The sequence below is a fragment of the Panicum virgatum genome, chromosome 2N (genome assembly GCF_016808335.1).
Source record: "Panicum virgatum strain AP13 chromosome 2N, P.virgatum_v5, whole genome shotgun sequence".
Taxonomy (NCBI): domain Eukaryota; kingdom Viridiplantae; phylum Streptophyta; class Magnoliopsida; order Poales; family Poaceae; genus Panicum; species Panicum virgatum.
The window spans coordinates 57,760,960-57,833,048 of record NC_053146.1 but is presented as its reverse complement, the minus strand read 5'-3'; the positions used below and the strand labels follow the sequence as shown (position 1 = coordinate 57,833,048).

The following is a 72,089-nucleotide window of genomic DNA, read 5'->3' as shown; positions in this document are numbered from 1 at the left end:
GATGAGCGAGATAACTACAATTACAACTTCGACGATAAGGGCCAATTTGTATGTACCTACGAAGACATGGGAGAAAGGGTGACAGTTTCCCATGATGCTGCACCTGAACTTGATGCTTTCATTCAAAATTACAAAAAAAAAAAATCAAGAGCAAGGAAACCCACACTCAGCTTCAGGCCAGTTGGTACTCTGATGAATTATATCATGCTGGGCAAAATTATGGATTAACAACATCAAAGTACTTCTTAATATGGAACAAAATAAAATAACTATAAAAGTTCATGACCATTCCTGTTGCAAATATGGAACAGGGAATGCCATACTGTATAATCAAAAGAGCAATATGAATGCACTGTAAAAAGTAGCACAAGACACATGCTGATGAGCAACTTAAAATGGTCAGTTTGTTCTTCTGAGAATAGAGAACCATCATTGTTCTTGCTGATCAGTTCATCGTATGCTCAGTTACTTGACAGATTATAAGCTACTTAATAGGGCCTTAATAAAAAAAATCCAAGGGTGCAGGCAGTCAGCTCTTATAATCAATAAAAGTACTAGTGAAATCAGATCGATGAGGGAAATTAGCAGGTGCTCTGCTTATGCATTAAAAGTAAGGGAAGTCCATAGAGTTACAAACATGTGCAAGAAGCTAAATGAAAGACAACAAGTAATTAAAATGTGAGGAAACAACTTCTACGGAGCTATGGCTAGTGAAATCAGATTGCAATAGAGCCTAGCAGTCAACAATCCAAGGATGCAGGAATCTCACCATTGCAACCATCATTCATATCGATGTGCTCAGCATTGACCAGATATTCAGGCATCTGGTGATGAGCCTCCAGATCCTCTGGCGATGAGCCTGCAGATCGCCCTGGTGCGAGTTGAGACAGGGACGGAGGGAAGGAAGGGAAGGCGGTATTGTCAAGCGGCGTTGAGATGGCCGGCGGCGGTGCAACAACACCAGCGAGCCTCCTCTGTGCCGTCCCGAGGGGGCGGGAGCGGTGCGCCGGCGCAACTGCGCCAGGGCACGGCGGCACAACTCCACCAGGGTGCGGTGGCCGGAACATGGCGGCGGCAGGGCACTCCGCCGGCGCGAGGGGGCGATGGCGGCGCCAAGGGGCAGCGAGGGCGCGAGCAAGCTCGATTGGCGCCAAGGGGCGAATGGATGAGGGGATTTGGCGTGGGAGCCGGAGATTTGCCGCAGCAAGTAGGAGAGCTCTCGCGCGCGAGGGGGGATTTGGCGCGGGAAGTTGGAGGAGCGCGCGCGAACGAGGAGATTGCGAGCCAGCGCTGCTCGGAGAAGAAAGCGAGGGGGAGGGGAGAGATAGCGACGATGATAGTGAGAAGAGGGGGATGAAGAGTCTTTTGGAAGATGTTTTTTCTCCCCTTTCTCTAAATTTAGCTACCCAAATCTATATACATGAGCTGTTAGATTTGCTCTAATAAATGCTGCAGGTGTCTAATTGTGTTTCCCTTCACCCTTCTGTAGCTTATATAACACACACACACAGCACAAACTGCACACACACACACACACACACACACACACACACACACACACACACACACACACACACACACACACACACACACACACACAAACTAATATAGGGGATGATCCCAATCCTTCGATGCGAGGAGGGGCAACTTCAATTTCAAGGGTGGAATCGACGTTGGCTGTAGCTAACACACGCATTCACTAGCAAGTAGCAGTAGCTAAACTTGCATCTAAATAAAACCCACCCTTCCTCCTGGCGGCTGGAGCCTCTATTTATTGATAGGAGACAGCCAAGAGGTGTGGGGGTCGGAGGTGGAAACTCTAACACAATATGGGTCCCTAGTGGGCCAAACAAGTTACAAGACTGTTAGCCCAAGACTAAAGGTCTGAATGTCTTCTGGTCGATAGAGAACATCTCTGGTGGAATTTTGTAGTGGGGTTGGATCCATTTGAAAGTGGACTTCAAGATCTTTCTAATGGGTACTCATATGCCTCAAACAACATCCGGAGTCGAGAAATATTGCCAAATCAATTTGATGTTGCCTGGCTGTACGAACTTGAAATCTGAACTTGGTGTCCGATCTTGTGCTTCCTTGTTGTGTAATCTTGATATCCAAACTGTTTGGTTGACCCATTAGCTTCCTCTCCATCATTCCTAATAACAATAAAATCATCACAATGATTTAGTAGCATCCAATTCTTAGATGAAGGTTTATGGACAGTGAGAAACGAGTTTACCTGATAATTTAGCTCTTGTGCATGGGCTCTTGTCATTAGTCCTTGCTGCATAGTAGGCATGGTTGTGTCGTTGGAAGGGATGTCCTCATCAAACACACGCGTGCAGCTGTTACTTTTCCTATTATTGATGTTTTTTTGCTAGAATATGTAAACCTTCACCAGCTATTATTAATTTTTTTGGCAGTGCCATTCTAATACAGTATAGTATATATATGTCCACTAAATGTCTGTAATTATTTGATATTGTTCATTATATTTTAATTCTGGGCAGCCCAGTTGGTGGAAATTTATTTGGATGGTGTTTTCCTGGACTTCTATAAGGACCGCCTAATAACTCGCGAAACATGGTGTCATCAGCAGTTGTTCGAAAGGTGCTGGAATTATGATGTTTCATACTTACGTTGACGGCAGCACAGAAATTTGCATCTTAATAGTCTTTGTGACAAGCTTGCTGTCTTGAAACTAACCTCAAGTGCCACCACGGCACGTCTAACTTTTAGCCGTGAGTTTAGAGAAAACCTTTTGTGCCTGTATTTCATGATTTAGAGAAAATAACTTTGTGGGCGCGCGCATGTATATATGTTCCATGATTTAGAGAAAATCCTTACCTGTGTGTTCCATGATTTAGAGAAAATTATTTTATGTGTGTGTTCCATAATCTATACAAAATTTTGTGTGTATAGGTGTGTGTTCCATGATTTAGAGAAAACTTTATTTGTTTTCCCTGCCGTGTGTGAGAGAGAGACCATTTCATATATGTCATGAATATAAAGTTTGTTTACTCCCATCGTGCAATTATGTAGAAAAAACATTTTGAGTGTGTTCCACTGTTAATTAGTCACATATATACATATACATGCCGGCCGTCGCCATTGTACACTAGGCGGACCACATAATTCGACCACTTATCTGTTATGGCCCTTAATAAAGGAACAAAAAAATTAACGACCCAAGGGCAGGCCCATTGGCCTAAGGAAAAATGAAAATGGACAAAGACAACGCTCACTCACTCCTAGGTACACGCTCCAGGCCTCCAGGGCCCATTTTCAAAAAAAAAAAGCCTCCACAACTCCAGGTAGCAGACTGGAGCAAAACGGTCGGAAGGCAGGCGCCGCAGCGGAGGAACCCTAGGTCGGCCCCTCTCGCGCGCCATTTCTTTCAGCCGTCGCGCTCCTCTGGCTTGCTCCAAATGACCGAATCCCCATCCCAGCAGGCAAACCCTAGCCAGTCTCTGGTTTCCAACTCCTCATTCCCCCTCCAGCCGTTGTCGATCGACTCCATCTATCCGGCTTTATACTCAACATTTCTACACAGCGTAAGCGCCGCACCCACCTACCCAGTCGCCGCCTGCGCTGCCGCAGCAGCTAGGGTCGGCTAGCTTCCCGCTGCGCCAGTCCCCACTATAAGAGCCGATGGCCTCCATGTTGGACGATGTAGAGAAAACATTACTTTGTGTGTGTTCCATTAGTCAAAGAAAAATTATGTCTCTGTGTGTAGTGCATGCGCGCACAACACTGAATAATATATCGTATCTGTATGTATTCTAGCCAAGCACTATACTGCTTGGATGCACCTGTTTAATTATAGTTCACTCATCCCTTTGGCCTATGCAATTGTTTTCATATATGTCATGAAATATAAAGTTTGTTTAGAAAAAAGGAACCTTATTCTAGCCATTATATATATTGATATTTTTTACAATGTGTTATTTACATTATTTCATGTTCCACTACTATCTAACACTGATCAATCTATGTATACCATTTAATTTATTTGTGCATGTTCATATAATCACTGTGCTTGTAAAGAATAAACTAGCCCGTGCATTCTCACAAGGGTTTACGGCTAGCGTTGCAATTTAGCCTTTGTGGAGACCTCCTTTGCTGCAACTGAGAATATCTGAACGTCTTCAGAAAGGAACGGTGATTCTTTCTGTTCAGAAAAAAAAACACAACACCAAACTGCTAGTCTGACAGGTATGTGTGTGTTTCGATCGTTGCCATACTTTGGATTCAGCGCGAACATCTATACCCTATTTATAAAGGCGTAAGGTTTCCATCTAATTTTTATTTTGGTCGTATTCTGATCAAATATCAAATTTACAGGAAAATCCAAGATCGGAAAGAAATCCTTACGTGTGTGTTCCATGATTTAGAGAAAATTATTTTATGTGTGTGTGTTCCATAATCTATACAAAATTTTGTGTGGATATGTGTGTGTTCCATGATTTAGAGAAAACTTTATTTGTTTTCCCCGCGCGTGTGTGAGAGAGAACATTTCATATATGCCATGTAGAGAAAACATTTTGTGTGTGTTCCACTGTTAGTCACAGAAAAACTGTCTCTGTATGTGTACATGCGTGCGCGCGGAACGATGAGTGTATCGTATTTGTATATATATATGTATTCCAGCCAAGCATTATACTGCTAGGATGTACCTGTTCAATTATAGTCCACTCCCATCCCTTTGGCCTGTGCAATTGTTTTCATATATGTCATGACATATAATATAAAGACCGCGTTCACTTGGGACATGCTGTCCAGGCCTCCAGGCCTCATTTTCCAAAAATGCCCCCACAACTCGGGTAGCAGACCCGAGCAAAACGGTCGGAAGGCGCCGCAGTGGAGGAACCCTAGCTCGGGCCCTTCGCGCGCCTTCTCTTTCATCCATCGCGCTCCTCCGGCTTGCCCCAAATGGCCAAATCCCCATCCCAGCAGGCAAAACCTAGCCCGTCTCTGGTTTCCAACTCCTCATTCATTCCCCCTTGAGCCGTCGTCGATCGACTCCATCCGGCCTTATACTCAACGTTTCTACACAGCGTGAGCGCCGCAGCCGTTCCCCACCCACCTACCGAGTCGCCGACTGCGCTGCCGCAATAGCTAGGGTCGGCTAGCTTCTCGTTGCGTCAATCCCCACTGTAAGAGCCGATGGCCTCCATGCATGTTGGACAATGTAGAGAAAACATTATTTTGTGTGTGTTCCATTAGTCAAAGAAAAACTATGTCTCTGTGTGTGGTGCATGCGCGCACAACACTGAATAATATATCGTATACTGCTAGGTTGCACCTGTTTAATTATAGTTCAGTCATCCCTTTGACCTATGCAATTGTTTTCATATATGTCATGAAATATAAAGTTTGTTTAGAAAAAGGAATCTTATTCTAGCCATTATACTCCCTCCGTATCCTAATTAGACGACGTCCTGGAGGCCAGGCTAGTTGCGTCAAAAATTGACGTTGTGGAGGCCGAGTTAAACTTTGGACGGGATTGCCCCTAGCCAGGCACGCACGCCACCCGCCCGTTCGCATGGCCGCCCGTTTGCGTCTCCTCGTCATTAATCGCGGACTCCTCGACTAAAGAGATCACGCGCACGCGGACTACTTCATCTCCTTCACGCGGAGTACTACTACTTCGTTTCATCACTATGGAGACCGGCGGCGCTCGGGTGCTGGTCGCCGCGGATGGCGTCGGGCCGGAGTCGGAGGCGCTCGCCGCGTAGGACATCGGGCCGGAGTCGGAGGAGGTCGCCGCGGAGGACGTCGTTGACCCGCTGCTGTCTGTGGACGACTCCGACCCGCTGCTCTCTGTCGCGCAGGATTCACAAGAGCCAGACGAGGTCATCGTGGTGCTCGCCGCGGACGGTATGGTGCCAGATTCGCAGGAGGTCGCCGCGGATGGCGTGGCGCTAGACTCGCAGGAGCCGGACGAGGGCATCACGCCGGAGTTGCTAGAGCTCCCGCCAGACTCCATGGAGGTGGTGCTGGATTCACAGGAGGTCGCCGCAGACGGCGTGGCGCTGGACTCGCAGGCGCCGGACGAGGGCATCACGCCGGAGTTGCTGGTGCTCCCGCCGGACTCCATGGACGTGGTGCTGGATTCCATGGAGGTGGTGCCAGATTCCTTGCCGCCGGGGGCGTTTGTATGCGGTCGCTGTGGTCTCGTTCATGAGGATCGCGAAGCATGGAACCGTGCACACTCGCGGTTCTATCCATGCCCTAGTTGTGGTCTCGTCCATGCGGACATCGCCATCGGCGTCATGCTCGGCCGCATCAAGATGGAGTACTGTGAACGTTTCAACGAGCAATATCCTGGCTGGCTACCGACAGAGGAAGCATCGGTAAGATAATTTAATTCATGCATCATTACAAATTCAGTCCATGCAACAATCGGCAACAAGAAAGGATGACATCTCTACTACAAAAGCTAACAAGCATCAATCAAATTGTTTCATGCAGCAAGAATGAGTACTCCTCGGCAAGACTAGCCTCGGCTTCATGAAGCACTGATGGATCACAAGGGATACAAGATGGAAGCCGATCTTCTCTTTCTAGAGTTTCTTTTTTCATGTGAGGAATCTGAAACTTGTTGCAACCTTTGACTTTCATTGCTTCCATGAAGACACCTTGTAGTGTTAGAAACATCCGGTTTGCTAGGTGTGCCGAGTACTCCATAAAAGCCTACAAAACAATTGTGCAACAAATGAATGAATGAGAAAATTTGTTGTTCAAAAAAAACATTGAAACATGTGTGACCAATTTGAATTGCTTCCATGAATTGCAAATTACCTCTTTGACGGTTGGAACTAGAGCCTCTACAGATTTTGCATCCTTCTTATATTGAATTGCTTGTATTGCTCGAAAGAAACCCAAGTCAAGAATGTTGAAATCCAGAGAGTTTGGTGGTTGACAAATTAGGCGAATATCAAATCCTCCTAGCTTAGCGGCCGCACAAAATTCCGGATCATCCACTTTCAAATGAGAGGGTGCATTGTCTTGTTGGATGAAGATTGGTCTACCCACATCTTCTCTTGGCCATTTGGATCTAATGGCCGGCAACACTTGGTTGATCATGAAATCCCTAATCACATCTCTTGTGATCGATGTAATGGGTTTCATAACCATGTCTCCACGAACACGGCCGGTCCTCTCATTACCTCTCATAGCCGGTTCATAATGAACAAGTGGGAAACATCCAATCCTACCATCAAAAGTGCAAACCTCATCCGTAAACCTTGGTCGAGCGCAAACACACAAGAACATGAGTCTAGGGATGTAGTTTTTATTCTTACAAGTCCGATGGGGTAAATCTTCTTCGGGTAGCAAATAATATCTTTCATTTTTTTGATGTAGGTAAAACCATTTCTCATCAATAAAAACAAAGTCATACAACTCCTTAAACTTTGGATCATCAAGCAACTCCTTGTTAACCATGTCAACACACCACTGTAACCTAGCCCTCTTGTTTGCTTCAGTGAGATAGGGTTTGATGCTACTAGAGTGGCGCCTAAGGTAACCTTTTTTCAAATACCTTTGAATCTGCCATTTGTTCAAATTTAGTGCCTTGCACACATCATCTATTGTCATTCTTTGCTTTAGAGGAATTTTTCTCAATGCATCTAAGTCAACAGGGATTTGCTTGCGGCCTACTCTACCCTTCTTTAGACCTGAAACAACAACCAGAATGGAGTTTGCTAGTTGTGTTGTACCTCTTTTCCATAACCTCTGAACTGCCCGAATATGAAGCCCAAATTGCTCGGCGACAATGGTAGTGTCCTTCTTGCCTAGTTTACCATTGTTGCTTCTAGCCAACAAAGATTGGTAAACTTGTTTGCGGAGGTGTTCTGTCATCTCTTTCCTTCGATGGGGCTGTTCAACAGGTTCTGTTAAAAAAAATGCTTAGTGTTCATAGCAACAGCAAGTTCTATTCTTAGCTAGCAACAGCAAGTTCTATTCTTAGCTAGCAACAGCAAGTTCTTTTCAAAGATAAACATCATCACTAAAAACCTTACCAGCATCGTTCCCTATATAAGAGAAATCCACGGCACCAAATTCATCAAGCGGTATGTTCAAATCGACTGTAAAAAAAACAATGATACGGTGCCGGCCGTAAGTGATGAGAACTGAACAAAAAAACTGCAAATAACGTGGACCTTGGTCGCTAAGTGATGCATTACCGCCATGGTTATCTTGTGGCTCGTCATCGATGTGGACGTCGTTGTCGTTGTCACCTTCAACGGGAGCCTCAACAGCATGTTCTACTTGTGGCAGGTTCAAATCAAAGCCTATGTGAAACAAAACGAATGCTTTATAGAAAGTACTACGGCGTCGTCAAATGCAAGTCTGTTTGCAAAAGGAAACTAATAACAGATGCCTTACCGCTTTCATTCTCCAACGGAGGCTCGTCGAGATGAACTTCATCCACGCTATCGTCATCTTCAGGCTCCTCGAGACGAACGTTGAGATCAAACCTAGCAACTGAATCGGCCATGGATGAACAAGAGAGGAACAAGCAAGCAAGTGAAGGAGTGGAGTAAAAGTGGCGTGGAGCACAGAAGAAGCAAGCTAGTGAACGAGTGCATTTAAACTGCTCAGAAGATGTGGCATGAGTAATCGAAGCGTCGGCCGAGATGAGCGCCAAAATACAAAAGCGAATGCGCGAACGTAAAAAGTAGCAGCAAAGCAGCGATCCGTGAGCGCCAGCGCCAAAAACACACGAAAATGCGAGCGAGCAGTGAGCGCCAGCGCCAAAAACGCGAGCAGCACAGCGGCATGCAACGCAGCGCACAGTGCATGCAAATACACCTGCTCAACGGCAAAAAAAACACCTAACCAGGGATCGAACCAGCGCCCTCCAGCCTCGGGACAAGTGACACAGACCAACCGAGGTACACACGTTTCGATGGCTATAGTGCACCCGATAGTCTATTTAATAAGGGCAAGACAGGAAAACTAACCCCTAATTAATCACCCCTTGGTAATCGTACTCATGTCCTAAATGTCATCTAATTAGGATACGGAGGGAGTATATTGATATCTTTTTACAATGTGTCATTTACATTATTTCATGTTCCACTACTATCTAACATTGAATCTATGTATAGCCATCTAATTTATTTGTGCATGTTCATATAATCACGTTGTGCTTGTAAAGAATAAACTAGCCCGGCCGTGCATTCTCACAAAGGGTTTACGCCTAGCGTTGCAGTTGAGTCTTTGTGGAGGTCTCCTTCGCTGCAACTGAGAATATCTGAACATATGAAAAAAAAAACACACAACACAAAACTGCTAATCTGACATTTACGCGTGTGTGTTCCGATCGTTGCCATTACTCGGAATATTTCAGCGTGCACATATATGCTGGGGCCTTGACATGGTTGACTTTTATGCAGGGGATATACCGGCCATCGCCATTGTACACTAGGAGAGGTGGCCCCTCGACCCACATGTTCTGTGTCTTAATAAAGGATGAAAATTAAGAAAATGAACGGACAGAGACGGCGCTCACTCCTAGGACACACGCTGCTGTCTGTCCAGAGCTCCAGGAAGCATTTACGAGCAAAACGGTGGGCGCCGCAGCGGATGGGAACCCTAGTTCGGCCTCTCTCGCGCGCCGCCTCCATTTCAGCCGTCGCGCTCCTCCGGCTTGCGCCAAATGGCCAAATCCCCCACCCCAGCAGGCGTCCAGCCGCCGTCGATCGACACCATCCGGACACTCTAGCTATTTCTACACAGTGTGGAGCGCCGCGCCCGTTCCACCCACCTACCCCCACTCCCCCAGTCGCCGCCTGCCGCCGCCGCCGCAGCAGCTAGGGTAGCATCTTGCCGCGCGCGCCGCACCCCGGCCCGCTGCGAGACCATGGCCTCCGGATCCCGCGGCCGCGGCTACCGCCATTATCGCAGCTTGCGCATGCGAGCCGGCGGCGGCCCTCCAGACGGCGACGACGACTCCCTCCCCGTTCCCGACCCCCGGCTCGTGAACCTGCCGCCGGCGGATCTGGTGGCGTGCCTCCGGCAACTTCTCGGAGCATCCCGCTCGGCGGGCGCGGTCGCCCCCGTGCTCGCGGAGCTCGAGCGCCGGTTCGTCGAGGCCGATGAGCGGAGCCGCGCGGCCGACGAGGCCGAGCGCACCTTGCGGGACAGGATCAAGGTGCTCGAGCGCAGCGCCACCGCGGCTCAGGCGGAATCCCGCCGGGCGTTGGAGGCCGAGGCCCGGCTGAGGGCGGAGATCGGTGTGCTGAAGCACACGGCGGCCGGGGTCAGCGCCACCCATCAGCCTGCGCTGGAAGCTCTCCGGGCAGAAGCTCAGTCCCATTCCCATCGGGCTTCCGGGACGGAGGCGCTGCTGCAGATAGTGCAGAACAAGATCCAGGAGTTGGAGCGCAATGCCGCCAAGGTCGAGGCCAACCACCGGGCCGAGACCGAGGCCCTCAAGCGCAGAGCTCTCAGATCCGAGTCGGACCTCAGCGGCGAGATCGTCAGGCGCCACAAAATGGAGGCGCATTTCCAGTTCCAGGTACAACTAACTGCCACCATTAGTGACGCGGAGTACGCGGCTTCCAAGCTCGAGATCGGCCATCGGGTTCAGATGGAGTCCCTGGAGCGTAGAGTCGCCGAACTTGAGCTCAACCTTGGGGACGAGATTGGCCGTCGTGATCGCATGGCCAGAGAATTCCAGGATCGCCTGGAGGCCATTGCTAGCGAAGGAGCGCGCGTGGCTGCCGGGGTCGAGGCCGGCCATCGGGCTCAGGTTGAGGCCCTCCAGCGCATGCTTGATGAAACCAGGGAGCGCCTGCGCGATGCGATCAGCAGGCGCCAAGGTATGGCCAGCAATGCTAGCGCAGCAGGTGAGATCGACGACGTTGTGGCTACCCTTCAGCGTGGAATCGAAAGGGACGAGTCCTGGATCGTAGAATATAGCGGCAGGGTAGCCAGGGCCCGCGCCATGAATGCGAACGAGAACGATGGCACCGACGATGGCCAGCAGGGAGCGGCGCCAAGCCCTCTGCAAGGCACGCTGAGGGGCAGCCCTGCACAGACTTCCGGGCACCGCGACATTATTGATCTTACCAGCGACGACGAGGATGCGTAAGAACACTGAGCCACTGAGGTACGTATAAGATGGCTCATGTAATTTACTGATTCGTTTTCATAATTCATGTTGCAGTATACTCTTTTTGCAATTAATTTGTCATTTGTAACACAGGATTATATATGTGCATGCGCTAGACTAATTGTTTGATGTTATTCACTTCAGGTTTGGGGGCATGGAGCTCAGGTGGTGCAAAATTATTTGGATATGGACATTGCCCTGGACCTCTGAAAATGAATGCTCAGAGGAACTCAAGTGACAAGACTGTTCGAAGGTTGCAGCAATAAATAAAGTTGAGATATTTCATGCTTCTGTTGTGTCGACAGAAGCAAGGAAAAACTCACAGTGCCTGTGTGATACAGGCCCCTGTAGAACTATATATTTAGGAATCTGCAATAATATTGATTTGCAATGGTCGAGAAACCAACATGTATGGAAGCCGTAACTCTCTTTTTTATTTACTTTATGAATTCTTAGAGTGCATGTGTTGAAGAAACATCAAAAGCATTGCTTTTAAATGTATCGCATTTATATGTTTGCTATATTATTTATTTCTTATATTCTCTGTTAAGCTGTTGATCATGTTGCATACATACTGTCCTGCTGGATTGCATATATATATATATATATATATATATATATATATATATATATATATATATATATATATATATATATGTTGCTTTAGTTTATTTGCTGGTTTTCTAAGTTGTCAATGGTAATTGTCTCATGGAATCATATATATGGATAGTTAATCTTCTGTTAGCCCCCTCGTCAGTACTTTCGTGAGATACTGTTGGAATGCTGTGAGTGGAAAATCAGTCAATATTTTCACAGTTCACGCTCTGAAAAAATATGCACACTAATGGGACCTCAGAATGCGAATGAATGTTGGTCACAACTACACTTTATTTCATTTGTGAAGCCATCCGGCCCAGGGCTTTTATTATTGTTTGGGTTCTGCAAAATAGCAGTAGCTATTTTTATGCAGGTGAAATATAGATATATATGTATGGTGATAATTCTGGCATAGCTGAACTGGACGGGTAGATAAGTTGCATTTTTTTTAGGAGATAGAGAAGTTGAAAACATGCCCGCCACGAACCGATTGTGGTAGTGGCCACGTGCCATCTGACTTGATTGGAAAATTAGAATTGTACCTCAGAATTTGAGGGCCTTTCATAGATTAAAAACAGGTCTTTATGTACATATCAATGACTTAATAACCTAAACAACTTTCTTGCATTCAACTCAACATAAAAATTGTAACACAAAATTGCCAGTCCTTTTTTTGTGTGAAAAAAGGGATACACGCACGTTGACCTGCTGCTATATGCATGCGCTACATTTATTCGTCATTGATTAATTCGATCGGCCAGACAAACGTGTCACAAGGGATTGAACGGAGTGGGCAGTGATGATGCGTTCCTGAAATAGAATGACAAAGAAACAAGCAGTTCCGATCCATTTTGGCACCAAGTTATGGTGTTGTTTATTTTACATTGTTGTGTGTCTTTATCGATTATCAATGAAACTATTGGTGATCATCATGATGTATAGCACAACAAGGAAAAATTTTACATGAGCAGCAACTGGCAATCATATACATCATGATGATCGATCACCGAATAATACACAGTCCAACATCCTCTTCCTCAAACAGAGTCATAATAAGTGATGCTGTATCTATATTTTCCCTTCAGTGTTGCTCAGTGGCTTTATGAGGATCCCTCTCTCTCTCTCTCTCTCTCTCTCTCTCTCTCTCTCTCTCTCTCTCTCTCTCTCTCTCTCTCTCTCTCTCTCTCTCTCTCTCTCTCTCTCTCTCACCCCCCCCACCTCCACCGCAACCCATGGAGCATAGAAGATCGAAGCAGATCAGTTACAACTATATACTTGCATGTAGTATGATGACTGGTTCATCACCCACTCTCCTGTACTTCTCTCTGGATTGATTTTGCTATTCGAAGATGAAAACCATTGGGGGTACGTCCTATAGTGGCCTTTTGGGGATATTTGCTACTTGATATTGGGATAATATCTTTCTCCCTATCGTACATAGATATACTTTTACAAGAAAGACTAATGCGCACTGCCCTGCGCGTGCAAGTACTCCTGTCTCTATTGCATGTCTAAAATATTATCATAAAATGGCAGTATGAAGACGTAAATATATTTGTGGGCAAAGTCAACTACTACGGCACTATAGCTGAGCTGGAGGGGTAGATAAGCTGATCTTAGGTTGAAACATGGTTGCCATGAATTCACAAAATCGAAGACTTCCCCAAACTATTTTGTGGCCAACAACTGTAGTTTCATCTGATTGTCGTTATGCTCAATGTGCCATTGACTGGATCTGATGATTAGAGTTCTACCTTAAATTATAGAATGTAAGAGAACTGAGTGTTTTATCATATATGTGTTCCATGGCTTTATGAATTGATGATATATGTGATAAACATATATAGTCTAAGAGAGAAAAAAATACACATCCAAGTTACCACGCAATGTCCATTTTTTCAATCATATTTGTTTTGGAGTTCTTTAGTTCTTCCTTGGATATGTATTTTGCTGTATTTTGCTTAAATTGAATAATGCATGGTGATCTCATGATGTATAAGACATCATGGAAAATTCTCCATGAGTTTGGTAAAGGAACATTCGATTCCATTAGAATTTAGCCTCCAGTTGTTTCATACTTTCTAATATTACATTTTTTCTATAAAATAATACAATGTTTGATGGCTTCCATGAACTGTTATGGGTCTGAAATTTTCTCCTGAAACAAAAATTTCCCTCTTTCATGCAGATTGATCAGATTCATCAAATCTTTCAAATAATGATGCAGTCCAATGTGACTCCTGGGATGATTATTCATATCATTTTTTGGGTCAACTGAGCTATAATGCTTTAGATAATAATTAAGATAGACCAACACCAGGTGCACTTGTCTTATTTTCTAGTGTCACATGGATGAGCAGCATTCAATATAGCATTTGGTGCATGAAGAATGAGAAAACCGGTAACTAGATGCATATATATACATCATTGAGTCCAAAAGTTTTTTATGCGTCTGATAAGTCAACATGCATTAAAAATCAGTAAAGCATGTTAGATATATAAATCATTCTTATGTATCCATGAAGAGAACTGGTTTGTAACAACTTGCTAAACAATATAATGATCAGAATTGATACTCTCCTGTAAATCTTTGTAGAAAGAGGAAGCAAATTAAATTGGTGATGTTTTGTGTAAATAATTAAACTAACACCTATTGGCTTGCAGCCGAGCTGCGTGGTGATATTGACACTAAATAATTGTACAAACTAGTCATAGAATTCCTTGTTCAGCATCATATTCCAACTTTGAGTTAGGCAAACCAAATTTCACATGTTTTATTGCTGTCAAGAGTCACAGTGAGCAGAAATAGCTAGAGCTAGGATACAAATAAGGATTTTGTTATAGAGATATTCATATATTAGCTCAATCTCAGTTGAAATATCTGTATCCTGTGCTAACAAGAATATGAAATATTTAGTTTGTCAACAAATGACAGCAGATTGATTTTGCTCTTCAATGAATCAATGTTGAAAAATGTTAAGGTCCCCGTGTGACTTTGCGATATATTTTCTGCTCGATGTTGCGATGATATCTTTCTCTCAAATATATATCTTTTACAAGGAATACAGCACGAGCATGCACGATACGCACAGTCAAGTGCATGCGCCCACCTCTATATATCATAAGTCCAAAAAATAATTGTTATCATAAAGCATGTTAAGATTGGCTTGAGAAATTAAATCCTGGTGGGTGAAGTCATACTCATATGAAACTATATCACACCAATTAATAGGTGGGTGCTTCCCCATATATATTGACACAAAACATAAGCCTTGCCGTGGGGTTACTGAATGACCAAGCCGAAGCATGCTCAATTTTAGCCAAGCTTTGTTTTTTTTTCTTTTGCAAACTACTTCTTACTAGTGCGTTTACTCTAATCGCCAAATTAAAAGTCCAATACATTCTAGAAAGGAAATTCTAATAAAGAAATCTGAACAAATAAATGCAATAAGACATCTTGAGATAATATGTAAACTGTTATTAGATGATCTTTCTGTTGTCTGAAAATCTTGATGGTCTTCTTTATCCATCTTGAGGAAAGTTTAGGCCTTTGATAGCTAACACATATGCTATATAATATTGGTCAAACGAACAGAATATTTATATCAGAATTTGCAGACTAATAACGAAGAGTGGTTGATTAATTTTGAAGATTGACAATGTCTTCATTCCGAGTGATTCTCAAAAACTGAAATGTAATGCATTTCGAATAGATAACATAAAATGCTCTGCTGACTGCCCCAGATTCAGCATACATGTTTGAATTCCTATATGTAAATGGGCTAACTTGATGCTTTTGATGTTTCTACTAATAAAAATACTCATGGGTTTTAGTCCTCCGCAAGCAGTTGTAACAATTACATGATTAAAGGTACATCTAGCCAATGGTCGTAGACACTCATTACACATTAATTTAGTGTGGATCCATTATGAAAATCCTTGATCTGCTACTCTAAGATGCCAAAAATGCTTACAGTAAATTGAATCCAAAATACCAAAACTCCTCAACACCAAATGAACACTATCCCCAGCCCGACCAGAGCCGAAACCCAGCAAGCCAAGGACAAGAGAGTGAGCATGTGCACGTACTTTGTATTCTCCTCTACAGTACTTCTCCCTCACTGACGTGTGGGGTTGGGCCCACATGTTAGTGACCCAAGTGCAGGGAGAAGTACTGCAGAGGATCTGTGTCCCTTTGTTTCACATGGCCACATGTTAGTGATCGTCCAAGTGCAGGGAGAAGTACTGCAGAGGATCTGTGTCCTTTTGTTTCACATAAGCTACTAGGGGGAGGGGGGAGCGAGTCTATTTAAGGTTGTCACCATCCGCATGAACTAGAAAGATGTTACTAAATAATGCACCTGATATATCATTTTATATGAATGTGTCTTTAAGATTTATTCAGAATTATCACAAACTTTAATGGGCTTGGCCCATATATTATACAGTCATTAAGTAGAAGAAGCCATTGGTTTTTGACTAACTACATGAGTGTTTAATTCTTAGAATGTACATATGTTGACTTCCTTTGAAATTAGAGGCACATAATCACGTATTCTATTTACAAGAGACGATAATGAATCTCTAGTTTTTACAAATAAGGCCAATAATTTTAGTAATTATATATGCTACTAGCTAGGATTGTTCAGGAGTCCAAATTTTTTATGAACTATTTTCATGTCCTGAAAATATCCTAAATTTGAATGAAGAAATTTTATCCCCTTAATTAAATTTGGTATTCAATGATTAAGTTTGTATCAACCGTTATAGAATAATGCATATAATTAAGAATCAATCTCAGCATGTGTCAGTTTAAGTAGAGTTTGTTCTCTTGTGTTTGATTGTGCAATTTTTTCCTACAATAAAAATTGAATGAAGAACTTTTTTATGTTGCTCACTTTAAGTTTGGGCTACAAAGTTGGTGGAATTTGTTTTGGACATCAGCCTTTAAGGATGACTTATAAGAACAACTTCACGAGCTGAACTTTTGGGGGAGCGGAGCTGGTGGTGATGGAGTTCGTGGCGAGCGACAACGAAAGCAGTAGCCAGATCTACCCGACCATGGTGCAGCCAGTGGCAAAGCCAGCCCAAGAAATGACCTAGGGCGGAGTTCTATGTTAAATTTTTGCACAGCCAATATGAGGCACCGAGGCTTGCTGCTCGGTTGCAGACGCCTGTGGCAGCGGTGCATGGGATCCGCAGACGCGGCTGGCGGGTGTCGAGGTGGGGTTACAGGACGGAGATGGCGCAACGATAGCAATGTGTCGGCATGAGTGCCCGAGCGGGACTGCAGGTGGGAGGTGGGGGGGGGGGTTTGGTGAACTGCCAAAGTCACCAGCAACGTCTGGTGGCAAGAAGACGCAACGTTGTGCTGGGGCTAGGCTGAATCTCTTAAGAGGCTACAACCCACTCAACCGGACGGCCCACGAGATCACAAAGTCCTCTCGCCCCGTGTTCCAATGGTCCAATCTGAGTCTCGCGACTCTCAGCGGTAGAGGACCGTCGTCCTCGCTTTCGGGGGAGGGGGGGGGCGCCATCGCACCGTCATGAGCCCCTGCCGGAGTTGAGAATGGGGGGATATTGTCAGCACCCACGAACCGAAGGAATCATCTACTACTATGGGCCGCCGCACTAGGAAGCCTAGTGTTAGTTTTGGCGGCAGCAAATGGGTTCGCTAGATGTGCTTGCGCGCACGTATCAAGCCCAGCCCATATAAATGCAAGAGAGTCGCTGGTTAAATTGCTGAGTGCATATGAGGAGGAAGGGTATCGATCAACTTGTATGAACTCTTACTCCTTACTCAAGTAATCTGTCCTCTGAAAATTAATTTCTTGTTCTCCTCTGTTCTTCTTATGTTCCTCAAATCCATCTTACTTCTTATTCCTGCTACCTATGATGTCAACAGTATACTCTGGACCTCACCTAGAAGGACCTAGGGCGGCCGACCGGGCTGGCCCTAGTGGGGTGGCTCCGCCACTGGGGTGCAGCTGAGCCGCACCTGCAGTGACATGGACTTCCTGCTGGTGATGGGCGACGAGTCGGAGGTCACCAAGGAGCTGTGCCGCCGGGAGGGCGTCACGTAGGTGCCCCACTTCAACCTTTTGTTTAGGAAGTATAGCTGGTGCTCTGCTTTTGCATTAATAGTAGGTGGAAGTCCAAAAGAATACAATCAAGAACAAGAATCTAAAGGAGAATAAAAACAACAAAAGCTAAGAGTACAGAAAAGAAGACACCGGTTGAGTTTAGCTAACTACTAGCCAACCGGGGTTGCAGCGGCGTCTTGCACAATTAGTGGAACCAATTGAGCTGCAGGTATTGCTTGGTTGTCAAACACCCGCTGGCAACATTCCTTCCAAATGTTCCAAGTGGCATAAGTGAAGATTTGTCGTAAGAGAGTATGATCAAGACCAGTGGCCTTAGTGATCTGCTCCCACCAGTTTTGAACATTGGTCAACTGCGATGGATTCTGCACAAAGTAGAAGGAAGCTCGGTGTGCCAGTAACCACCAAACCTCTTTAGCATAGGAGCAATTTGCTACCATGTGAAAAGTTGTCTCTTGTCTGCAATGGCATAATTTGCAAACTGCATCCACTATGCCGCCGCATTGGATGATCCTGTTTGTTGTAGGTAGCTTGCATAGAAGGAGTAGCCACATGAAGGCCCCGTTTGGTTCCCCGTTCAAGGGATTCTAGAACGGGAAATCTTCCATGCATGGCGGACTAAATAAAATCTTTGCAAAACCTCTTCACGGATGGGTGTAACTTTTCCGGATGGGTGTAACTTTTCGCAACGAATCTAATGACGGTAATTATTAATGATTGGTCATAGTGATGCTACAGTAACCATCCTCTAATCACGCGGTCAAAGACCTCATTAGATTCTTCAGGGTTCCTAGCTAGCGCGGGGGTTATGGAGTTGGTTTTGTAAATTGCATTTATTTAATACCCCTAAGTAGCTATCAAAGTGCGTTCTAGGATGTTCTAGGAACAAACCAAACGGGGCCGAAGAAACAACACTTGTTTTCCACCTTCAGTTGCTACACTTGTGCAAAACGGTTGTCTAGAAGAGAACCGACGAATTGGACATCATAGGCGAGTAGGAGCCATTTGCAGTTAGGTGCCATATAATCGTGTCTTCTGAGTCAGTGAGGTTAAAATGTTGTAAACATCCCCAAAGGTCCACAAATAGATGTAGAGCGGCAGTTGTGGGGGTGCGTCACACTACAGGAAACAGTGGGTTTGCCGTGTGCCAAAGCACACGGCAAAGACCCAAAAATACTCGGCAAAGGATTTGTTGTGTGTTACACACGGTAAACAGCGCACGGCAAAGCTCGGCCGGCATACAGGGTGTTTGCCATGTGCCCTTTTCCGGGCACACGACAAAGCCATTGCCATGTGTTTTATCGGACCCACGGCAAAATAAAGTTACCCCGTTGACCCAGCATGCCACGTGGGCTGTTTGCCGTGTGCCACATGGTCAGGCACACGGCAAACAATGCCACCTTTGCCGTGTGCCACGTGGACAGGCACACGGCAAAGAATGGCAGCTTTGCCGTGTGCCTTGCCATGGCACACGGCAAAAAATGGTGGCACATGGCAAAATTAATTTTCAGATTCCTTTTTTTTGTTTAATCACAAATATTTCAGATTCCAATCAAATTAACATCACAGGCAATTCATATATATTGCATCAAATGTCACGATCATTTCATATATTACAATTTGCATCACATTCAATCCATAGAAGTCCAAATGCAAATATAGCAAATATCGCAATGCATACAAGCCCAAATGTAGTCGATACAAGTCCATACAAGCAATGGTAGTTCATACATGTCCATACAAGCATAAGTTCAAACGATAGTCTATACAAAGAGTGCATGTCCATACAAGCACAACTCACAACTACGGCGGCGGTGGCGGTGGGTGCTGCGACCACAAAGGGTTCTGCTGGAACTGCTGCAGGTAAGTCACCCATTGAGGAGGCGGCCACACATTCTGAGGCATCGGCGAAGGGGACATTTCTGTTGGCCCATCATTTGATGCCTCCGATTGATGATGCCTCCGATTGAGGCTGCAAATTCAAAGTCTTTGTTTCTAAGTCTTTGTTTCTAAGGCATTGTTTCTAAGTCATGATAGAGTTGTCTATTAGTCAAATAACGATAAATGAAATTAGAAGATTGTGAAATCGCTCACAGGAGTAGGGGTAGCTGCACGCGCAGGGATATTAGTCTGAGTGAATTGCGGTGGCGAAAGACCCATTTGGGAGCCCAGAGTCTACATGAACTGAAAAGCCAAGGCCAGCTGCATCTGATTCTGCTGGGAGGCTTCCTGTGTCTGCTGAAGGTCTTGCTGCATCCTCTCCCGCTTGGCCGCCCACGCCTGCTGCTGTGCCGCCCATGCCTGCTGCTGTGCTAGGAGCTGTGCTTCAAAGTCCCGTTGCATCTAGGCCTACAAAATTAGATTGCATGGTTAGAGTACCAAGAAACATATGTCAAAATTAATAAACCTTTGCTGTAACAGAAATAACCTTCAGTTCCTCCATCTGGATCTTCGTAGTGCTTTGACGTGGGCGTATGGCCGGGCTAGAGCTGGTGCTCCTGGCTCGAATCTGCGCGAGAGTAGGAGTACTGGCGGTGTCAATCAAGCTTTCTCCAATCTAGTACCGGCAATGCTTCTTCCCTCCTCCCACCCTCATCACGACTTCTGCATCAATGGGCTCCGTGCTCGGATCAAAGTCCGGCCCATTCACCTCTGTTGCCATCAAGTTGTACTCACTGAGGTGATTGTGGACAGTCGCATTGCTGTACGCTTATGGGGGGTCCGCCGGGTTGTAGTTGACATCCGATGTCGCCTTCCCTTTGTGGGCCAAAGCCCACGTCTTGATCGGGGGCAAGGCTCGCCTCCATGTGAGGCCGACTGTGAAAAAAGAAAGATGATTACAAATTGTGTACGGTTGAGCGTTAAAATGAAGAAATGAATTCACTTACCCATCTGGCCGCATACTGTCGTAGGTGACTATTGCCCTGATGATGCGGTGCACCTGGCATCATCAAACGCCGCTGCCGGCAAGACTCGTGCATCCCCACCCAAACTTCTGCATACCACCTGTCGATTATAATGTCCCAGCACTGTTCATTCCCGGCTAAACACCAAGGAATCACCTGCAGGTCATACATGACATATAAGAAGATCAACTGTAGCGTACTTCATTTTAGTAGAAGTCAATATTAATAATATTGTATATTTACCCTCATATATTGTTCCCGAGTTAGCCTGAGGTTTCGCACAGCCCCTTTGTTGGTTTTCACTTTTTCGATGCGACGTTTGTAATCACAGTTGGCCTGGATGCGCCCCTCGTAGAGCATATCCGCCACCAGCTTGTGATAGGCCGTGTTTGCCACCTTGCATGCCACGGTCATCATTCCCTCCTCGCACCTGTAGAAATCCTGCACATGATGATGAACGAAGCCATTATATCAAGAATGTCCCATTAATGAGATGTATTGACAATTATAGCGCATACAAGACTTACCCACAGTTCCTGCAACACCCGCTCTGCCTTGCTCGCAAAGCACCTGCCTTCCTGGTCCGGTCTATCGATGGCTTGGATGTAGTGCTCCCAAGCCGACGCCGGCTGAAGACGGCCGTCAATCTCGATGCATCCAGGGTAGTGGTCCTTCCAAAGCAGGCCCAGAATGCCATTGGAGATGTGTTTGTGAACACCTGGAACGACGATTACAAAATTCCTGCCAAAAATATTTGTGTAAAATTGGAATTGAAATATATAAGTACGAAATGTAATGAAATAGGCTAAGGTTACTTACCTTTTACCGTCCGGCCGAATAATCGGTCGTTGCTCGAGCGGTATAGATCGGTTCGGGAGACGAGCGGGGCCTCGCATCCATACGGCAGGTATGTCTCCTGCCACCCCTCCCTGGTCGTCGTCTTCCTCACTAGAGGCCTCCTCCTGATCCTGCTCCTGCTGCTGCTGGTCTTGCTCCTAGTCCTGCTCCTGGTCCTCCTCCTCCTGCTGCTGCGGCAGCTCCTCCTCGTCCTCAGGGGAGGGTGACCTCGCGCGAGGCCCCCTCATCCTCCTGCTACTCCTGCTGCTCCTCCTCGTCATCTGTGACGTGTTGGCATCCTCATCTAGTGGAGGCACCGACGAACTTGCCTCACCCCTCCTCCTCCTCGTCCTCCCTCCAGCCATCTGGGAGGACTCACCTCTCCCAGCAACTCTGCGTAGCACGGCCTCCAACGACTGCATCATACCTCCGCCGTGCCCCTCCATCTTTGATCTATCACCTGAAATTAAAAGGGGCAAACCAATCAGAACAATATTTAGAAATTAATTAATGCAAGTAGTAAAAAAATAAACATAATCCGAACATGTATTACAAATTAATTGTTACAAGTAGTAAAAAACAAACATAATTAAAACAAGTGAAAAACTGATATAATTGTTGCAAATATGGATCTTACATGTATTAGAAATACTCTTCAACATCGGGATTAGCTGGATCGTAAGTCTCATCATCGCTATCACGTCCGTCGATATCATCAACGGCGTGCTCCAAAGGAGGAACGCTTTCATCATCACTGTCATTGCCTAAACGTAATCGCTCAAGTAATTCCAAGTCCTTCGCATTATGAACCTCATCCCCGGTATCCTCGTGAACAAAACTTTCATTATCTACTTCCTTTCCGATTGCTTCAGTTAAATCTATTTGGAAACTCCCTTGTAGCCCATCTTCTTGAAAGAACTCACCTGTATATGTGTTTGGGTCTATGTTGTAATCTTCATTGTTCGGGACATGTAGTTTACCGTGAGGGGACACCTTATACACAACATCCCAACCCTTGAGATGATTGTCGGTTTGGCACGGGTATGACAGATAATAAACTTGTGTCACCTGTTGAGCTACAACATACACATCGTCTCCTGGGAACACGGATGACCGCTGAATTTCGACTAGCCCAATATTCGGGGTACGTCTCACAGCTTGAGGATCAAACCAATGACATTTGAATATGACAGGTTTCAGAGGTACGGACCCATGAAATGACAGTTCGTATATTTCTTCAAGTGTTCCGTAGTACTCGAGCCCATCATCTCCTGGCGTGAAAACTCCGGTATTTGTTGTTCTTCGATTGGGCCGAATCTGCTCGTACTTTGTTGTATGAAAGTGATATCCATTCACGTCATAAGTTCCAAATGACTTGACCCTATAGGCATAGCCATTGGCAACTTGCCGCAACTCGGCACTCATCGACACATCGTTTTGTGCCTGCAAGTTCGTCATATTATTCGCACGTACGAGCAACTTGTAATGTCATATACTACAAACGAGCAGAATTGGACATTACCTTCTGTTTGAACTAAGAAATGAAATCAGGACTTCCATTTCCCGCGCCCTGTCTAAGTAGGGTCTCAGTTTCATGGAGGCTAGGCGCCCTTGATCGACGCCAGAATTGCATATGAAATTCTTTATACAAAAGACGAATGATAGGGTTGGATGCAGAAAAGGGAAATGACTTGAAAAAATATGCACACTAATGGGACCTCAGAATGCGAATGAATGTTGGTCACAACTACACTTTATTTCATTTGTGAAGCCATCCGGCCCAGGGCTTTTATTATTGTTTGGGTTCTGCAAAATAGCAGTAGCTATTTTTATGCAGGTGAAATATAGATATATATGTATGGTGATAATTCTGGCATAGCTGAACTGGACGGGTAGATAAGTTGCATTTTTTTTAGGAGATAGAGAAGTTGAAAACATGCCCGCCACGAACCGATTGTGGTAGTGGCCACGTGCCATCTGACTTGATTGGAAAATTAGAATTGTACCTCAGAATTTGAGGGCCTTTCATAGATTAAAAACAGGTCTTTATGTACATATCAATGACTTAATAACCTAAACAACTTTCTTGCATTCAACTCAACATAAAAATTGTAACACAAAATTGCCAGTCCTTTTTTTGTGTGAAAAAAGGGATACACGCACGTTGACCTGCTGCTATATGCATGCGCTACATTTATTCGTCATTGATTAATTCGATCGGCCAGACAAACGTGTCACAAGGGATTGAACGGAGTGGGCAGTGATGATGCGTTCCTGAAATAGAATGACAAAGAAACAAGCAGTTCCGATCCATTTTGGCACCAAGTTATGGTGTTGTTTATTTTACATTGTTGTGTGTCTTTATCGATTATCAATGAAACTATTGGTGATCATCATGATGTATAGCACAACAAGGAAAAATTTTACATGAGCAGCAACTGGCAATCATATACATCATGATGATCGATCACCGAATAATACACAGTCCAACATCCTCTTCCTCAAACAGAGTCATAATAAGTGATGCTGTATCTATATTTTCCCTTCAGTGTTGCTCAGTGGCTTTATGAGGATCCCTCTCTCTCTCTCTCTCTCTCTCTCTCTCTCTCTCTCTCTCTCTCTCTCTCTCTCTCTCTCTCTCTCTCTCTCTCTCTCTCTCTCTCTCTCTCTCACCCCCCCCACCTCCACCGCAACCCATGGAGCATAGAAGATCGAAGCAGATCAGTTACAACTATATACTTGCATGTAGTATGATGACTGGTTCATCACCCACTCTCCTGTACTTCTCTCTGGATTGATTTTGCTATTCGAAGATGAAAACCATTGGGGGTACGTCCTATAGTGGCCTTTTGGGGATATTTGCTACTTGATATTGGGATAATATCTTTCTCCCTATCGTACATAGATATACTTTTACAAGAAAGACTAATGCGCACTGCCCTGCGCGTGCAAGTACTCCTGTCTCTATTGCATGTCTAAAATATTATCATAAAATGGCAGTATGAAGACGTAAATATATTTGTGGGCAAAGTCAACTACTACGGCACTATAGCTGAGCTGGAGGGGTAGATAAGCTGATCTTAGGTTGAAACATGGTTGCCATGAATTCACAAAATCGAAGACTTCCCCAAACTATTTTGTGGCCAACAACTGTAGTTTCATCTGATTGTCGTTATGCTCAATGTGCCATTGACTGGATCTGATGATTAGAGTTCTACCTTAAATTATAGAATGTAAGAGAACTGAGTGTTTTATCATATATGTGTTCCATGGCTTTATGAATTGATGATATATGTGATAAACATATATAGTCTAAGAGAGAAAAAAATACACATCCAAGTTACCACGCAATGTCCATTTTTTCAATCATATTTGTTTTGGAGTTCTTTAGTTCTTCCTTGGATATGTATTTTGCTGTATTTTGCTTAAATTGAATAATGCATGGTGATCTCATGATGTATAAGACATCATGGAAAATTCTCCATGAGTTTGGTAAAGGAACATTCGATTCCATTAGAATTTAGCCTCCAGTTGTTTCATACTTTCTAATATTACATTTTTTCTATAAAATAATACAATGTTTGATGGCTTCCATGAACTGTTATGGGTCTGAAATTTTCTCCTGAAACAAAAATTTCCCTCTTTCATGCAGATTGATCAGATTCATCAAATCTTTCAAATAATGATGCAGTCCAATGTGACTCCTGGGATGATTATTCATATCATTTTTTGGGTCAACTGAGCTATAATGCTTTAGATAATAATTAAGATAGACCAACACCAGGTGCACTTGTCTTATTTTCTAGTGTCACATGGATGAGCAGCATTCAATATAGCATTTGGTGCATGAAGAATGAGAAAACCGGTAACTAGATGCATATATATACATCATTGAGTCCAAAAGTTTTTTATGCGTCTGATAAGTCAACATGCATTAAAAATCAGTAAAGCATGTTAGATATATAAATCATTCTTATGTATCCATGAAGAGAACTGGTTTGTAACAACTTGCTAAACAATATAATTATCAGAATTGATACTCTCCTGTAAATCTTTGTAGAAAGAGGAAGCAAATTAAATTGGTGATGTTTTGTGTAAATAATTAAACTAACACCTATTGGCTTGCAGCCGAGCTGCGTGGTGATATTGACACTAAATAATTGTACAAACTAGTCATAGAATTCCTTGTTCAGCATCATATTCCAACTTTGAGTTAGGCAAACCAAATTTCACATGTTTTATTGCTGTCAAGAGTCACAGTGAGCAGAAATAGCTAGAGCTAGGATACAAATAAGGATTTTGTTATAGAGATATTCATATATTAGCTCAATCTCAGTTGAAATATCTGTATCCTGTGCTAACAAGAATATGAAATATTTAGTTTGTCAACAAATGACAGCAGATTGATTTTGCTCTTCAATGAATCAATGTTGAAAAATGTTAAGGTCCCCGTGTGACTTTGCGATATATTTTCTGCTCGATGTTGCGATGATATCTTTCTCTCAAATATATATCTTTTACAAGGAATACAGCACGAGCATGCACGATACGCACAGTCAAGTGCATGCGCCCACCTCTATATATCATAAGTCCAAAAAATAATTGTTATCATAAAGCATGTTAAGATTGGCTTGAGAAATTAAATCCTGGTGGGTGAAGTCATACTCATATGAAACTATATCACACCAATTAATAGGTGGGTGCTTCCCCATATATATTGACACAAAACATAAGCCTTGCCGTGGGGTTACTGAATGACCAAGCCGAAGCATGCTCAATTTTAGCCAAGCTTTGTTTTTTTTTTCTTTTGCAAACTACTTCTTACTAGTGCGTTTACTCTAATCGCCAAATTAAAGTCCAATACATTCTAGAAAGGAAATTCTAATAAAGAAATCTGAACAAATAAATGCAATAAGACATCTTGAGATAATATGTAAACTGTTATTAGATGATCTTTCTGTTGTCTGAAAATCTTGATGGTCTTCTTTATCCATCTTGAGGAAAGTTTAGGCCTTTGATAGCTAACACATATGCTATATAATATTGGTCAAACGAACAGAATATTTATATCAGAATTTGCAGACTAATAACGAAGAGTGGTTGATTAATTTTGAAGATTGACAATGTCTTCATTCCGAGTGATTCTCAAAAACTGAAATGTAATGCATTTCGAATAGATAACATAAAATGCTCTGCTGACTGCCCCAGATTCAGCATACATGTTTGAATTCCTATATGTAAATGGGCTAACTTGATGCTTTTGATGTTTCTACTAATAAAAATACTCATGGGTTTTAGTCCTCCGCAAGCAGTTGTAACAATTACATGATTAAAGGTACATCTAGCCAATGGTCGTAGACACTCATTACACATTAATTTAGTGTGGATCCATTATGAAAATCCTTGATCTGCTACTCTAAGATGCCAAAAATGCTTACAGTAAATTGAATCCAAAATACCAAAACTCCTCAACACCAAATGAACACTATCCCCAGCCCGACCAGAGCCGAAACCCAGCAAGCCAAGGACAAGAGAGTGAGCATGTGCACGTACTTTGTATTCTCCTCTACAGTACTTCTCCCTCACTGACGTGTGGGGTTGGGCCCACATGTTAGTGACCCAAGTGCAGGGAGAAGTACTGCAGAGGATCTGTGTCCCTTTGTTTCACATGGCCACATGTTAGTGATCGTCCAAGTGCAGGGAGAAGTACTGCAGAGGATCTGTGTCCTTTTGTTTCACATAAGCTACTAGGGGGAGGGGGGGAGCGAGTCTATTTAAGGTTGTCACCATCCGCATGAACTAGAAAGATGTTACTAAATAATGCACCTGATATATCATTTTATATGAATGTGTCTTTAAGATTTATTCAGAATTATCACAAACTTTAATGGGCTTGGCCCATATATTATACAGTCATTAAGTAGAAGAAGCCATTGGTTTTTGACTAACTACATGAGTGTTTAATTCTTAGAATGTACATATGTTGACTTCCTTTGAAATTAGAGGCACATAATCATGTATTCTATTTACAAGAGACGATAATGAATCTCTAGTTTTTACAAATAAGGCCAATAATTTTAGTAATTATATATGCTACTAGCTAGGATTGTTCAGGAGTCCAAATTTTTTATGAACTATTTTCATGTCCTGAAAATATCCTAAATTTGAATGAAGAAATTTTATCCCCTTAATTAAATTTGGTATTCAATGATTAAGTTTGTATCAACCGTTATAGAATAATGCATATAATTAAGAATCAATCTCAGCATGTGTCAGTTTAAGTAGAGTTTGTTCTCTTGTGTTTGATTGTGCAATTTTTTCCTACAATAAAAATTGAATGAAGAACTTTTTTATGTTGCTCACTTTAAGTTTGGGCTACAAAGTTGGTGGAATTTGTTTTGGACATCAGCCTTTAAGGATGACTTATAAGAACAACTTCACGAGCTGAACTTTTGGGGGAGCGGAGCTGGTGGTGATGGAGTTCGTGGCGAGCGACAACGAAAGCAGTAGCCAGATCTACCCGACCATGGTGCAGCCAGTGGCAAAGCCAGCCCAAGAAATGACCTAGGGCGGAGTTCTATGTTAAATTTTTGCACAGCCAATATGAGGCACCGAGGCTTGCTGCTCGGTTGCAGACGCCTGTGGCAGCGGTGCATGGGATCCGCAGACGCGGCTGGCGGGTGTCGAGGTGGGGTTACAGGACGGAGATGGCGCAACGATAGCAATGTGTCGGCATGAGTGCCCGAGCGGGACTGCAGGTGGGAGGTGGGGGGGGGGGGGGTTTGGTGAACTGCCAAAGTCACCAGCAACGTCTGGTGGCAAGAAGACGCAACGTTGTGCTGGGGCTAGGCTGAATCTCTTAAGAGGCTACAACCCACTCAACCGGACGGCCCACGAGATCACAAAGTCCTCTCGCCCCGTGTTCCAATGGTCCAATCTGAGTCTCGCGACTCTCAGCGGTAGAGGACCGTCGTCCTCGCTTTCGGGGGAGGGGGGGCGCCATCGCACCGTCATGAGCCCCTGCCGGAGTTGAGAATGGGGGGATATTGTCAGCACCCACGAACCGAAGGAATCATCTACTACTATGGGCCGCCGCACTAGGAAGCCTAGTGTTAGTTTTGGCGGCAGCAAATGGGTTCGCTAGATGTGCTTGCGCGCACGTATCAAGCCCAGCCCATATAAATGCAAGAGAGTCGCTGGTTAAATTGCTGAGTGCATATGAGGAGGAAGGGTATCGATCAACTTGTATGAACTCTTACTCCTTACTCAAGTAATCTGTCCTCTGAAAATTAATTTCTTGTTCTCCTCTGTTCTTCTTATGTTCCTCAAATCCATCTTACTTCTTATTCCTGCTACCTATGATGTCAACAGTATACTCTGGACCTCACCTAGAAGGACCTAGGGCGGCCGACCGGGCTGGCCCTAGTGGGGTGGCTCCGCCACTGGGGTGCAGCTGAGCCGCACCTGCAGTGACATGGACTTCCTGCTGGTGATGGGCGACGAGTCGGAGGTCACCAAGGAGCTGTGCCGCCGGGAGGGCGTCACGTAGGTGCCCCACTTCAACCTTTTGTTTAGGAAGTATAGCTGGTGCTCTGCTTTTGCATTAATAGTAGGTGGAAGTCCAAAAGAATACAATCAAGAACAAGAATCTAAAGGAGAATAAAAACAACAAAAGCTAAGAGTACAGAAAAGAAGACACCGGTTGAGTTTAGCTAACTACTAGCCAACCGGGGTTGCAGCGGCGTCTTGCACAATTAGTGGAACCAATTGAGCTGCAGGTATTGCTTGGTTGTCAAACACCCGCTGGCAACATTCCTTCCAAATGTTCCAAGTGGCATAAGTGAAGATTTGTCGTAAGAGAGTATGATCAAGACCAGTGGCCTTAGTGATCTGCTCCCACCAGTTTTGAACATTGGTCAACTGCGATGGATTCTGCACAAAGTAGAAGGAAGCTCGGTGTGCCAGTAACCACCAAACCTCTTTAGCATAGGAGCAATTTGCTACCATGTGAAAAGTTGTCTCTTGTCTGCAATGGCATAATTTGCAAACTGCATCCACTATGCCGCCGCATTGGATGATCCTGTTTGTTGTAGGTAGCTTGCATAGAAGGAGTAGCCACATGAAGGCCCCGTTTGGTTCCCCGTTCAAGGGATTCTAGAACGGGAAATCTTCCATGCATGGCGGACTAAATAAAATCTTTGCAAAACCTCTTCACGGATGGGTGTAACTTTTCCGGATGGGTGTAACTTTTCGCAACGAATCTAATGACGGTAATTATTAATGATTGGTCATAGTGATGCTACAGTAACCATCCTCTAATCACGCGGTCAAAGACCTCATTAGATTCTTCAGGGTTCCTAGCTAGCGCGGGGGTTATGGAGTTGGTTTTGTAAATTGCATTTATTTAATACCCCTAAGTAGCTATCAAAGTGCGTTCTAGGATGTTCTAGGAACAAACCAAACGGGGCCGAAGAAACAACACTTGTTTTCCACCTTCAGTTGCTACACTTGTGCAAAACGGTTGTCTAGAAGAGAACCGACGAATTGGACATCATAGGCGAGTAGGAGCCATTTGCAGTTAGGTGCCATATAATCGTGTCTTCTGAGTCAGTGAGGTTAAAATGTTGTAAACATCCCCAAAGGTCCACAAATAGATGTAGAGCGGCAGTTGTGGGGGTGCGTCACACTACAGGAAACAGTGGGTTTGCCGTGTGCCAAAGCACACGGCAAAGACCCAAAAATACTCGGCAAAGGATTTGTTGTGTGTTACACATGGTAAACAGCGCACGGCAAAGCTCGGCCGGCATACAGGGTGTTTGCCATGTGCCCTTTTCCGGGCACACGGCAAAGCCATTGCCATGTGTTTTATCGGACCCACGGCAAAATAAAGTTACCCCGTTGACCCAGCATGCCACGTGGGCTGTTTGCCGTGTGCCACATGGTCAGGCACACGGCAAACAATGCCACCTTTGCCGTGTGCCACGTGGACAGGCACACGGCAAAGAATGGCAGCTTTGCCGTGTGCCTTGCCATGGCACACGGCAAAAAATGGTGGCACATGGCAAAATTAATTTTCAGATTCCTTTTTTTTGTTTAATCACAAATATTTCAGATTCCAATCAAATTAACATCACAGGCAATTCATATATATTGCATCAAATGTCACGATCATTTCATATATTACAATTTGCATCACATTCAATCCATAGAAGTCCAAATGCAAATATAGCAAATATCGCAATGCATACAAGCCCAAATGTAGTCGATACAAGTCCATACAAGCAATGGTAGTTCATACATGTCCATACAAGCATAAGTTCAAACGATAGTCTATACAAAGAGTGCATGTCCATACAAGCACAACTCACAACTACGGCGGCGGTGGCGGTGGGTGCTGCGACCACAAAGGGTTCTGCTGGAACTGCTGCAGGTAAGTCACCCATTGAGGAGGCGGCCACACATTCTGAGGCATCGGCGAAGGGGACATTTCTGTTGGCCCATCATTTGATGCCTCCGATTGATGATGCCTCCGATTGAGGCTGCAAATTCAAAGTCTTTGTTTCTAAGTCTTTGTTTCTAAGGCATTGTTTCTAAGTCATGATAGAGTTGTCTATTAGTCAAATAACGATAAATGAAATTAGAAGATTGTGAAATCGCTCACAGGAGTAGGGGTAGCTGCACGCGCAGGGATATTAGTCTGAGTGAATTGCGGTGGCGAAAGACCCATTTGGGAGCCCAGAGTCTACATGAACTGAAAAGCCAAGGCCAGCTGCATCTGATTCTGCTGGGAGGCTTCCTGTGTCTGCTGAAGGTCTTGCTGCATCCTCTCCCGCTTGGCCGCCCACGCCTGCTGCTGTGCCGCCCATGCCTGCTGCTGTGCTAGGAGCTGTGCTTCAAAGTCCCGTTGCATCTAGGCCTACAAAATTAGATTGCATGGTTAGAGTACCAAGAAACATATGTCAAAATTAATAAACCTTTGCTGTAACAGAAATAACCTTCAGTTCCTCCATCTGGATCTTCGTAGTGCTTTGACGTGGGCGTATGGCCGGGCTAGAGCTGGTGCTCCTGGCTCGAATCTGCGCGAGAGTAGGAGTACTGGCGGTGTCAATCAAGCTTTCTCCAATCTAGTACCGGCAATGCTTCTTCCCTCCTCCCACCCTCATCACGACTTCTGCATCAATGGGCTCCGTGCTCGGATCAAAGTCCGGCCCATTCACCTCTGTTGCCATCAAGTTGTACTCACTGAGGTGATTGTGGACAGTCGCATTGCTGTACGCTTATGGGGGGTCCGCCGGGTTGTAGTTGACATCCGATGTCGCCTTCCCTTTGTGGGCCAAAGCCCACGTCTTGATCGGGGGCAAGGCTCGCCTCCATGTGAGGCCGACTGTGAAAAAAGAAAGATGATTACAAATTGTGTACGGTTGAGCGTTAAAATGAAGAAATGAATTCACTTACCCATCTGGCCGCATACTGTCGTAGGTTACTATTGCCCTGATGATGCGGTGCACCTGGCATCATCAAACGCCGCTGCCGGCAAGACTCGTGCATCCCCACCCAAACTTCTGCATACCACCTGTCGATTATAATGTCCCAGCACTGTTCATTCCCGGCTAAACACCAAGGAATCACCTGCAGGTCATACATGACATATAAGAAGATCAACTGTAGCGTACTTCATTTTAGTAGAAGTCAATATTAATAATATTGTATATTTACCCTCATATATTGTTCCCGAGTTAGCCTGAGGTTTCGCACAGCCCCTTTGTTGGTTTTCACTTTTTCGATGCGACGTTTGTAATCACAGTTGGCCTGGATGCGCCCCTCGTAGAGCATATCCGCCACCAGCTTGTGATAGGCCGTGTTTGCCACCTTGCGTGCCACGGTCATCATTCCCTCCTCGCACCTGTAGAAATCCTGCACATGATGATGAACGAAGCCATTATATCAAGAATGTCCCATTAATGAGATGTATTGACAATTATAGCGCATACAAGACTTACCCACAGTTCCTGCAACACCCGCTCTGCCTTGCTCGCAAAGCACCTGCCTTCCTGGTCCGGTCTATCGATGGCTTGGATGTAGTGCTCCCAAGCCGACGCCGGCTGAAGACGGCCGTCAATCTCGATGCATCCAGGGTAGTGGTCCTTCCAAAGCAGGCCCAGAATGCCATTGGAGATGTGTTTGTGAACACCTGGAACGACGATTACAAAATTCCTGCCAAAAATATTTGTGTAAAATTGGAATTGAAATATATAAGTACGAAATGTAATGAAATAGGCTAAGGTTACTTACCTTTTACCGTCCGGCCGAATAATCGGTCGTTGCTCGAGCGGTATAGATCGGTTCGGGAGACGAGCGGGGCCTCGCATCCATACGGCAGGTATGTCTCCTGCCACCCCTCCCTGGTCGTCGTCTTCCTCACTAGAGGCCTCCTCCTGGTCCTGCTCCTGCTGCTGCTGGTCTTGCTCCTAGTCCTGCTCCTGGTCCTCCTCCTCCTGCTGCTGCGGCAGCTCCTCCTCGTCCTCAGGGGAGGGTGACCTCGTGCGAGGCCCCCTCATCCTCCTGCTACTCCTGCTGCTCCTCCTCGTCATCTGTGACGTGTTGGCATCCTCATCTAGTGGAGGCACCGACGAACTTGCCTCACCCCTCCTCCTCCTCGTCCTCCCTCCAGCCATCTGGGAGGACTCACCTCTCCCAGCAACTCTGCGTAGCACGGCCTCCAACGACTGCATCATACCTCCGCCGTGCCCCTCCATCTTTGATCTATCACCTGAAATTAAAAGGGGCAAACCAATCAGAACAATATTTAGAAATTAATTAATGCAAGTAGTAAAAAAATAAACATAATCCGAACATGTATTACAAATTAATTGTTACAAGTAGTAAAAAACAAACATAATTAAAACAAGTGAAAAACTGATATAATTGTTGCAAATATGGATCTTACATGTATTAGAAATACTCTTCAACATCGGGATTAGCTGGATCGTAAGTCTCATCATCGCTATCACGTCCGTCGATATCATCAACGGCGTGCTCCAAAGGAGGAACGCTTTCATCATCACTGTCATTGCCTAAACGTAATCGCTCAAGTAATTCCAAGTCCTTCGCATTATGAACCTCATCCCCGGTATCCTCGTGAACAAAACTTTCATTATCTACTTCCTTTCCGATTGCTTCAGTTAAATCTATTTGGAAACTCCCTTGTAGCCCATCTTCTTGAAAGAACTCACCTGTATATGTGTTTGGGTCTATGTTGTAATCTTCATTGTTCGGGACATGTAGTTTACCGTGAGGGGACACCTTATACACAACATCCCAACCCTTGAGATGATTGTCGGTTTGGCACGGGTATGACAGATAATAAACTTGTGTCACCTGTTGAGCTACAACATACACATCGTCTCCTGGGAACACGGATGACCGCTGAATTTCGACTAGCCCAATATTCGGGGTACGTCTCACAGCTTGAGGATCAAACCAATGACATTTGAATATGACAGGTTTCAGAGGTACGGACCCATGAAATGACAGTTCGTATATTTCTTCAAGTGTTCCGTAGTACTCGAGCCCATCATCTCCTGGCGTGAAAACTCCGGTATTTGTTGTTCTTCGATTGGGCCGAATCTGCTCGTACTTTGTTGTATGAAAGTGATATCCATTCACGTCATAAGTTCCAAATGACTTGACCCTATAGGCATAGCCATTGGCAACTTGCCGCAACTCGGCACTCATCGACACATCGTTTTGTGCCTGCAAGTTCGTCATATTATTCGCACGTACGAGCAACTTGTAATGTCATATACTACAAACGAGCAGAATTGGACATTACCTTCTGTTTGAACTAAGAAATGAAATCAGGACTTCCATTTCCCGCGCCCTGTCTAAGTAGGGTCTCAGTTTCATGGAGGCTAGGCGCCCTTGATCGACGCCAGAATTGCATATGAAATTCTTTATACAAAAGACGAATGATAGGGTTGGATGCAGAAAAGGGAAATGACTTGAAAAAATATGCACACTAATGGGACCTCAGAATGCGAATGAATGTTGGTCACAACTACACTTTATTTCATTTGTGAAGCCATCCGGCCCAGGGCTTTTATTATTGTTTGGGTTCTGCAAAATAGCAGTAGCTATTTTTATGCAGGTGAAATATAGATATATATGTATGGTGATAATTCTGGCATAGCTGAACTGGACGGGTAGATAAGTTGCATTTTTTTTAGGAGATAGAGAAGTTGAAAACATGCCCGCCACGAACCGATTGTGGTAGTGGCCACGTGCCATCTGACTTGATTGGAAAATTAGAATTGTACCTCAGAATTTGAGGGCCTTTCATAGATTAAAAACAGGTCTTTATGTACATATCAATGACTTAATAACCTAAACAACTTTCTTGCATTCAACTCAACATAAAAATTGTAACACAAAATTGCCAGTCCTTTTTTTGTGTGAAAAAAGGGATACACGCACGTTGACCTGCTGCTATATGCATGCGCTACATTTATTCGTCATTGATTAATTCGATCGGCCAGACAAACGTGTCACAAGGGATTGAACGGAGTGGGCAGTGATGATGCGTTCCTGAAATAGAATGACAAAGAAACAAGCAGTTCCGATCCATTTTGGCACCAAGTTATGGTGTTGTTTATTTTACATTGTTGTGTGTCTTTATCGATTATCAATGAAACTATTGGTGATCATCATGATGTATAGCACAACAAGGAAAAATTTTACATGAGCAGCAACTGGCAATCATATACATCATGATGATCGATCACCGAATAATACACAGTCCAACATCCTCTTCCTCAAACAGAGTCATAATAAGTGATGCTGTATCTATATTTTCCCTTCAGTGTTGCTCAGTGGCTTTATGAGGATCCCTCTCTCTCTCTCTCTCTCTCTCTCTCTCTCTCTCTCTCTCTCTCTCTCTCTCTCTCTCTCTCTCTCTCTCTCTCTCTCTCTCTCTCTCTCTCTCACCCCCCCCACCTCCACCGCAACCCATGGAGCATAGAAGATCGAAGCAGATCAGTTACAACTATATACTTGCATGTAGTATGATGACTGGTTCATCACCCACTCTCCTGTACTTCTCTCTGGATTGATTTTGCTATTCGAAGATGAAAACCATTGGGGGTACGTCCTATAGTGGCCTTTTGGGGATATTTGCTACTTGATATTGGGATAATATCTTTCTCCCTATCGTACATAGATATACTTTTACAAGAAAGACTAATGCGCACTGCCCTGCGCGTGCAAGTACTCCTGTCTCTATTGCATGTCTAAAATATTATCATAAAATGGCAGTATGAAGACGTAAATATATTTGTGGGCAAAGTCAACTACTACGGCACTATAGCTGAGCTGGAGGGGTAGATAAGCTGATCTTAGGTTGAAACATGGTTGCCATGAATTCACAAAATCGAAGACTTCCCCAAACTATTTTGTGGCCAACAACTGTAGTTTCATCTGATTGTCGTTATGCTCAATGTGCCATTGACTGGATCTGATGATTAGAGTTCTACCTTAAATTATAGAATGTAAGAGAACTGAGTGTTTTATCATATATGTGTTCCATGGCTTTATGAATTGATGATATATGTGATAAACATATATAGTCTAAGAGAGAAAAAAATACACATCCAAGTTACCACGCAATGTCCATTTTTTCAATCATATTTGTTTTGGAGTTCTTTAGTTCTTCCTTGGATATGTATTTTGCTGTATTTTGCTTAAATTGAATAATGCATGGTGATCTCATGATGTATAAGACATCATGGAAAATTCTCCATGAGTTTGGTAAAGGAACATTCGATTCCATTAGAATTTAGCCTCCAGTTGTTTCATACTTTCTAATATTACATTTTTTCTATAAAATAATACAATGTTTGATGGCTTCCATGAACTGTTATGGGTCTGAAATTTTCTCCTGAAACAAAAATTTCCCTCTTTCATGCAGATTGATCAGATTCATCAAATCTTTCAAATAATGATGCAGTCCAATGTGACTCCTGGGATGATTATTCATATCATTTTTTGGGTCAACTGAGCTATAATGCTTTAGATAATAATTAAGATAGACCAACACCAGGTGCACTTGTCTTATTTTCTAGTGTCACATGGATGAGCAGCATTCAATATAGCATTTGGTGCATGAAGAATGAGAAAACCGGTAACTAGATGCATATATATACATCATTGAGTCCAAAAGTTTTTTATGCGTCTGATAAGTCAACATGCATTAAAAATCAGTAAAGCATGTTAGATATATAAATCATTCTTATGTATCCATGAAGAGAACTGGTTTGTAACAACTTGCTAAACAATATAATTATCAGAATTGATACTCTCCTGTAAATCTTTGTAGAAAGAGGAAGCAAATTAAATTGGTGATGTTTTGTGTAAATAATTAAACTAACACCTATTGGCTTGCAGCCGAGCTGCGTGGTGATATTGACACTAAATAATTGTACAAACTAGTCATAGAATTCCTTGTTCAGCATCATATTCCAACTTTGAGTTAGGCAAACCAAATTTCACATGTTTTATTGCTGTCAAGAGTCACAGTGAGCAGAAATAGCTAGAGCTAGGATACAAATAAGGATTTTGTTATAGAGATATTCATATATTAGCTCAATCTCAGTTGAAATATCTGTATCCTGTGCTAACAAGAATATGAAATATTTAGTTTGTCAACAAATGACAGCAGATTGATTTTGCTCTTCAATGAATCAATGTTGAAAAATGTTAAGGTCCCCGTGTGACTTTGCGATATATTTTCTGCTCGATGTTGCGATGATATCTTTCTCTCAAATATATATCTTTTACAAGGAATACAGCACGAGCATGCACGATACGCACAGTCAAGTGCATGCGCCCACCTCTATATATCATAAGTCCAAAAAATAATTGTTATCATAAAGCATGTTAAGATTGGCTTGAGAAATTAAATCCTGGTGGGTGAAGTCATACTCATATGAAACTATATCACACCAATTAATAGGTGGGTGCTTCCCCATATATATTGACACAAAACATAAGCCTTGCCGTGGGGTTACTGAATGACCAAGCCGAAGCATGCTCAATTTTAGCCAAGCTTTGTTTTTTTTTCTTTTGCAAACTACTTCTTACTAGTGCGTTTACTCTAATCGCCAAATTAAAGTCCAATACATTCTAGAAAGGAAATTCTAATAAAGAAATCTGAACAAATAAATGCAATAAGACATCTTGAGATAATATGTAAACTGTTATTAGATGATCTTTCTGTTGTCTGAAAATCTTGATGGTCTTCTTTATCCATCTTGAGGAAAGTTTAGGCCTTTGATAGCTAACACATATGCTATATAATATTGGTCAAACGAACAGAATATTTATATCAGAATTTGCAGACTAATAACGAAGAGTGGTTGATTAATTTTGAAGATTGACAATGTCTTCATTCCGAGTGATTCTCAAAAACTGAAATGTAATGCATTTCGAATAGATAACATAAAATGCTCTGCTGACTGCCCCAGATTCAGCATACATGTTTGAATTCCTATATGTAAATGGGCTAACTTGATGCTTTTGATGTTTCTACTAATAAAAATACTCATGGGTTTTAGTCCTCCGCAAGCAGTTGTAACAATTACATGATTAAAGGTACATCTAGCCAATGGTCGTAGACACTCATTACACATTAATTTAGTGTGGATCCATTATGAAAATCCTTGATCTGCTACTCTAAGATGCCAAAAATGCTTACAGTAAATTGAATCCAAAATACCAAAACTCCTCAACACCAAATGAACACTATCCCCAGCCCGACCAGAGCCGAAACCCAGCAAGCCAAGGACAAGAGAGTGAGCATGTGCACGTACTTTGTATTCTCCTCTACAGTACTTCTCCCTCACTGACGTGTGGGGTTGGGCCCACATGTTAGTGACCCAAGTGCAGGGAGAAGTACTGCAGAGGATCTGTGTCCCTTTGTTTCACATGGCCACATGTTAGTGATCGTCCAAGTGCAGGGAGAAGTACTGCAGAGGATCTGTGTCCTTTTGTTTCACATAAGCTACTAGGGGGAGGGGGGAGCGAGTCTATTTAAGGTTGTCACCATCCGCATGAACTAGAAAGATGTTACTAAATAATGCACCTGATATATCATTTTATATGAATGTGTCTTTAAGATTTATTCAGAATTATCACAAACTTTAATGGGCTTGGCCCATATATTATACAGTCATTAAGTAGAAGAAGCCATTGGTTTTTGACTAACTACATGAGTGTTTAATTCTTAGAATGTACATATGTTGACTTCCTTTGAAATTAGAGGCACATAATCATGTATTCTATTTACAAGAGACGATAATGAATCTCTAGTTTTTACAAATAAGGCCAATAATTTTAGTAATTATATATGCTACTAGCTAGGATTGTTCAGGAGTCCAAATTTTTTATGAACTATTTTCATGTCCTGAAAATATCCTAAATTTGAATGAAGAAATTTTATCCCCTTAATTAAATTTGGTATTCAATGATTAAGTTTGTATCAACCGTTATAGAATAATGCATATAATTAAGAATCAATCTCAGCATGTGTCAGTTTAAGTAGAGTTTGTTCTCTTGTGTTTGATTGTGCAATTTTTTCCTACAATAAAAATTGAATGAAGAACTTTTTTATGTTGCTCACTTTAAGTTTGGGCTACAAAGTTGGTGGAATTTGTTTTGGACATCAGCCTTTAAGGATGACTTATAAGAACAACTTCACGAGCTGAACTTTTGGGGGAGCGGAGCTGGTGGTGATGGAGTTCGTGGCGAGCGACAACGAAAGCAGTAGCCAGATCTACCCGACCATGGTGCAGCCAGTGGCAAAGCCAGCCCAAGAAATGACCTAGGGCGGAGTTCTATGTTAAATTTTTGCACAGCCAATATGAGGCACCGAGGCTTGCTGCTCGGTTGCAGACGCCTGTGGCAGCGGTGCATGGGATCCGCAGACGCGGCTGGCGGGTGTCGAGGTGGGGTTACAGGACGGAGATGGCGCAACGATAGCAATGTGTCGGCATGAGTGCCCGAGCGGGACTGCAGGTGGGAGGTGGGGGGGGGGGGGGGGTTTGGTGAACTGCCAAAGTCACCAGCAACGTCTGGTGGCAAGAAGACGCAACGTTGTGCTGGGGCTAGGCTGAATCTCTTAAGAGGCTACAACCCACTCAACCGGACGGCCCACGAGATCACAAAGTCCTCTCGCCCCGTGTTCCAATGGTCCAATCTGAGTCTCGCGACTCTCAGCGGTAGAGGACCGTCGTCCTCGCTTTCGGGGGAGGGGGGGCGCCATCGCACCGTCATGAGCCCCTGCCGGAGTTGAGAATGGGGGGATATTGTCAGCACCCACGAACCGAAGGAATCATCTACTACTATGGGCCGCCGCACTAGGAAGCCTAGTGTTAGTTTTGGCGGCAGCAAATGGGTTCGCTAGATGTGCTTGCGCGCACGTATCAAGCCCAGCCCATATAAATGCAAGAGAGTCGCTGGTTAAATTGCTGAGTGCATATGAGGAGGAAGGGTATCGATCAACTTGTATGAACTCTTACTCCTTACTCAAGTAATCTGTCCTCTGAAAATTAATTTCTTGTTCTCCTCTGTTCTTCTTATGTTCCTCAAATCCATCTTACTTCTTATTCCTGCTACCTATGATGTCAACAGTATACTCTGGACCTCACCTAGAAGGACCTAGGGCGGCCGACCGGGCTGGCCCTAGTGGGGTGGCTCCGCCACTGGGGTGCAGCTGAGCCGCACCTGCAGTGACATGGACTTCCTGCTGGTGATGGGCGACGAGTCGGAGGTCACCAAGGAGCTGTGCCGCCGGGAGGGCGTCACGTAGGTGCCCCACTTCAACCTTTTGTTTAGGAAGTATAGCTGGTGCTCTGCTTTTGCATTAATAGTAGGTGGAAGTCCAAAAGAATACAATCAAGAACAAGAATCTAAAGGAGAATAAAAACAACAAAAGCTAAGAGTACAGAAAAGAAGACACCGGTTGAGTTTAGCTAACTACTAGCCAACCGGGGTTGCAGCGGCGTCTTGCACAATTAGTGGAACCAATTGAGCTGCAGGTATTGCTTGGTTGTCAAACACCCGCTGGCAACATTCCTTCCAAATGTTCCAAGTGGCATAAGTGAAGATTTGTCGTAAGAGAGTATGATCAAGACCAGTGGCCTTAGTGATCTGCTCCCACCAGTTTTGAACATTGGTCAACTGCGATGGATTCTGCACAAAGTAGAAGGAAGCTCGGTGTGCCAGTAACCACCAAACCTCTTTAGCATAGGAGCAATTTGCTACCATGTGAAAAGTTGTCTCTTGTCTGCAATGGCATAATTTGCAAACTGCATCCACTATGCCGCCGCATTGGATGATCCTGTTTGTTGTAGGTAGCTTGCATAGAAGGAGTAGCCACATGAAGGCCCCGTTTGGTTCCCCGTTCAAGGGATTCTAGAACGGGAAATCTTCCATGCATGGCGGACTAAATAAAATCTTTGCAAAACCTCTTCACGGATGGGTGTAACTTTTCCGGATGGGTGTAACTTTTCGCAACGAATCTAATGACGGTAATTATTAATGATTGGTCATAGTGATGCTACAGTAACCATCCTCTAATCACGCGGTCAAAGACCTCATTAGATTCTTCAGGGTTCCTAGCTAGCGCGGGGGTTATGGAGTTGGTTTTGTAAATTGCATTTATTTAATACCCCTAAGTAGCTATCAAAGTGCGTTCTAGGATGTTCTAGGAACAAACCAAACGGGGCCGAAGAAACAACACTTGTTTTCCACCTTCAGTTGCTACACTTGTGCAAAACGGTTGTCTAGAAGAGAACCGACGAATTGGACATCATAGGCGAGTAGGAGCCATTTGCAGTTAGGTGCCATATAATCGTGTCTTCTGAGTCAGTGAGGTTAAAATGTTGTAAACATCCCCAAAGGTCCACAAATAGATGTAGAGCGGCAGTTGTGGGGGTGCGTCACACTACAGGAAACAGTGGGTTTGCCGTGTGCCAAAGCACACGGCAAAGACCCAAAAATACTCGGCAAAGGATTTGTTGTGTGTTACACATGGTAAACAGCGCACGGCAAAGCTCGGCCGGCATACAGGGTGTTTGCCATGTGCCCTTTTCCGGGCACACGGCAAAGCCATTGCCATGTGTTTTATCGGACCCACGGCAAAATAAAGTTACCCCGTTGACCCAGCATGCCACGTGGGCTGTTTGCCGTGTGCCACATGGTCAGGCACACGGCAAACAATGCCACCTTTGCCGTGTGCCACGTGGACAGGCACACGGCAAAGAATGGCAGCTTTGCCGTGTGCCTTGCCATGGCACACGGCAAAAAATGGTGGCACATGGCAAAATTAATTTTCAGATTCCTTTTTTTTGTTTAATCACAAATATTTCAGATTCCAATCAAATTAACATCACAGGCAATTCATATATATTGCATCAAATGTCACGATCATTTCATATATTACAATTTGCATCACATTCAATCCATAGAAGTCCAAATGCAAATATAGCAAATATCGCAATGCATACAAGCCCAAATGTAGTCGATACAAGTCCATACAAGCAATGGTAGTTCATACATGTCCATACAAGCATAAGTTCAAACGATAGTCTATACAAAGAGTGCATGTCCATACAAGCACAACTCACAACTACGGCGGCGGTGGCGGTGGGTGCTGCGACCACAAAGGGTTCTGCTGGAACTGCTGCAGGTAAGTCACCCATTGAGGAGGCGGCCACACATTCTGAGGCATCGGCGAAGGGGACATTTCTGTTGGCCCATCATTTGATGCCTCCGATTGATGATGCCTCCGATTGAGGCTGCAAATTCAAAGTCTTTGTTTCTAAGTCTTTGTTTCTAAGGCATTGTTTCTAAGTCATGATAGAGTTGTCTATTAGTCAAATAACGATAAATGAAATTAGAAGATTGTGAAATCGCTCACAGGAGTAGGGGTAGCTGCACGCGCAGGGATATTAGTCTGAGTGAATTGCGGTGGCGAAAGACCCATTTGGGAGCCCAGAGTCTACATGAACTGAAAAGCCAAGGCCAGCTGCATCTGATTCTGCTGGGAGGCTTCCTGTGTCTGCTGAAGGTCTTGCTGCATCCTCTCCCGCTTGGCCGCCCACGCCTGCTGCTGTGCCGCCCATGCCTGCTGCTGTGCTAGGAGCTGTGCTTCAAAGTCCCGTTGCATCTAGGCCTACAAAATTAGATTGCATGGTTAGAGTACCAAGAAACATATGTCAAAATTAATAAACCTTTGCTGTAACAGAAATAACCTTCAGTTCCTCCATCTGGATCTTCGTAGTGCTTTGACGTGGGCGTATGGCCGGGCTAGAGCTGGTGCTCCTGGCTCGAATCTGCGCGAGAGTAGGAGTACTGGCGGTGTCAATCAAGCTTTCTCCAATCTAGTACCGGCAATGCTTCTTCCCTCCTCCCACCCTCATCACGACTTCTGCATCAATGGGCTCCGTGCTCGGATCAAAGTCCGGCCCATTCACCTCTGTTGCCATCAAGTTGTACTCACTGAGGTGATTGTGGACAGTCGCATTGCTGTACGCTTATGGGGGGTCCGCCGGGTTGTAGTTGACATCCGATGTCGCCTTCCCTTTGTGGGCCAAAGCCCACGTCTTGATCGGGGGCAAGGCTCGCCTCCATGTGAGGCCGACTGTGAAAAAAGAAAGATGATTACAAATTGTGTACGGTTGAGCGTTAAAATGAAGAAATGAATTCACTTACCCATCTGGCCGCATACTGTCGTAGGTTACTATTGCCCTGATGATGCGGTGCACCTGGCATCATCAAACGCCGCTGCCGGCAAGACTCGTGCATCCCCACCCAAACTTCTGCATACCACCTGTCGATTATAATGTCCCAGCACTGTTCATTCCCGGCTAAACACCAAGGAATCACCTGCAGGTCATACATGACATATAAGAAGATCAACTGTAGCGTACTTCATTTTAGTAGAAGTCAATATTAATAATATTGTATATTTACCCTCATATATTGTTCCCGAGTTAGCCTGAGGTTTCGCACAGCCCCTTTGTTGGTTTTCACTTTTTCGATGCGACGTTTGTAATCACAGTTGGCCTGGATGCGCCCCTCGTAGAGCATATCCGCCACCAGCTTGTGATAGGCCGTGTTTGCCACCTTGCGTGCCACGGTCATCATTCCCTCCTCGCACCTGTAGAAATCCTGCACATGATGATGAACGAAGCCATTATATCAAGAATGTCCCATTAATGAGATGTATTGACAATTATAGCGCATACAAGACTTACCCACAGTTCCTGCAACACCCGCTCTGCCTTGCTCGCAAAGCACCTGCCTTCCTGGTCCGGTCTATCGATGGCTTGGATGTAGTGCTCCCAAGCCGACGCCGGCTGAAGACGGCCGTCAATCTCGATGCATCCAGGGTAGTGGTCCTTCCAAAGCAGGCCCAGAATGCCATTGGAGATGTGTTTGTGAACACCTGGAACGACGATTACAAAATTCCTGCCAAAAATATTTGTGTAAAATTGGAATTGAAATATATAAGTACGAAATGTAATGAAATAGGCTAAGGTTACTTACCTTTTACCGTCCGGCCGAATAATCGGTCGTTGCTCGAGCGGTATAGATCGGTTCGGGAGACGAGCGGGGCCTCGCATCCATACGGCAGGTATGTCTCCTGCCACCCCTCCCTGGTCGTCGTCTTCCTCACTAGAGGCCTCCTCCTGGTCCTGGTCCTGCTGCTGCTGGTCTTGCTCCTAGTCCTGCTCCTGGTCCTCCTCCTCCTGCTGCTGCGGCAGCTCCTCCTCGTCCTCAGGGGAGGGTGACCTCGTGCGAGGCCCCCTCATCCTCCTGCTACTCCTGCTGCTCCTCCTCGTCATCTGTGACGTGTTGGCATCCTCATCTAGTGGAGGCACCGACGAACTTGCCTCACCCCTCCTCCTCCTCGTCCTCCCTCCAGCCATCTGGGAGGACTCACCTCTCCCAGCAACTCTGCGTAGCACGGCCTCCAACGACTGCATCATACCTCCGCCGTGCCCCTCCATCTTTGATCTATCACCTGAAATTAAAAGGGGCAAACCAATCAGAACAATATTTAGAAATTAATTAATGCAAGTAGTAAAAAAATAAACATAATCCGAACATGTATTACAAATTAATTGTTACAAGTAGTAAAAAACAAACATAATTAAAACAAGTGAAAAACTGATATAATTGTTGCAAATATGGATCTTACATGTATTAGAAATACTCTTCAACATCGGGATTAGCTGGATCGTAAGTCTCATCATCGCTATCACGTCCGTCGATATCATCAACGGCGTGCTCCAAAGGAGGAACGCTTTCATCATCACTGTCATTGCCTAAACGTAATCGCTCAAGTAATTCCAAGTCCTTCGCATTATGAACCTCATCCCCGGTATCCTCGTGAACAAAACTTTCATTATCTACTTCCTTTCCGATTGCTTCAGTTAAATCTATTTGGAAACTCCCTTGTAGCCCATCTTCTTGAAAGAACTCACCTGTATATGTGTTTGGGTCTATGTTGTAATCTTCATTGTTCGGGACATGTAGTTTACCGTGAGGGGACACCTTATACACAACATCCCAACCCTTGAGATGATTGTCGGTTTGGCACGGGTATGACAGATAATAAACTTGTGTCACCTGTTGAGCTACAACATACACATCGTCTCCTGGGAACACGGATGACCGCTGAATTTCGACTAGCCCAATATTCGGGGTACGTCTCACAGCTTGAGGATCAAACCAATGACATTTGAATATGACAGGTTTCAGAGGTACGGACCCATGAAATGACAGTTCGTATATTTCTTCAAGTGTTCCGTAGTACTCGAGCCCATCATCTCCTGGCGTGAAAACTCCGGTATTTGTTGTTCTTCGATTGGGCCGAATCTGCTCGTACTTTGTTGTATGAAAGTGATATCCATTCACGTCATAAGTTCCAAATGACTTGACCCTATAGGCATAGCCATTGGCAACTTGCCGCAACTCGGCACTCATCGACACATCGTTTTGTGCCTGCAAGTTCGTCATATTATTCGCACGTACGAGCAACTTGTAATGTCATATACTACAAACGAGCAGAATTGGACATTACCTTCTGTTTGAACTAAGAAATGAAATCAGGACTTCCATTTCCCGCGCCCTGTCTAAGTAGGGTCTCAGTTTCATGGAGGCTAGGCGCCCTTGATCGACGCCAGAATTGCATATGAAATTCTTTATACAAAAGACGAATGATAGGGTTGGATGCAGAAAAGGGAAATGACTTGAGAACTAAATGAATGCTGAGAACTTACTCTATGTAGGGGAAAACATCGGAAAGATTGGTCAACACATATAGCATGATAGCACGCCACTCTTGAATATCCAAGGTCTTGATGGTTGCAGCACTTGCACTTCCGAGTTGGCCTTAGAAAAGACTCAGGGTGTTAGATTCCGCAGTATTGTAATGAGGGAGTGGATTGTGGACGCTAGGAAGGTTGTCAGCATAGTATTTTGATGTGAAGTTTGATACCTCCTCCAGAATATATGCCTCTGCGATGGAAGCTTCAATTTTGCATTTATTTTTACATTTAGTTCTAAGTATCTTTTGACATCTCTCAATTGAATAGCACCAACGGTGCTGCACAGGCCCACCCATTCGTGCCTCGTACGGGAGGTGCAAAATTATATGTTGCATCGGATTGAAGAAGCCGGGTGGAAAAATCTTCTCCAGCTTACAGAGCAACACAGGCGCCATTCTTTCCGTTTCTTCAACTACTTTTAGAGATAACTCCTTAGCACAAAGCTGGCGGAAGAAAAAACTCAACTATGCTAGCACTTGCCAGATTTGATCAGGGAGGTAGCCTCTAACCATAACTGGAAGTAGCCGCTCGATCCATATATGGTAGTCATGACTCTTGAGCCCGTTGATTCGCATAGTGGTCAAGTTCACTCCCCTTCTCATATTCGCCACATACCCATCAGGGAACATCAAGGTTTGGAACCATTCTAGGACTTGTCTCCTCTGGGGCCTTGTCAGAACGAAATCGGCCTTAGGCTTTCTCCACGCCTTGCCTGATCCGGGAGGCCTCAGTTCTAGTTTTGGTCTATCGCATAACGTTGCCTGATCCACTCTGGCCTTAACATTATCCTTTGTCTTATCTGAAATGTCCATGATTGTTCCAAACAATGCCTCGCCGACATTCTTTTCGGAGTGCATCATATCAATGTTATGTAGAAGAAGAAGGTCAGCCATATAGGGGAGCCTCCACAAGCCCGACTTCTGCGCCCAAGCATGTTGCTCACCATATCCCACAAAGCCCCACCTTCAGCATTGATCACGAGACCATCTAATTGAGCACGAATGTCGACACCCGTCATCATCTGCGGTGGATGGTCTTTAACTTCAACACCTTTTGTAAAGTTTTTCTTATCTCGTATGAATGGATGGTCAAGAGGTAGGAATTGTCGATGTTTTTCGAACGAAGAATACTTGCCACCCTTCCGCAACCAAATAAACATCAATGCTGCCTTGCATACTGGACAAGGGAACTTCCCGTGGACACACCAGCCACAGAATATCCCATACGCCAGCAGATCATGCAGGGAATAGTGGTACCAAACATACATTCTGAAGTTTGTCTTTGTAGCTCGATCGTATGTCCAAACCCCATCGTCCCAAGCATGGAGCAAATCGTCAATCAGGGGCTCAATGTACACACTCATATTATTTCCAGGGTGTCCAGGAATTATCAACGACAAGAATATGTTCTGTCGTTGAAAAATAATGCCAGGTGGGAGATTCAGTGGGATAACGACACACGGGCCAACAAGTGTAAGGGGCAGCCGACATTCCATAGGGATTGAAGCCATCTGTCGCCAGCGCAACACGTATATTACGAGCCTCCAAAGCTTTGTGATGATGAATCCCGTCGAAAAGGGTCCATGATTGAGCATCGGATGGATGCACAAGCTTATCAGGATTGTAACGAGTTCCCATTTTGTGCCATGTCATCTGCATCGCGGATTCCTCGGTCATGAACAGACGTTGGATTCTTGGTATGGGCGGCAGGTACCGTAGGACTTTCATGGGGACCGCGAGCTGCCTCTTCTGACCATCACCAGAGTCTACCTCCACAAACCGAGAGGATTCACACTTTGGACAGTACTTTGCTTCAGCGTGTTCTTTCCTAAATAAGATGCATCCCTTGGGACAAGCATGTATCTGTTCATATGGCATCTTCAGTGCACGAATGAGTTTCTGTGCCTCATACATGCTCTTTGGAAGAATGTGCCCTTCTGGAAGCATGCTGCCAATAACTTATAATATAACATCAAAGGCGTCTCGACTCAAGGTAAATTGGGACTTCACGGCCATTAGGCGGCCAATGGCATCCAATTGTGAAATCTTGGTATGACTGTGAAGGGGTTGCTGGGCTGCAGCCAACATGTCATAGTACACCTTCACGGTTGCCTCTGGCTCCTCCTCCTCCCTACGTCCTTCATCAAAATGTGCTTCATGAAAGTCATCTAACATGTCTGCAACCTCGGCATCAGCGTCATGTTCTTCGATGCGTTGCCTAACAACTTCATCTCTCATACGATTGGCTTCGCCATGGTAGGTCCACCGGGTATAATTTCTCGTAAATCCATAATTGCAAAGATGATTCATCATGACTTCGCGTGTTTGTCGACACGTGTTTGCACATTTGTTGCACGGATACCAGGTGGTATTGCCTCCTTTGAGCTTTGCAAATGCTCCATCCAAGAAAGCCTCGGTCTTGTCAATCCACTCCCCGGACAACTGACCCACACATTTCCATCCAGTATACATCCACGCACGGTCATCCATCCTCTATCATATCAATGAGTAATATAATATAAAAGATCATCTTTGCATCTACACAATGTCTACAATTTCTAATAGGTTAGGATAGGTCCTAATTCCACCCGATAGGATGCGTACCTGGGGCCAGTTTCCATGCTATACCCCGATCCGAGTCTGAATTTCGGCAGCATCTCCCCGCTGTTCTCCAAATACACATCCCGACAGGGAGGTTGTGTATCCGGAGAACAACAGGGAGATGATGCCAAGACTCTATCTCAGATCGGCGTATACCATGGAAACTAACCCCATCTACGCATCCTCGGGCTGTCCAAAAAACATGGACAATTCGAAACAGATACGGTCATAAATATGCAAAGATCTGTATATTTCCAACCGTATCTCCATCGAACGGGAGACGCCTAACTTGGTTGCAGGTCCTAGAACAAGAGAGGGGCCTTTCGCACGTGCTCACCTAGGGCTCGATGGCGGGCGAGGCGATGACGCGCGTGTTGGTGCAGACGAATTGCTCAACGGTTCGACGACGGAGTGCTCGCCTGCAAAAATAATGACTAAAATTATGTCACTTCAAAATATCCCAGCAACTTCGCTCTGCACCACTACAAGCAATTCGGCAACCAAATGACAATTTCTGTAATTCTACGCAGTAGAAACGAAGACCATGAAGTTAACATGCTCGGACGACTAGGCTAACCCCTTCTCCCGTTGGGAGGAGCACGACAGCAGCGGCCGGGGCGACCGGAGGCCGGCCGAGGCCCTCCTCAGGTCGGGGACGGTCCAGTGGCGGGCCACGCGGCGCGGCCGGGTCGGCCTGCACGGCCGAGGCGCGGCCTGGGCGGGCCGGCGTGGTGTGGCCGGAGCGGCGGGGCGGCTCGGGCGGCCGGGGGCGCGGCCGGGGCGCGGCCGGCGTGGCGTGGCCGGAGCGGAGGGGCAGCTCGGGCGGACGCGCGGGTCGGCGGCGCGGCGGGTCGGCGGGTCGGCGGCGCGGCGGGACGGCGGCTCGGTGGCGGGACGGCGGCGTGGCGGAGTGGGTGAAGCGGCGTCGACGCGTGTGACTGAGTGTGTGAGTGGTGTGTGTGACTAAGTGTGCGTGGGAGAAGGATAAGGCAAGGGAAGAAAGGTTTGCCGTGTGCCCAGATCCACGGCACACGGCAAAGACCTTGTTTGCCGTGTGCCCAGATCCAGGGCACACGGCAAACCAAGTCCTTGCCGTGTGTCCCGTGCAGGCACACGGCAAACAAGTTTGATTTTGAAACATCAATCAATTCAAATTCAAAATTTATTTTTCAAATTTTTGTCCCATCAACATTGAAAATACATTGTCAGAGACCCTAAACAATTCATGTTTCATGATTCTATGCAAAAAAATTCTATTATTTCATGTGTTTCTAAATTGTATCACGTGATTTTATTTAACTGAAAAAATTATAAATTACAAAACAAAGTTGAAAAATTACCAAATTTTGGAATCAAAGAATTTAAGTTGGGTATTGCATATACAAAAAGTTAGAAGCCAAAACACAATTCAACAATAAGTTTTCATTCTAAACCTGAACAGTTACTTCTCGACTCTACGGATCTTCTATGCGTATTCTTGGATTTTTAACAAGCATACGATAAAACTTCACCGGATCCTTCTCAAAAAAAATTTCATGGCCTCAACACACGAAATTATGATAACATGCAAAATTTTATAATTTTTTTGAGTTCATATGTTATTTATATAATTTTAAAATGAGCCGGCCAAAAGATCCTAGTCATGGTTCGTGAACAAGATCTTCAAAATTTTATTTGCTTCTACGCATATGTCCTCACATTGACCTCGTAAACTTGAATATCATTTTTTGGTTCATTATAATCCACCACTCAAAACACTTCTAGTTCAATGATTAAACAAATAAATTCACTAAATATAGTAAAACTATAAAGAAAAGTACCAAAATTTAGTACGAAGCAACGTGTATTGTATGCACAAAATAGAAAAATTTGGGATGGCAAAGTCAAAAAATTTTTGAAGACTTTGCCGTGTGCCCCTTAGCGGCACACGGCCAATGGAAACTGGAGACATGTTTGCCGTGTGCCAAACGGGTGGCACACGGCAAACAAAACGGGCCACAAGCCCGTTGCCACAACTGACATGTTTGCCGTGTGCCAAACGGGTGGCACACGGCAAACAAAACGGGCCACAAGCCCGTTGCCACAACTTTGCCGTGTGTCCAACATAAGGCACACGGCAAATATGGTTTTTGCCGTGTGCCCTATATTTGCCGTGCGCTGTTTCTTTAGCACACGGCAAATAGTGTTTTTGTCATGTGCCCGATAAACAGCACACCACAAAGCATGAGGCACACGGCAACTATCATGTTTCCGGTAGTATCGGAGGCCTCGCATCCATTTCCGGCTGAGCAACGCCTGGAGGACAGAAATGTTCTTGCGCCAGGCTGGGCGGAAACAGTCCGAGGTGATGTCCATGGATGCTTGACCTTGCAACCAGCAGTCTTTCCAAAACTAAGTTTTTGCCCCATTGCCGATGGTAATCGCCGTGCAAAGTCTAGAAAGATCCTACTCTTCCACTGAAAGTTTCAGTGGCATACTTGTCCGAGGTTTGGTAGGTTCTATCCATTTGTACCAAGGCTAGCGGAGGCTTAGTGCACGGTTGAAACAGGCTAGGTCCTTGATGCCCAGGCCGCCCAACTTCTTGGCACGATTTACTCGTCGCCAGTTTACCAGACAACTCCCATGACGAGCATCAGAAGCACCTTTCCATAGAAAATTCTGCCTTATACGATCAATCCTTTTGATTACCCATTTCGAAAAAGGGAAGCCTGTCATGTGATAGACCGGGATAGATGTGAGCACTAAGTTGATGAGTGTCAGCCTTCCTGAACTGAACGGGTAAGAAGCCTGCCCTTCCAGCCCGGTAAACGGGCGCCAATCTTATCGATCAGGATCGGTTCATCCTCCCTTGTCGTTCCGATGTGCAGCGGCAGACCGAGATATTTGCAAGGAAAAGAGACACTTCTGGCAGGGAAAGTTGCTGAAACGTCATCCAAATCCATTTCATCATAAGAGATGCGGAAAATCTCAGATTTGTGCAGATTGATGTGCAGTCCTGTTGCTTCCCCAAAGGCTTGCTACTTGCTAGAGCTGTTGGACAGTGGTGAGGTCCTCCACCGGTGGCCTTACAAACAGAGCAGCATCATCGGCATATAGGCTAGTGCACAAACGGATTGGATCGCCACCAATTGGGCACAATAAACCTTGCTGTGTGGCTTTAGCAAAGCCACTTCAACTTCTACAAGGGCGCCGAGGTGCACGAGGAGGAGGCCATCGGCCCCGAGCGGCTCGCCGGCGACGTGCTCTACTACGACGACAGCCACTTGGCGGTGGTGCAGCTGCACTCGCGGGAGGGCGTGGAGGCGCTCATCGACGAGCACGGAGCACCGCGGCGACAAGGAGAAGCTCGTCGTGCTCGACGTCGGCCGCAAGCACTGCGGGCCCTGCGTCGAGGTGTACCCCACCGTCGTGAAGCTGCGCGCTCCATGACCGAGACCACGGTGTTCGCGCTCATGAACGGCGACGAGAACGACAGCTGCATCCAGTTTCTCAGGGACATGGACGTTGTCGAGGGGTCTCGCTAGTTTACGGTCGACCGTAGGGAGGGGCTCCGTACGCTCAATCTCCCGACCATTTTTTTTCTTTTTTTAGTATTTTTTTGTTATTTTCTGATTTTCGAATTTTTTTTAAGAGAAATTTTGGAGAGAGAAAAATTTTTGACGAGAAAATATTAGACACAAAAATTTGAGAAATTTTGTAAAGAAAAGTTTTGCATCCAGAATAGAAAAAAATTGGTAAAAAAATTTCGCATCCGAAAACAAAAAATGCTTAGACTAAAAAAAATTGCATCAAAACCAAAAAGAAAAAAAAGTTTGGGTAAAATTTTGGTCGGTAAAAAAATTTGTTATATCAAAAAAAAAAAAAAAAAAACCTAGCTCCCCCGCTGACGCCACCGGCCCGCGGCACCGCCTCCCCGTCGGCGGCCCACCGCGCCGCGCATCCCCGCCGCACAGTGCAGGGAGGCGGATCCGGCGGCGGCGGCCCAAGGGGAGGCGGGATCTCGCGGCGGCGAGCGACGGGGGAGCACGCGGCGGCCGAGGAAGGCGGATCCAGCGGCGCCGCCGATGGGGGAGCGCGCGGCGTCCCATGAAGGCGGTCCAGCGACGGCGCGCAGTGGCGGCCGCGGGGGAGGCGCGACGGCTTCAGGGAGGAAAGGGAGCCGGCTCAGGGCAGGGAAGGGAGCGCGGCTTCGGGGAGGAAGGGGAGCGGCAGCGGCGGCGGGGAGGCAGCAGTGGGGAGGTGTGCCGGCGGCGGCAGCAACTGGTCAGGATCTCGATCCGTCGTGAGAGAATGGGGGAGGAAAGGAAGGGGAAAGGTGCGGGGAAGGGGAAGGAAAAAGAATCGACCGTAAGTTGCTATAGTTACGGTTAACTGTAAACTCAGCATGCTCGTTGTCAAGGTGCCCACCTTCGTCTTCATCAGCATGCTCGTTGTCAAGGTGCCCACCTTCGTCTTCATCAGGGACGGCAAGATCGTCGGCCGCTACATCGTCTCTGGCAAGGGTGAACTCGTCGCCGAGATCCTCAGATACAACGGCGTCAAGGTCACCTACTGAAGCGATACACACATGAATGGGGAATAGTATGCAAATTGAAGATGCAAAATGTAAAACTACTGCGACATTCATACATCATCGATGATTGGTCGATGTTTAGGCTGTTTATTGGGTACCATTACCATACTTTATTTTAATCATCGGAGTATTATTCCATAGTAATAGTATAATTTTTTGAGTGCTAATAGCTACTATTCTACAACTTTAATCTTGTGTGGTTATCTATCAGCTTTGCTTGTCCAATTGTCTTTACAGTTTTTTTTTTTTTTTGACAAGGAATTCCCTTACAGTTTACATGCTCATACGGCGACGCAAGGATACCTGTATTTTGTTCAGAGTCCCGACAGACGATGTTGTCGGGTAATGGTATAGCCACGTATATACAACAAAAAATGTTTCAAGCATGCCATAGCAACCTACGGTAGAATCCACATACAAATGTTGCTGCACTTGATACATCACAGGAATTCTATACATCAAATGTTGCTTTCACCACTCCCAGATCTTCTTCCCAGCTGCTTGCTGGACATAATACCAAGCACACTGGTTAAATGTGAACTTTTGTGGTGCTGGCCTGCTGAAGTGTCCTTGCAGGGAGAATTACCATATATAAGATTATTATACATCTGACAAAATATTCAGAAATTTAAGGGTATTACATACAAACATACATAATTTCTTCTAACAATCTGGCCTACTTTTTCTTTGGTGGCTTTTTTAAGAAATCGATGGCAGTAGGTCGCAGCAGCAGTAACAACTGGGAGTGCCAGAAGAGATTCGATGCACCTAACTCAAAAAGAATACATAACATGTAAAACCGGGTAAGGTCCCTAAGTATCATGTTACTGCAACAGTGCAACTAGATACGGTTACGTAACATGCTAGTAGGATGAGATTGTAAACTACACAAAGAGATCCCTGAACCAACACTATACTATTGCTCTGCCGCTGCCTCCTCTTCGTCAGCTGACCACCAAGCAAGAAGACCAAGACCATCTCCTTTAATACTTCCCTAGAAAGGCATTACTACAACAGTTACTCACCAAAGCATGAAAGGATGTAAATACAACTTGGAGTGGTGCTTAAGAATTTGTCGTGTAGAACGAGCATGGATGTAGATCCAACACGGACATCATCATCCAATGCATGATATTAGTCAGAAATGACTATCCATGAGACCATGAATATAAACAGTGCTTACAACGATCTGCATTGGAGAAAATGGTGGATCATCCTCCTTTTGCTTAATTGGGATAGGCAGGTACTTTGTGCTAGATACCAAGAACCTTATCTGCACAGTTATTGCATTGATCATGAGTTTGGCGTGGGCAGTGACCATGGGAGTAGTCATTGCTTTGCAGTGAACAATAACGAAATAAAGCTAAAATTCAAAATACCTCATCGTCTAGATCTAGATATAGCTCATCTTCATCTTCGGTCTTCAGCATCCACCTACCATCTGGTCCCCTGGCAATCCAATTAACATTGAACGAAAGATGAGAACTAAAGAAAATATACTAACTTTACTCTGGAAATACTTTCTCCAGAAGCAGGGGAAAAGATCATTGTTTCATCAATGCAATTAGTTAAACTGTTATTTTAGCTACTATGAAAGTGCTATCTACAGGCTGCAAAGAGGAAACACCATTCTCTTTTTTCTAGTCATATTTCATTTTAGTTTATCTGGATTAATGTTATGCCATTGCAGTCCATAATAATCAGTGTCAAATGGAGTACAATGACATGATAATATACATAATTTAGGTCTCAATTGAGATGTAAATGAAGAATAGTGAAATACTAATCCAACACAAATAAAACTTAAAATGTTCGATATAACCCCCTGATCGCAAAATAACCTTGGTTTTAAATAACACTAGTCGCCCTGTTAGTGGGCTGAAGCCCAACCTGTATCCACGCCCCTCCGTATTATTATTGTAAAAAAATAAATCCACCCCAATCCAATCCGTCGATTACAAAAATCAATCCACCCCACTATTGTATTATATTATTCCGTATACTGTAACAATCCATCCCCACAACTATGGTTTCAACCCATTGTAAAACTATAGTACGGTGTTCCTTATTAGAACGGATCAGTGCAGCGCAGCAGCTGTCGTCGACCTAGGACACGTGACGGTGGCCAAGGAGGCTCACAGGGGCGTCCCGTCATGGTCGGAGGTCAGCAACAGACGAAGAAGACAAGAGGAGCAGAGGACACCCACGTGCCTGGATGGTCCGGAGCGCTGGCTTGTTGAGCCGCCTGAGCAGCGCTTGCACCCTCCTGTACCGCCGGATCTTGTCGCCGGGACAGAACCCCTGCGTCTCGTTCGCCGCCGACGCCCAGCCGGCAAGAAGCAGCGCAACAAGGAGCGCAAGGGCCGCGGACGAATGCCGACGCGCCGGCTGCCATCAGTGCGGGGTTCCGACCGACTCGCGGAACCTCCTGCAGGATCGCTTCTGGTCGTTGTTGCTGCTGCACTTCTCCCAGGCCGGCGTAGGAGAAGAATACATTGGCCGGCCCATGGCTGCTGCCAGCTTTGGTGCGCGCCGGCCGCTCGCTCGCTCGCTTGCATTGCCTGCCATGGGAGTCGGTGCTGCCACTGCTCCTGCTGCTCAGGCATGCAGCACAAACTGCGGTCAGGAGGCGCTCCAAGATCCAGATCTTGTGTAGCAGCAAAACAAAAAAAGGAGGCGGCGGCGAGTCCGGTACTCCGGCAACGCGGGGCCGACCACAGGATGGAGGCGGGCGCCGAGCGCGCATGGAGCCGGCGAGCGGGATGGGGCCGCCGCCGCAGCCAGCCGAGCGCGCGTGGAGCCGGCGAGCAGTGTCGGCGCTGCGCAGGCATCGCTTGGAAGTTGGAACCCTCGAGCGCAGAGATGCTGAGGCCGACTCAACCCGTATTCAATTTGCACTCAGTGAAGACCCAACCCCACCCAATCCAATAACTCCTAAAACCCATTTCCACCCATACCAATAAGATCCATCTCAATAACCGATCAAAAAAAGCCAAAACAATCAGGCCCACTAGCAGGGCGAAACACTAGTCATTTATGTACTACCAGAATAAATTAAAAAGTATAGGATTGTGACAAACCTCACTGTGCCAAACTGCATCAAATGTCCAGGGATGCATATGTCATTGAAGAAATCAAGTGAAACTGCAAATAAGGGAGTCCATTAGCTAAACCCAATATAGTTATGTGATGATAGCATATCTAATTGATGTTTCATTTAATTGCCAGAACAGGAATGGAGCATTCCAATTTTGTAGCAACCAGGAAATGTACAATGCTTGCAAAAAAGATATTAATATTTCCAAGAAAGAAATACTAGTTTAGAAACATTAGGCTAATAGGCTTAAAGTTTATTCATGCAAGGATTAGACATGACCCCAAACATTTGGATCTGTTGTTCAGAGGTTAGATGGACACATACAATGACATGAAAATATGGAGGGAAAAAAAAAGTTTGCCCTGCAGAGCAAGATGTTACATAAAGCTAAAATACAGTAACAGAAGTTATCCTAGACAAGCTCAATCGAGTGAACTAATTAATAGATTGCTAACCAAGCAGTTCTCCAAAGTCAACTCACCCTGCAACCCCTTATCATCATATCCACTAATTCTCCCAACAAGAACCTCCCCATTAAAGGGCTTGAACATCAGCAAACGAAATGAAACCTATCCAAAACATGAACAAGAAAATCTGAGCATGATTTGCAATGCGTAGGAAGCCTCGGGGTTGAAATAAATAACTTCCAAAGACTAGATATTTTATAGTACTACAATACTGGAAGAAAGAGCCTTGCTATTAAAATGATGTGTAATTCTAGTTACAAAGGGTCATTCATGTGTCATAACTTGTGCTGGAATCAAGTCATTAGCAGATAGAAACACTGAATCAATAGACTACAAATTCGCGTTAAAGAAATAATCAACACTGTTTTTCGACAAAGGGAAGAACTGGATCTTAACATGAAAACTAAAAAATAATCAATTTCAATTAGAAAATGCGGTTGGGAACCATCACAGTTTGAATTAAAATTATTAAGTGCCTGTGTGCCAAAGGCCATCAGAAAGAAAGAAAGAAATGCCAGGAAAATGTGAATACTTTTGCCTTTCAAGTGATGGACAGGTATCTCTCATATGTGAACAGAAGAAAAGATATTGACAAGATGAGTAACCACTATAACAACGCGCTTTTAGGATCAATCACAAAAAGTTACTGTTTTCATTCAAGCACAGCAACTAAATTGTAAGCACTAATAAGATATGGTTTTAAGTAATTTAGTGAGCACTAATTAGGAAACATGATAAAAAAAAGATAAATATTCACACATCTTGACATTGATCGCACAAATTAATTAAAGTGTGTGAAAAAGGCAACATTGCAGTACTCATGTTGCGTGATGGTGAGGTTGGGAGGTCACTCTTTTTGGGAATCACAATACCTCCCAAATTTTCCATCCATAAAACATTACTTATAAGTCAAGTACAACATATCAAGCACTTGTGAACTTAAGGGATAAACAAAATTAAGGCACGAGTTACTCTATAGATCGAGCAGCCCTCTCCCGCATGGATGGACCCGCCTTCAACGGATCGGATATCATAGACAGACACGCACAGCCCAAGGTTCGCGATAACCTGCGTTATACACCAAAAGCAAACAGACACACACAATTAGGAACCACCAACGTTGGATCAAAAAGGGTTCAATCCGATAATTACTGACATCCAGAGCAAATTTTGCTCAACAATGCTAATTCTACGGCTAAAGAAAAAACAAATCCGCTGTACCTTGTCCAGGAAGAGCCTCTCGAGCTCGGCCTTGATGGCGTCGAGGAGGGGGCGGCTCAGCAGGTGCGGCGGCATCGGCAGGTCATGCTCAATCAGGCTCAGCGAGAACATCCTACCCGCCTAGAAGAACCACCGACCACCGGAGCCAATCGAGGAGGGAGTCGCCGGAGTGGGGTGCGCCGAACGGAGGATTGGAGGCGGCACCGGCGCGCCCCTGGCCCGGTGGTGGGCTGCTCCCAGCGAGGAACAACGGGTTACGGGGAGCAAGCGCAGGTGGACCCGCGCGTCGAGGAGGCGGCGAGCCAGCGCCGGCGGGACGGAAGAGACGCGCCTATGACGGCGCGAGGTATAGGGTTTTTCGCCGAGATACTGAACGGGCTCATTGGGCTAGGAATGGGCCCCGTGGTTTATACTTTATACGGGCCGCCAACCTCGGTAACTTTAAGCCCAACACGGCATTAATAAGGAGCAAGAGTTTTGCGATGTCCGGAAACCGGGACGTGCTCCGATCATGAAACGTGCGTGCGCCCCGGGTACTAGCCTACTCGGAGTCTAGGACCAAGCGACCAGGAGAACGGGACCCGGACGGTGGAGGCTATTTTTAGCGCGCTACAAGAGGTCGGTCGAGCTATCGCATAAGAAAGGCGCAGCTGGCTGGCGGGTGGGTCCGCACGACACTGTGCTTCTTCCTCCTCTAGACGTACCTGGCGATGGTGGTGGCGTCGGGGTCTGGGGGGTGGTTGGTGGGCGGGACGGCCACCGACGAGATCGCTGGTGGCCGGGGTGGTGGAGGGAGGCGGCGGCCTGTAGAGTTTGGATTGCCGAGGGTGAGATGGCTCCATGGCCTTTAAGTATAGAAGAGGAGGCCAGCGGCGGTTGGGCCGGTGGAGGGCGAGGCGGCGTGGGAGTGCCACCGGCCGGGTAGGGCAGGATTTCCGGTGGGCGGAGGCTGGCGCCGGGGTCGAGGTAGTATACGGGCGGCGCGGCGGCGTGATTGATTAGGGAGGGCAGTGATGGCGCCGCTGGAGCTGGGGGAGGTGGGGGCGCTGGTTTCAGCGATGTGCGGTAGATTCCTCGCACATGCAACGAATAGACGCCCCCAACCGGGACCCGCCCGCTTCGCAGAAGCAGCCTCTCCCTCGCTGATAAATGGCCGGCGCGCCGCATACTGGTAGCTGTCTCCTTCGCCGTGGTTCTCCTCCTCGCTTCGTCCGACTGATCAACCGCGCTTGCCAGATGGAGGAGCCCAGCTATTCGTGTGTCGAATTCTGCGCGCTTGCGCTCGCTCGTCTCTCTCGATTTAAAAGCGTTCCTTTTTTTTCCTTCCTCCTGGTAATGTAGTGCCTGAGTTGTTTCCACCGTCGGGGAGACGATGGGATACTCGATGGCGCCGCCGCCGGTGGGGTCCCTGCAAGGGCCTGCTGCTGGGTGTCCAGCGGCCTTCCTCTCTGCACGGAAGCCACGGAGTGCCAGATTCGTCCACTTTCAGCGCAACCATCCTCTGCAGCAGCACGGCGACGTCTTCCCGTCGCTAGCCTGGAGCGCATGCGGCGACCGATGGGGCAGGAGGCTCAAAGCCCAGGTACATTATCTACTTGTTTCTAATAAGAAACCATTGAATAGACTGTCTACATTACTGGCAATGTTACATTAATAATGATGGAAAATAGACAATGTTACATTAATAATGATGAAATATAGACAACTGTAAGTTAAATTCCGAACTAAATTAAACATGATGAGAATAAAACATAGCATACAATACTCTTAACATACTAGACTTGTTAGACTTGTTGTTCCCTTTGTTCTTGCCACGTGAGAACTTCTGGGCCATATTAGCGTTGGACTGGCATTGATCTCCTTTCTCAGGTACATTCATCTTCCGAGCCTTCTACTCAACATCAAGAGTTACTATTAGCTTGTCAACTGATATTTTTTGTCTCTTGTGTTTTAGAATTGTGACGAAGTTCCTCCACGAGGAAGGCAACTTTGCAATGATGCAACCAGCCACAAACTTATTGAGAATAGGACACTTAAGGAGGTCAAGATCCTTGACAATGCACTACACCTCATGCGTCTGTTCCGCCACAGAACTGTTGTTCACCATCTTGTAGTCATAGAAACTTTCCATGAGGTACAGTTCACTGTCCGCATATGTTGCATCATACTTAGCAACCAGAGCATCCCACAGCGCCTTCGCCTCTGTCTCATCAATGTACACACGGACCAAGCCGTCAGGCAGATTGCTAATGATATATCCCACAAAGAGATTATTGGCATCTTCGTACTTCTTCTGCTCTTCAGCAGTAAGTACGCCCTCAGACTTGCCAAGTCTCAGTCCCAGATGTGCATAGCAGTAAACCAGAGGCGAACCTTTGATTTTCGGATCTTAAAGTTCACACCAGTGAACTTTTCTGGCCTCAGTGACTCAGCGAAACCAGCCATTGTTAAATCAACAGATTGCCTATTATCAGATTTTTGGATTGGTGGAAAAATAGACAATTGTAAGTTTAAATTCTGAATATGACGAGAATAAAACCTAGCATGCAATACTCTAAGATACTAGACAATTGAACATTATAAATATGATCTCAGAAAACATGATTATGAACTAGATTTGATCACAAAATATGTACTGAGCGGGAGCCGCTGGGAAGATGAGCGGCGCAGATGGAACAAAGATGGTCCTTCGAACGGAGTGCAGCAACCGGCGTTGCAGACGACGGTACGCCGCAGTACCCGACTTGGACGGAGGACGAGTCGTGGAGAAGAATATATGCAATCGCGCTTGGCGCTTCCCAAAAACCTGATTCGTCCTCTCCCGGTGCAGGATCACAGGAGCGAACGGTTCTGGAGATCTGCTCTCCCGTTCGTCGGTGCACGTCGATGCTCGGGATGGAGCAAGTTACGAAGACGGCGCAGCAGCGAGGAGAGGCAAAACCCTAACTCGATTAGATTGTGTTTTGGTAGAGGCGGACAGGTCAAATATATTGAAGAGGCCGACCTCGTGTCGTGGTCGAATTCTGAAAAATTAGGAAACCTATTAGACTTCCATATCTGGTAGACTTAACGACCAAGTAATCAAAAACAAAAATAGCAAAAGGAAGCAACGCCCCCTAATGCGTGGGGCCATATTTCAGCAGACCATTCACACAGATGTCGTGCGCCCGCGTATTTCACCACTGTAAGAAAAATGGCACCTTTTAGGGAAATTGCCTCTCATTCCATGATTACCATATTTCCTCAATATGTGTTTTGGTGATTTGATGACAACCCAACACTTGGACTAACGTGTGTGTTAAAGACGATTATATACAGCCCTTAGGTCCAAGGGATGAAAACATGAAGAAAAAGTTGAAGAAACCGACGAAGACTCAATGCAAGAAGCCATCAAGAGATAAACAGAAACATTTCTATACACCGGTTAAACCGACGCTAAAGAAAATACATACATCGGTGCATTGGCAGATGAATACCAAAGGAAAAACTATACACCGGTTAAACCGACGATAAAGAAAAGACATATGTCGGTGCATTGGCAGATGAAGACCAAGGAAAAACATACACCGGTTGAACTGATAAATCACCGGTCAATTACATTGGTGTAGTTGTCCAGAGAGTTGGATTTTCGGGAATTCTGGGACAGCTACATTCACCGGTTAAACCGGCGATGAAGTTACATTCACCAGTCAATTACGTCGGTTGATTAAGGTAGCTGTTGAAGTATAACGGCTAGTTAGAAAAAGGTGTTCACCGGTTAAACCGGTGATGACACAAAGTGAATCATCGGATTAACCGGTGTTTGCGCTTTTTGTCAGCCACTTTTCCAACGGCTATTTTGAGGTGTGTGGGCTATATATACCCCCCAAGGCCGGTTGCAGCAGATGGTTGGAAGCCTCAAGAGCTGAAGAAAGTGTTGCCCAAGCAAAGATCCATCACCAACCATCCTAGAAGTGCTTAGTGCTATATCTAGCTTGTGAGAAACTTTGAGAGAGTGCTTTGTGCACTTGTATAGGTTTAGTTCTTGAGAGAGCAAGCCTAAGAGAAGTCTTAGCCGAGGCTAAGCAAGTGTACTCGTCGTGTGACCCTCCGACTTGGTGTGGAGAGGCAACGACACTTTGTACGGGGAATTTGGAGACTTGGCAAGTTTGGGGTGCATAAGTAGGGATGCATCATGCAATTGGATTGGAACCAAGTATGCAATCAAAGATTAGTGACCCAAATTCCCCACCCTACAAATGAGGTAATGAGCAAGGTAAAAATGTCAAAATTCCAATTTTTTTGATATCATACATCATTGTAGCTCAATACCTCTCTAGGTTTGCACAAGCATAATTTCTTTAAAGTCGGTATCTTTTTGTTCAAACTTGTGCCTCCTAGTTTGCATATGGTAGTTTGCTTGTACTAATGTTTATTTTTGAAGCATTCTACATGAGCTTAATTTTGGTGTGAAATGCACCATTCTTACATGGCACATGCACTTCAATTAGGTATGTTGTTTCAGTTGGTGCCATGTTTTCAAGTTGTAGAGTTTGGTCCCCATTATGTGAAATACAAGTGCATACATTTGGCTATGTGATTCAAACACTATTGCACACATTTAGGGAGAGCTAACTCTATAACTTGTGTTTTTGTGACTAACATGCTTTCAAAGTGATATTTGTTGTAGTCACACTCCCAAGTCCAAATGATGGTGCACACAAGATTGGACAAGGGAAGGAGCCAAGCCATAACTCCAAAAGATTGAAGAGATAAAAAGTTATCAGGGAAGTATGGCTAGGTAAAACACCTCTCACCAAGTTAATTCATTTTGCTACTAAAGCTCTTTCCTTGTGAGTGGCCGTTGTAGACCTCTAGGTCGCTTTTTGGGTGTTTGATGACAAAGGGGGAGAGATGTCTCAAAGCAAGCATATGATTGAAAGACCTCATGTCTTCAAGCATCTAAGAAGGAGAGATCCTAGAAGGCCATCATTAAGGGGGAGAAGACCAAGAAGAAGTGCAATGGCAAATGAAAGGCATGGTGATAGGGGGAGGTATGTATCTATGGTTCACATTTGGGGGAGAAGTGAAATATCAATGATCCTTTGAACCATAGTGTTATACCATAATGCCAATGCTTAAGATCAAATCAACACATTCTCTAAATAAGCATTGGACATTGAGTAGTCATTCAAGCAAGCTAAGATTTTTTTCTCAACTCAAGTGTCTAAATTCTTTCAATATCTACATATATTGCTTGCTTTGGTTGTGTTGTCACCAATCACCAAAAAGAGGAGATTGTAAGGAAAATGACCCCTTTTAGGGAAATGGCCTCTCATGCCATGGTTGCCATATTTCCTCAATATGTGTTTTGGTGATTTGATGACAACCCAACACTTGGACTGACGTGTGTGTTAAAGACGATTATATACAGCCCTTAGGTCCAAGGGATGAAAACATGAAGAAAAAGTTGAAGAAACCGACGAAGACTCAATGCAAGAAGCCATCAAGAGAAACAAAAACATTTCTATATACCGGTTAAACCGACGCTAAAGAAAATACATACGTCGGTGTATTGGCAGATGAAGACCAAACACTACAAGAAATCTTGTAGTCCATGACAGATTCTTGTAGTCCATGACAGATTCTCGGTGACATATTTAGAAACAGTCACGAATGTAGTATTATCTGTGACGGTTATAGTTTTTCCATCACGGTTTGGTAGGATCTGGATATCCGGCCCATTTGATAATGACTGTTTCCATAATCCGTCACTAAGATATTGGATATGAAATGTCATGGACTAATTCAGGCTACATGGTGATATGGTGACTGAAAAAAATAATTTAAAATTGGGAAAAAATGCGAAATAATTTAAAATCGAGAGAAAAACGTCAAGTGGAGAATTGAACCTAAGACCTCTGGTAGCAAGCAACCCTTACTTAACATTGAGTTACTTTTTTTAGGGTGACACATTGACATATGTCGCCCCTCTGCCAAATATCTTGATTTTCTGAGGCTATCTGTGTATTATTAATTTATTTCTGCGCTAAATCATCAAAAATGCAATTAAATTCATAAAATATTCTGGTGATGACGGAAAACTGCGAATAAGTCAACTGGGCCCATAAACATGTTATAACAAGGTGGCCTCAAGCCCCCACATAGGAATAATAATATGAACTATCGATCGTGTTGAAATCTTGACGGCGAAAGTGACTTCACGTGTAACCAAGACAAGCAGTTGAAGGAAACACCGGCAACACCCGGGAGCACGTGGAGTTTCTTGTCCAAACTTTTTTTAGGGTGACACATGGACATATGTCGCCCCTCCGCCAAATATCTTGATTTTCTGAGGCTATCTGTGTATTATTAATTTATTTCTGTGCTAAATCATCAAAAATACAATTAAATTCATAAAATATTCTGGTGTTGACGGAAAATTGCGAATAAGTGACCTGGGCCCATATATATGTTATAACAAGGTGACCTCAAGCCCCCACATAGAAATAATAATGTGAACTATCGATCGTGTTGAAATCTGGACGGCGAAAGTGACTTCACGTGTAACCAACACAAGCAGTTGAAGGAAACACCGGCAACACCCGGGAGCACGTGGAGTTTCATGTCCAAACTTTTTTAGGGTGCCATATGGACATATGTCGCCCCTCCGCCAAATATCTTGATTTTCTGGGCTATCTGTGTATTATTAATTTATTTCTGCACTAAATCATCAAAAAAGCAATTAAATATATAAAATATTCCAGTGTTGAAGGAAAATTGCGAAAAAGTTACTTAGTCCCATAAAAATGTTATAACAAGGTGGCCTCAAGCCCCCATATAGAAATGAGAATGTGAACTATCGATGGTGTTGAAACCTGGACGACGAATGTAACTTCACATGTAACCCGCACAAGTAGTGGGAGGAAACACCGGCAACCAGCGGCAACATATGGATTTTCTTGTCCAAACTTTTTTTAGGGTGCTATTTGGACATATGACGCCCCTCCGCCAAATATCTTGATTTTCTGAGGCTATTTATGTATTATTAATTTATTTATGCGCTAAATCATCAAAAATGCAATTAAATTCTAGTGTTGGCGGAAAATTACAAATAATTTATCTAGATCAATAAACATGATATACGAAGGTAACCTCAGGCCCAGACATGAAAAAGATAAAATGAACTCTGGATTGTCTTGAATTTCTGAGGCTATTTATCTATTATTATTTTTTTACAGTAAATCGTCAAAATGCAATTAAATTAAATGGCACCAAATTAAATGGACCGAGAAGGCTGAAATAAAGCCCAACAGGCTTAGTGAGCTGCGAACCGTAGTAAAAAGCCCAGCCCAACAACGATTTACCCTAGGTATATAATCCAGCACGACAGCATTTGTCCTCTCCCTTCCATTCCCCATCTCCCAACCCCGGCGCGGTCGGCGCCTGCACGGCGCGCCCGGACCAGACGGTCCAGACCCGCCTTGCCGCGGTCAGCCGCCGCCCCCGCCGCGCCGCTTGCTCCCCGCTGCAGCCCTCGTGCCTCCTCCTCGCCTTCTCCACCGGCGGATCCGAGGGCCTAGCCGCCTCTACTCCACGCCAAACGGCGTGTGGCTCCATGCAAGGATGAGGGCGGGGAGATGGCACCGACGGGTGCCGATGAGGGGATCCCGCGGGGCCTCCTCCCCGCTCGCTCCATCAGCGGATCCGGGGGCCCAGCCGCCTCTACTCCACGCCCGGCGACGTGTGGCTCCGCGCAAGGACGAGGGCGGGGAGACGACGCCGACGAGGGGATCCCGCAGGGCCTCCTCCCTGTCCGCTCCACCGGCAGATCTGGGGGCTCGGCGGCTTCTCCTCCACGCTCGGCGCAAGGACGAGGGCAGAGAGATGGCGCCGGCGAGGGGTTCCAGGACAGCGACGCCAGTCGAGTCGTTTTTCCTCGCCGCAACTGTCGCTCCCTGCTGTGCTTTCTTCGATCCGGGCTGCCTATTTGCTTGCGGATGGGTTCCGTTAGGGCTCGCTCTTCTGCCGCCGGCGGATTTGCCGTCGGTGTTAGCCCGTCTCGCTGCCTCATGCTCCTGTTCACTCTTTTTCAGGTACGCGGTGGCCGGGTTGGGTCTCAAGTGATGCACGGCTGCTTCGGTCTTCATCTGCGTGCTTGTGCTGTTTGCCAACTTGCCAGGTGACCTACCTTTGTTGGCTTGCTTGCCGTCAAGTGTTCTTAGATCTTTTTCTCCATCAATTCTTTTTGTCCCGATGCTGCTCCATATATATTTCTGACGAACAGTAAATAGAGTTTAACCTACAAGTCTTTTTTTGAACTTAAAACCTATAAGTCTTCGGTGACCGAGCAAGCAACATCACCCGCAGCGAAGCGCGCCTACTGACCTAGTTTATCATGTGGTGTACTATTATTATATAATGTCTATTTTACTAATATGAAAACTGGTTGAGCAGTTATCATTCATTTTTCTAAGTTATTTATCAATGTCTTGGATTCTTTGGTAATGCGAAATAATAACTAGTTGATGATGGATTCTTTGGATTATTTCATTTTTCATTAACTAGATGTGAGGTGTTGTATTGTTTGGTCCCATGGTTGGTAGCTTAACCCTACAATGTTTGTAGAAAATTGTCACCTGATTGACTAAATTGTTTGCATTATAGGAAATCAGAAAATACTAACAGCTTCCAATTTTCTTTGTGCAGGACTCTCAAAATTTGTGCAGGACCTGCAAAGGTGTGCTACATGGTATGGGATGATAGGCTATGTTGCAACTTCTTTTGCTGCTGCAGCTGCATGCATTTTATTGATGGGTTGATGGTCAAATAGATTGCAATACTTTTGCCGTTTCTGGTGAGTAACTTGAGTGCCATAGTGGATCCTGATGTATGCTAATACATGTCTGTGATGTAATATTGGGTTCAAACTATTCGTCTGTGATGTGATGTATCAGAATTGCAACATTTTATATGCCATCAATTGCTGGATTGGAATTTAATTCTGTTTATATTGTTAATAATTTTTCATTGCTGTATGCTTGTTTTGTAAAAATCAATTGGTGACAGAATTACGTTTTTGGGCTGCGGTATTGGGGCAAGCTATTTTATTTAATAAATGGGCTGTGACGGCCCAAGTAGACATAAGCCCAATACATGTGATGGCATCAGCATCCAACGTGGCGGCCATGCCACGTCAGCATCCAACGTGGCAGCCGTGATGACATGGATAATTAATTGGTGACGGATTTAAATCTACGTGTCCATAATTCATGACAGTTTTTGGAGTCACTAAGTCTGGGCTCTGATGGACTTAGCAGGGCCCAAAGTCGTTCTGTGACTGGCGATGGATGTCACAGATTGCTTCAATTGATGACAGTTTCGTGTAGCTGTCACACAGATTAATCTGTGACTCTCAATAGGTGACTAAACTGAAAACCATCACAGAAACCACTTGGTGACAGTTTTTTGATGATTGGTGACTAAATTGTCCCGTCATGTATTACGGGAATTCTTGTAGTGAAAGGAAAAACTATACACCAGTTAAACCGACGATAAAGAAAAGACATACATCGGTGCATTGGCAGATGAAGACCAAGGAAAAACATACACCGGTTGAATCGATAAATCACCGGTCAATTACATCGGTGTAGTTGTCCAGAGAGTTGGTTTTTCGGGAATTCTGGGACAGCTACATTCACCAGTTAAACCGGCGATGAAGTTACATTCACCGGTCAATTACGTCGGTTGATTAAGGTAGCCGTTGAAGTATAACGGCTAGTTGGAAAAAGGTGTTCACCAGTTAAACCGGTGATGACACAAAGTGAATCATCGGATTAACCGGTGTTTGCGCTTTTTGTCTGCCACTTTTCCAACAGCTATTTTGGGGTGTGTGGGCTATATATACCCCCCAAGGCCGGTTGCAGCAGATGGTTGGAAGCCTCAAGAGCTGAAGAAAGTGGTGCCCAATCAAAGATCCATCACCAACCATCCTAGAAGTGCTTAGTGCTATATCTAGCTTGTGAGAAGCTTTGAGAGAGTGCTTTGTGCGCTTGTGAGAAACTTTGAGAGAGTGCTTTGTGCACTTGTATAGGTTTAGTTCTTGAGAGAGCAAGCCTAAGAGAAGTCTTAGCCGAGGCTAAGAAAGTGTACTCGTCGTGTGACCCTCCGACTTGGTGTGGAGAGGCAACGACACTTTGTGCGGGAAAGGAGACCCCTCTTGGTGAGAAGCTCCGATAGTGAAGACGGTGCCGATGGTGACACTTCGAGAGAGACGGTGGCGGTGGCCTTGTCTTGGTGACTTGGCATCACTTAGCCTTTGCTTGCCAGAAACCTTGGTAGCGAACGCAAGACGGTGATCAAGCGAAAAGACTCGGCATCACACTTGTTCTTGGTGGACAAGTGGCCGTGGACATAGGGAGGGACTTGTTGTCCTAATCGAACCATGTTAAATCGTGTGTCTTGGTGTCTTCACGGGAGTTTGCATATTCTCTCCCTTACCTCTTAACTTACCGTATTACGTTTCCGCATTTACTCTATCTTGCGTGCCTTTTAGATTGAGCCCTAGGTTAGAAAGTGAATTAGCGACCCTCTATTCACCCCCTCCCCCTCTAGGGTCGGACACCCTGGTGATCCTTACAACCACACCACGCCCGGCGAGCGAGCACGCGCGTGTGGAGCACATAGTTTGGAGAGGTGAAGACAACCTCCATATTTATGTTGGTTATACTCCACTTCAACTAGCAAGGTGGAACTAAAGAGTTGCACCACTAGCTCACTTCCTCATGCACTACATAGGTCTTTGAGATTTATTTGGAATTTTTGTAATCTTTCATGGGTCAAGCCCAAAATTCCATCAAACAAATCATTCGTTCGCACTATATATTCTCTCGCGTATGTTAACAAAATAGATCATTGTTGATATACGCTAGAGGACTAAATGATCTGTAATGGGCCAGCAGTTGAATAGGGCGCTAGAGGACTAAATGATCTGTAATGGACCAGCAGTTGAATAGGGCCTCTGAATCCTCCAATTGTGATTTCTGGGCAGGCTATATTGTTATGTATTTTCAGTTTTTTCTTGATATATTGTGCCAATAAGATGTGTAATAAGGCTCTTTTCATGCGTCCTTGTCGCACAGGAGCCGGACCAGGTGCTGCGAAGTTGCAAGCTGTTGTTCAGCGATGAAGAATTTGTTGATCCTCAGGCACCAACTTCTTATGTTGACGTCCTTAACACGATGAGGCTACGTCATCCATCGGTACCATTTTGATCCCTCTTCATCTTTTTTACTGAATTGGGCAATTTTATATGTTGTTTCCATCATGGTAGGCCTCTGTTTAGTGCACGGCACTACAACCAAGAATGGTTAACATCGAGTTTTACTTGATTTCTTATACTTGAATTTCCATATGCACATTTTTTTACATGTTTAGTCTAGTGCCCGGACAATAATATTGTCAAATATCAATATTTATGTGCCCCTCATATCCGTCAATTTAACATGTTTGAAAAAAATTGTAAATTATAAGCATTTTTATTTATGCATAATATGCAACAAACCATACTGAAGCAACAAGTATAGTTTATAGATTTTATTTCCTGTATGCCAATCTTACAACATTAGCCCAAAATGGCAAATTCAATTGCTTATACTTAGGGCGTGTTTAGTTCGCGAAATTTTTTGGGTTCGGATACTATACCATTTTCATTTTTATTTGATAATTAGTGTTCAATCATGGACTAATTAGGCTCAAAAAATTCATCTCATCATTTACAGCTAAAATGTGCAATTGTTTATTTTTTAAAACTACATTTAATGCTTCATACATGTGTCCAAATATTAGATGTGACGGGGAAATCTTGAATTTTTTTGGGAACTAAACATGGCCTTAGTGTCACAAATTTAACTGCATGATATGTTTTAGTCACGGGAGATGAAATTAATGCGTGAAGAGGATGAGCAATGTAAAACGGCACTGCAGCAATGTGCTAGAAGTTTTGTGGATGGAATCATACAGTTGGTTTCATCAGAGAAGGAATACTACAAGTTTATTATAATCGCCTGCAAAGAAAACATCAATAAGATCATGGAGCTGGTATTCTCTTGATACTTTCTGTTGATACCTTGTAAAGCATTTTTTTCTCTATATGTTATGTGCTTATTCCTTGGACAAGGAAAGAATCATTTATTTTCTTTTATACGTGGTGGTTAATGATTTAACAGATCTACTTCCATTCACTAATAGTATTCCATCTGTTTTTATATAAATGACATTTAGGACAAGCCAATTAGTTTTTTCTAATTAATTAGGTAGTCTTACATCCTGTATAATACTAAAATCATTTTGTATATTCTGAAATGTGTGTTGTATTTGTAGAAAGATAGGGAAAACACCGCACGTGTAGGCTCCCTCAGGCCTCAAACGTGGAAATAGGAGTTTGAATCCTAGCGGGTGTGATTAAACAAAATAATTGCAGCTGACTCCTATTTTCGCATTTGAGGCCTGCGGAGTCAATTACCCATATCTTCCCATCAGTTTAAGCTTTTGGGTTGAATTGGTTGGTGCACGCACCTAAATAGTATTGATACTGAAATTTCATCTCTTGTAGTATTTCCTGTCAATTTATTATAACTGGGGCACTGATCAAAGCTTTTGGTTCTAGAAAAAACAACTCAACAAATTTCTTCCATGAACTGGTCTTGAAAAATCTAATATCATTTATATGATTTATATGATTTTACTTTTTTTCAAGGTTTCATTTCTTGTAAAAACCGAGATGACATTATAAATGGTCTTGAAAGAATAGAAGATGATATTCCAAATGGAAGGTTTATGTGGACAGAAAATAAAGATGTACGAAGTAATATTGTTGAAGCACTAGTTGAAAGAGTTGGAGGACCAACAAGAAATCTTGACGCAACAATAAGTCAATGTGTTCAAAAGCTAACAATCCTACGATTATGGTTCCATGACTCTGCAGATACAATTGTTACTCAAATAGAACAGCTTCAGGTTTACCCTATGCTGCTATTTTTGTGGACTTGTTTCTTTGTTTCTGTGAACTTCTGTTTCCTACATTGCTGATAATTCTATTCCATTTCCATTAGTATCTTGTATGCTCTACATTTAGGGCATAGCTGAACTGATTATACTTTTCATGTCCTACTGTGCCAAAGATAATAGAACCTTATTTTTTTGGTCTAAAAACAATTTGGGCTGCTAGCATGTAGAATTTTGTTTGTCTAAATTTATAATTTTCACAATATCTAAGAGATTTTTTGTGACTTATATCTAAGAGATTATATGCAGACCTATTTCATCAAGTTATATGAAATAATTCCCTCATTCTTCATTATTCAGTAACCTTCTTAGCTTCCCTGTGATTGTTAAGAAATTAATTAATTCTAGTTGATAGTCCTTGTCAAATAGGATGCTTGTTTTATGAATTAATATTGTGTAGTTGTAGATGGGTAGAATAGTTGGGTGGCTTATCGAGTTTCCTCAAGTGCAATATTTTGCGATATTACATACAAGCAAGTGCGATTATATCCATATGCCGAATCTGCATAGAAGATATAACTCTCGAAAATTATGTCTTCATTTTTTCTTGAATATTTTGTTGACATCATGATGAATCATTGATTCATCACAAAGTAAAATATGCTACTATATTTGATAACACAACTCGTGAACAAACTGAAGTTTCTTCCAAAGTTCTGATAACTGCAACGATAGTTTTCTGTTCAGTTATCAATTTATGCATGATGACATCTAACTTTGGTTCACCACAAATATTATAGGTTGAGCTGGTTTTGTTGGCACTAAGAAATTGGGGATTTGTTGTCCCTCTCCTTTTTCGCAATACTGACTGGATTGTACTTGGTGAATTGATATTGTCGAAAGTTGAGCTGGTAATTTCTCATGTCCAAAGAAACTTCAAGTGTATTTTACTACCCAGGCTTAAAGGAAGATTTGCAGCATATTTTTGTACTACCCTGATGATATTACCAGCTATTTAAAATTGTGCAAACTCAAATAGTAATCTAAATTACTTGTAACCACTTATACCATTTCCATTACTTTTGCATCCATGTATGTGCCTGCTTCAACCCCCTCTCCGTCACTGCCGTGTTGCATTAGATACATTTTGGTGCAAATAAGCAGCATCCTTTCAGGTTTCATAAACTGTAAA

The 72,089-nt window shown here is 44.5% G+C and overlaps 1 protein-coding gene and 1 pseudogene across 8 annotated transcripts; one reads left to right on the top strand and one right to left on the bottom strand.

Moving 5' to 3' along the window:
* Positions 1-38,543: 38,543 nt before the first annotated feature.
* LOC120662810 lies at positions 38,544-53,123 on the top strand (annotated as a pseudogene).
* Positions 53,124-53,489: 366 nt separating this feature from the next.
* LOC120658406 (DNA-directed RNA polymerase III subunit rpc8-like) lies at positions 53,490-58,289 on the bottom strand. Of its 8 annotated transcripts, none has more exons than XR_005668622.1 (10): positions 57,914-58,289; positions 57,665-57,760; positions 56,707-56,794; positions 56,209-56,272; positions 55,340-55,722; positions 54,508-54,577; positions 54,312-54,401; positions 54,019-54,136; positions 53,809-53,896; positions 53,492-53,697 (listed from the first exon to the last, which is right to left on the bottom strand). XR_005668622.1 is itself a non-coding variant. In XM_039936681.1 (7 exons), the coding sequence occupies exons 1-7, from the start codon at positions 58,022-58,024 to the stop codon at positions 54,045-54,047; spliced, it is 597 nt and encodes a 198-aa protein (XP_039792615.1). In that variant the 5' UTR covers positions 58,025-58,272; the 3' UTR covers positions 53,492-54,044. The 8 variants fall into 8 exon arrangements, 2 of the variants coding, with proteins under 2 accessions (XP_039792615.1, XP_039792614.1); XR_005668623.1 differs by having other exon boundaries at positions 53,492-53,687; XR_005668619.1 differs by having other exon boundaries at positions 53,490-53,697; positions 53,809-54,136.
* Positions 58,290-72,089: the final 13,800 nt, after the last annotated feature.

What these genes read in the sequence shown, in the direction of transcription:
- LOC120658406 (XM_039936680.1), bottom strand. Translation starts at nt 56,247, where the DNA reads ATGCATCCCTGGACATTTGATGCAGTTTGGCACAGTGAG. An exon ending in ATGCAGTTTGGCACAGTGAG is followed by an intron (nt 55,723 to 56,208) that starts GTTTGTCACAAT and finishes ATGCCTGAGCAG; the next exon opens with CAGGAGCAGTGGCAGCACCG. An exon ending in ATCTAGATCTAGACGATGAG is followed by an intron (nt 54,402 to 54,507) that starts GTATTTTGAATT and finishes ATAACTGTGCAG; the next exon opens with ATAAGGTTCTTGGTATCTAG.